Below are 72,089 nucleotides of genomic sequence, written 5' to 3' on the forward strand. Positions count from 1 at the left end.
TTTTGGTGAATGGGTATGGGTACGATGTGCCTGATACCCATTCACATAGGAGGGGCTTCCAGATTCTGATAAGCCCCCCACCCACAGACCTCCACAACCACAGCCAAGGGTTGTCAGGAAGAGGCCCTTGTACCCATCAACATGGGGACAAGGTGCTTTGGGGGGCACCCCAAAGCACCCTCCCCATGTTGGGGGCAAGTGGCTTGGTATGATTCAGGAGGGGGGGGCGCTTGCTCGTCTCCCTCCACCCCCTTTCCTGGTCTGCCAGGCTGCATGAAGGTCTGATATGGATTTGGGAGAGGGGCAACGCTGTTTTTTGTTTTTTTTTACATTTTGGCGTGGAGTTCCCCTTAAAATCTATTTCAGACCCAAAGGGCCTGGTATGGGTTTTTTTTTTTTTTTAGGGGGGGAGGGGGGCCCACGCCGTTTTATTTTTTAAATTCTGTCATAGGGTTCCCCTTAACTACTTAAATACAGGGCACTTTCACCCCCTTCCTACCCAGACCAATTTCAATGCTTTCAATGCTCATTGGCATCTATGGGAAATTTAGGTCAGCTTGACATGGCACTGCTCCCTGTCTAACATGGTTGTCAAAGGGAAATATTGGTCAGCCTGACATGGCACTGCTCACAAACCATAAGTGACAGGGACACAAAACTTGGGGAGCACTGGGAGGGGCCCAGGATTACAACATAGCTATACATTTTAAAATTGGGGTATTCCTGTACACTACACTGACTGCACTAACCTGACTGAACACACTATCCACTAACTACCTGCCTAATCTGTATTGTCACACACTATACACAGTTGCCGTGTAAGCAGCAGCCTTATAGAGTGTGGGGCGTGTGTTTAGCCCCTGAGCCATGATTGGCCAAAGGCACTCTGGCTTTGGCCAATCATGGATCTCACAGTACATTGTGCTGTGATTGGTCAAAGCATACAGGTCAGGTGCATGCTTTTGGCAATCATCAGCAATCAATGCACTGCAAGAACGCAGTCCATTATGGGGTGCTCATCAACAGGTTAACTGCGTTTGTTCATTTGTTCAGCTTACCTTCAACTCGAAAACAGAGCCCATCCCTAATAGTGCCCAATTATCCCTGATTTCAGGAATTCAAAAATGGTCAATTAACCACTTCAATACCACGCCATAGCTGAAAGACAGTTACTGTATAGCACTTCTGTCTTGTTCTGGAAGGGAATCAAATTATGTCCTCCCAGAACATGCCTCTCACACTCCCCCTGGGGGGCCCTGTGTCCCACATGATCACAGATCGTGGTAAAGGGCCTGTGTGCAATCACAGCTGATCACATGTAAACAAACCTGCCGGTTATCAGCATTCCTTTCCTCATGTGCTGTCACAGCATCTGTCAGAAGTCTGACAGGGCACTTGTACACTGATAATCAGGGCACTAATCATCAGTGCCCTGATGATTAGTGCAGCCCCATCAGTTCCAATCAGTGCCCATCAGTGCAGCTTATCAGTGCCCATCAGGGCCACCTATCAGTGCCGCCTATCAGTGCCCAAAAGTGCTACATCATCAGTGCAGCTTATCAGTGCCCGTCAGTGTCGCCTCATCAATGCCTATCAGTGCCGCCTCATCAGTGCAGCCTAATCAGTGTCAATCAGTGCACATCAGTGCAGCCTTGCCAGTGCCCATCCGAGCAGCCTCCCCAGTGCCCATCAGTGCAGCCTCATCAGTGCCCATTAATTCAGCCTCATCAGTGCCTATCAGTGCAGTCTCATCAGCGCACATCAGTGAAAAACAATTGCTTATTTGCAAAATTTTATAACAGAAAATAGAAAAAAAGTTTTTTTGTTTTTTTTTTCAAAATTGTAGGTCTTTTTTGATTTGTTTAGAAAAAAAAACATAAAACCCAGTGGTAATTAAATACCACCAGAAAAAAAAGCTCTATTTGTCAATCATACAGTTGTCTTTAAAGTGTAACAGCAATGAAAAGCTGAAAATTGGCCTGGGCAGGTAAGGGGATAAAAAGTGCCCAGCCAGTAATGAAGTGGTTAAACCCACTGGTTTATTTTTGTACTGCTACTTTTCTTTTATATTTGCCTTTAATACGAACAAATACAATAATCTAAAGGATGGCTGAAAATTCGAGTGCAACTGAAACAGCTTTGAAAATGAACTAGTGCATTTACGCCCAACCATACAGAACTACTGGACAATGGTTACTTGTTTCCTCAAATCGATCATCCCCATCTCTGCACCACTATTATCACTGGATTTATTACTCGGACTGGCATTACCATCCTGGCCCAAGCCGTTTTACACCGTACCCACACACATTCTCATTGCTGCACGATTTGGCAATAGCTAGAAAATGGAAATCTGTGCAACCCCCGACTCTCCAAGAACTGATTACAATTTTAGACGGTCACTTTGCAATGGAATGTCTCTTCTCCAAAGCCAAATTAACCACAGAAAAATTCTTGACAAATTGGAATCCCTGGATAAAGGATCCACAGAGCAAGAAGCTGAACTGATTTCATCTCAATTTGCCAGGATCACAGTTTGATCGAGTTTACAAGTTTCTAGAGCTGATAGTTTCTAGATATTTCCTCACGGAGCGGGGGGCCGTGGTCGGTGGTGGAAATGCACCGTGTTATCCTCCGGACACAGTTTGTACCCAGTGGGGTGTCCGGGTCATGGGTGGCACGCTCAGATTCACCGCGGGGCTATGGATCCCTCTGCACATTATGAAAACTTGGTCTAATATTGCAATGTTTTTCAATATACTGCACCCAATTTTCTTCTTTCTGTACTGTTTAATTTTATGAAAATTTTCAATAAAACATGTTCGTTAAAAAAAAAAAAAAAGAAATAATGCATTTATTTATACAGATCTCTACACTAAAGCTAAAAAAAGGGCATTTTAGGAGTAAGGATAGACAGAGAGTTTGTTTTAACCACTTGCCGACCGCCACAAGTACATATACTGCGACGGTCAGCCCCTGCAGGCAAAGTGACGTATGGGTACCTCACTCGCCGGCGAGCCAATTAGGGGCGAGAGCGCGCGCCGCGGGAAGCGCGCTCCCGCTCGTTCACTGTGATCCCTGACTGGCAGACTCGATGTCCGCCGTCCACTCGCGATCATCCGGTACAGAGGGAGAAAGGCAGGCGGCTAATGTAAACAAAGCCGCCTGTCATTCTCCCTGGTGTAAGTGCAGAGATCATATGGTCCTGCTATGTAGGATTGTATATCTCTGTAGTTACACAAACAGCCACATCCCATAACAGTTAGAAGCACGCCCCTAGGTACACATTTAACCCCTCCTTCTCCAATAAAGTTAACCCCCTTCCCTGCCAGTGTCATTTTTACAGTAACAGTGCATATGTATAGCACTGATTACAGTAGTAATGTCACTGGTACCCCCAAAAGTGTCAAAAATGTCAGTCAAGGGTCCGATCTGTCCGCCACAATGTCGCAGTCTCGCAAAAAAAAAATCGTAGATCGCCGCCATTACTTGTTTAAAAAAAAAACAATAAAAATAACTAAAATCTTTTCCTTAGTTAGTAATAACTTTTGCGCAAACCAATCAAAATACGTTTACTGCGATTTTTTTTTAACAAACATATGTAGCAGAAAACAAATTGGCCTAAAATGTTAAAAATTTTTGATTTTTACATTTTTTGGGGGGGGGGGAATTTCATATAAAAAATTTGAAAAATATTGTTATTTTTGCAAAATTGTCGCTCTTTTTTTGTTTATATCGCATGATCAAAAAATCGCACAGGTGATCAAATACCACCAAAAGAAAGCTCTGTTTTTGGGAAAAAAGGATGTCAAATTAGTTTAGGTACAGCGTAGCACGACCGCGCAATTGTCCGTTAAAGTCACGCAGTGCCGAATCGCAAAATAGGGCCTGGTCAGGAAGGGGGTAAAATCTTCCGGGGCTTAAGTGGTTAAAAGAGGGACATTTGGGTCTTGGCTATCCCTGGGTGCTCGGGTAATAACTAAAGGAGGTTTCAGGCATCTCTAGAGATGGTAGCTATTGACATAACAAATAACTACTTAATTACATAACAAAGACCAGATCTTCTTATCTACTGTAGACATGCGCCCTATCACCCGGTAGTCCGCCCTTGTTCCCTGCCACAGATCATCTTCTTCTGTTTCATTTTTAGCTTGCTGAGCATGTTACTGTGCACTGCAGCCTGGCACTGCTTACCTCTTATGGGAAAATATTGGTATACATTATTTTTTATAGACCCATAAAATGGCCATGAATATTAATTTCTTAAGAACGACTTCACACCATTGCTTTAATCATGGCTGTGGTGGCAATGTAACAGTATTTATTTTGCAGTTTGCTGAGGGGGATTCACACGCGGCGCTGGAGTAACGCAGAGCGTGAAAGCTCCATTAACCTCTTCACCACTAGCACAGGGTGAAATATAACTCTTTTTTTTTATAACTTTTGTTTTTAATCAGCTTTTATTTAAAAAAGGATTTTTTTTTCTCTTTCCAAATGTGGGAAAACAACACTTAAGAGAAGTATGTTACAGGGCACAGCACTGTATAACAATTACTATTTTACATGGTGACTTGAATATGCAATGACAAGATCTTTTGTACAAAAGAGGGCTCTTCTGTGGGAACAACAATAGCCAGCGTTTTTTACCTGTATTTCCCATCTCCCTGACCATAATTCAGAACTGGTTCATTGACAACAGAGATGTATAGTAACTAAGTAGAACTACTTCACTACTGTACTTAAGTACGGAAATGCGGTATCTGTACTTTCCTGGAGTAGAATTTTTTTCTCCTACTTCCACTTTTACTTCACTACATTTTTTCGATGATTTCAATACTTCTACTCCGATATTTTTTTTTTTGTGCTGCATAGTTACTCGTTACAATTATAAAAATTACCACTGCCAGAACAGTAAATGGCAGGTTTTATGAAGCTCAAAACATGTGTATTATCAGCGCATACGAAAATAAATGCTACTGTATGTATAAATAAAAGCTGCATTTGAAATAATAAAAAACAATATGATGTTCAAACTTTTGACTTCTTTCTTTAATAACTACATAACCCAGTACTTGTACTTTTACTTTCAGTACTTGAGTAGCAAAATTTTTAAAAAAACTACTTGCAATACTTAAGTACAAAAAATGTTGAATACTTTAGTACTTTTTGAACGAGCACTTCCACTTCTACTCAAGTCACTTTTTGATCAAGCACTTGTACTTTTAAACTCAAGTATGGGTTTCGAGTACTTTATAAAACTCTGTTGACAAGTCATTTCATATACTACGGGCTATTGTTATGTCTGGCATTGCCAGCTGCTGTGTCTAGCAATCTTGCCCCTATATATCAAACACAAGGCCCACAGGCCGAATCCAGCCCACCAGGCCATTTCATGTGGTCCTTGCACCCAGTGCTGCTGATAGAAATCACGGGGCCCCTTACAGCCCACCTAGCAGCGCCCCCCCATATATATCAAAACAAAATTTTCACAAAAAATATACTAAAATCATTTTTAGAGGACACAAAGATAAGAAAGAAGCTGTGTGAATTAGCCATTTTTTCAAATAGTTTTTTTTACATTTTTGAAAAAATATTTTATAATTAAAACAAATGTTTAAATGTTTTAAAATTATTTTATTTTATATTTTTTTATTATTTTTTTACAATTTGTTATTTTTTTACGGGACATGGAAGCCAGCAGCTTCCGCGGGGGGCCCTGTGTATGTGTCTCTCCCTGCAGCAGTGGAAAGTCGGTGGGAGAGAAATAGTTTTTCAGCTTCTGCAGAAAGCCACACAGGGCATTCTGTAATTGCCCCTCTTTCCAACCGCACTGATTCCCTCTGCTGTTCGGGCCCCCCTGAGTGCCCGGGCCCCCTACAGGGGGACTGGTGGTCCCCCCATATCAGTGGCACTGCTTGCACCTCTCCAGCAGCTGTGTCACCCCCCTAGTCTCTGCCCGCACCTCATCTCAGCAGTCAGCAGCAGGGAAGAGGACAGAACTCCTCCACCAGAACCTGTACTTGGAAAAGATATTTGCATAGAGCAACAAAACTATCAAGTCAAATCCCATTTAAAATGACTCGCGGTTTCAATTTCCAGCACCAAGCTATTGAAAAAAATAAATGAAAAAAAGGGCATTCGGTCCCCTGCAGTCCATACCAGGCCTTTCGGGCTGGTATGGATTTTAAGGGGAACCCCACGGCAATTTTTGAAAAAAAAATGGCATGCCCCCCCTCCCCAAATATATACCAAAACCTTATCTGAGCATGCAGCCCGGCAGGTCAGGAAAGGGGGGGCGAGCAAGTGGCCCTCCTCCTAAACCATACCAGACCAAATGCCCTCAACCTGTGGGGGTGGGTGCTTTGGGGCAGGAGGGCTCTGCCCCCCACCCCAAAGCACCTTGTCCCCATGTTGATGGGGACAAGGGTCTCATTCCCACAATCCTTGCCGGTGGTTGTGGGGGTATGCGGGCAGGGGGCTTTTTGGAATCTGGAAGCCCCCTTGTTAAAGAGTTGTTGTTGTTGTTAGATCCATTGATAATCACGACGTCGGCCACAACGCCGACCTGAAAAAAAAAAAAAAGTCTGCTCTGACGAATGCTTCCCATGGTCCGCCTGCTCCACCCGGTGACAGTGTGAGAGTTCTTATATAGGGAAGGGGCTGGGCCACCTGGTGACGTCACCTGGTGCATGCTGGGTCTGTGACGTCCCTGTATAAGAACTGTCACACGGTGGAGCAGGCGACCGCAGGAAGCAGGCCCGGACTGGGACAAAAAATAGGCCCGGGCATTTTGGACTGAGCAGCCCGCGAGGGGGGCGTGACGGGGCGTGGCGTTCGTCGGGGTGGTTGATGACAGGATTTAATGTTCCAGGATGTGTGGATTGGATTACGGGACCTTTTTTAGTTAAATCTGACAGACTGGGTCCAATTTAGATCAGAGCTGCCATATGATGCTGTTTTTTTTTTGTCTTACTTTAAATCCTGTTTTAATGGTTGAGTCCTAAAAATAGTATGAAGCAGCACAAGATGAGGGTTACTCTAATCAAGGGGTAGACAACCTTTTTGGGCACAGTGTGCCGAAAAATGTTTTCAAAGAAATTGGGAGTGCCAGATACATAAAAAACAACTGTCAGCTTCATATAAAGTAACTGCTGTAAGCCGCTTGAATAATAGTAAGAAATCAAGTGAGCTTTGCACCTTCACACATCAGATCACCCCAATTCCTGCACCTTCACACCTCAGATCACCCCAATTCCTGCACCTTCCCACCTCAGATCACCCCAATTCCTGCACTATCACACCTCAGATCACCCCAATTCCTGCACTTTCACACCTCAGATCACCTGGCAGGCTGGCACTGGCAGCAAATATTTTATTCAAATCAGGATTTCTTCTGCAAACAGGCTGGCATCAGAGTCAGACAATTACCAAAACCAATGTCATCAGACACATGATCAAAAAATTAGGAAAAATAAGGTTTTCTTCTGCAAATAGGCTGGCAGTGGCATCAGATCAGAAAATTAACAAAAACCAATCTCAGACACATGACATGACCAATTCAAATCAGGATTTATTCTGCAAATAGGCTGACCTGGCACTGGCAGGCATAGTACTATGCCTGGCTGCCAGTGCCAGGCCAGCCTATTTGCTAAAGAAATCCTGATTTTAATTAAATTGTTGCTGCCAGTGCCAGCCTATTTGCAGAAGAAATCCTGATTTCTTTGAATAAAATTGTTGCTGCCAGTGCCAGCCCAGTCTATCTGCAAAAGAAATCCCTAAGTAGAAGTCACTCCTCTCTCCAGTCCTCCACTTACCTTGGGTGTGCTGTGCTGTGAGGTTTGGCTGCAGAGTGTTCCCGCTGGACATAGTACAGGAGATGGTCAGAGACTGCAAACATGATACACGAGATGGTCAGAGACTATGGACCTGATACAAGAGATGGTCAGAGACTGAGGACATGATACAGAAGATAGTCAGAGACTGAGGACATGATACAGAAGATAGTCAGAGACTGAGGACATGATACAGCAGATGGTCAGAGACTGAGGACATGATACAGCAGATGGTCAGAGACTGATGACATGATACAGCAGATGGTCAGAGACTGATGACATGATGCAGGAGATGGTCAGAGACTGAGGACATGATACAGAAGATGGTCAGAGACTGAGGACATGATACAGGAGATGGTCAGAGACTGCAGACATGATACAGGAGAAGGTCAGAGACTGAGGACATGATACAGGAGATGGTCAGAGACTGAGGACATGATACAGGAGATGGTCAGAGACTGAGGACATGATGCAGCAGATGGTCAGAGACTGAGGACATGATGCAGCAGATGGTCAGAGACTGAGGACATGATGCAGCAGATGGTCAGAGACTGCAGACATGATGCAGCAGATGGTCAGAGACTGCAGACATTATACGGCAGATGGTCAGAGACTGCGGACATGATACAGGAGATGGTCAGAGACTGCGGACATGATACAGGAGATGGTCAGAGACTGCGGACATGATACAGGAGATGGTCAGAGACTGCGGACATGATACAGGAGATGGTCAGAGACTGCGGACATGATACAGGAGGTGGTCATAGTCTGCGGACATGATACAGGAGATGGTCAGAGTCTGCGGACATGATACAGGAGATGGTCAGAGACTGAGGACATGATACAGGAGATGGTCAGAGGCTGAGGACATGATACAGGAGATGGTCAGTCTGCGGACATGATACAGGAGATGGTCAGAGACTGAGGACATGATACAGGAGATGGTCAGAGTCTGCGGACATGATACAGGAGATGGTCAGAGACTGAGGACATGATACAGGAGATGGTCAGAGACTGAAGACATGATACAGGAGATGGTCAGAGACTGCAGACATGATACAGGAGATGGTCAGAGACTGAGGACATGATACAGGAGATGGTCAGAGTCTGCGGACATGATACAGGAGATGGTCAGAGACTGAGGACATGATACAGGAGATGGTCAGAGTCTGCGGACATGATACAGGAGATGGTCAGAGACTGAGGACATGATACAGGAGATGGTCAGAGTCTGCGGACATGATACAGGAGATGGTCAGAGTCTGCGGACATGATACAGGAGATGGTCAGAGACTGAGGACATGATACAGGAGATGGTCAGAGACTGAAGACATGATACAGGAGATGGTCAGAGACTGCAGACATGATACAGGAGATGGTCAGAGACTGAGGACATGATACAGGAGATGGTCAGAGTCTGCGGACATGATACAGGAGATGGTCAGAGTCTGCGGACATGATACAGGAGATGGTCAGAGACTGAGGACATGATACAGGAGATGGTCAGAGACTGAGGACATGATACAGGAGATGGTCAGAGTCTGCGGACATGATACAGGAGATGGTCAGAGACTGAGGACATGATACAGGAGATGGTCAGAGACTGAAGACATGATACAGGAGATGGTCAGAGACTGCAGACATGATACAGGAGATAGTCAGAGACTGAGGACATGATACAGGAGATGGTCAGAGACTGAGGACATGATACAGGAGATGGTCAGAGTCTGCGGACATGATACAGGAGATGGTCAGAGACTGAGGACATGATACAGGAGATGGTCAGAGACTGAGGACATGATACAGGAGATGGTCAGAGACTGAGGACATGATAGAAGGACACTAGGGGGGCCGGAGAGCACAGGGAAAGCAGATAGCACTGGAGGAGCTGAAGGGCAGGGGGGGGGACTGGGGAGAATTAAGGGGGGGGGGACTGGAGAGCATTGCAGGGGGGTTGGAGGGTGCAGGGTGTGGATAGCACGGGGGGGGGGGCGGGCAGGGAAAACCAGGGGGATGGAGAGCATGGGGGGGGACTGGAAATCACTTAGGGGGAAGCCATGGAGCACAGGGGGGTGGAGAGAACTGAGGGAGCCAGAGAGCATAGGGGGAGATGAAAAGCAATGTGGGCTGGGGACTTGAAGAGCACGGGGGGCTAAGGAGCACAGGGGGGAGGCCAAAGAGCACTGGGGGAGGCGGGGGTCAAGAGCACTGGGGGGTAAGATCACTGGGGGGGGTAAGATCACTGGGGGGAGGGTAAGATCACTGGGGGGAGGGTGGCCAAGATCACTGGGGGAGGGTGGCCAAGATCACTGGGGGGGGGGGGGAGTAAAAGAAGTTGTATAGGAGGGGGATGGGACAGTCACAGCTGCATATAGAGAAATTGATATTTCCATATTTCTCCTGCAGCTGCAGAATGCCTGCAGAGAGGAGAATCAGGCATCCATCCAGCAGCAGGAGGAATAGGTAAACATCAAAAATCCTCTATATGCAGGCTGCAGCCGTCCCATCCATCCCCCTCCTATTGAGCAGTCATACACACACGGCCGGTGTAATCTCAGTACACAGTGCACAGCAGCACTGTCTGCAGACAGGCATCTACCTTCTCTTCTCTCCCCGAGTCACCGCGGCGGCCCCCCCCCGAGCAGCCCGGAGTCGGACTTCACTGAAGGAGCTGCAGCTGCTTGAAAGCGATGCCGTGACCGTCCGATACTGGCCGCGCCGGGCAGGACACCGGTGGCCGGCGGGAACTACACTGTTGACTTTTAGACTACTTGACTTCCGTCTCCGCGGCCAATCAGCTTTCTGCTCAGGGGGGTGACTGTCACACCTCTCCTGAGCAGAAGGCTGATTGGCCGCGGAGCCGGTGTAGCTGGCAACGGCCGGCGGCTGCAGTGAGGGAGCTTACTTCTACCGTGATCGTGATGATTCGCGGGGCCGCGGCCCACCGGGAAAGTGCCCGGTCTGCCCTATGGTCAGTCCGGCCCTGGCAGGAAGCATTCCTTAGGAACAGACTTTTTTTTCATGTTCTATGCATGCTACAGATGCACCACTTTACAGGCAGACTAAGGGGACCCCCCAGGCACTATATTTAAAGGAATTTTTCTTTAAGCATCATTAAAATCCCTGCTTTTGAAAAAAATGGTCTTTTTTAAACAATTTTTTGCATTGATATATGTTCCCAGGGCAGAACCCGTACCCCCATTCCTTATTATGGCAATAACTTGCATATAAGACTTTTTGTAACCATTGCCATAGCTATCACATAGTTGTCGGAAACTTGGAATAGTACTTAATTACTGCATGAATTTATTTATTTATTTCATTTTGTGAATTCATTTTAATGCCTTTTTCTGCAGTATTTAACAAACGTTTTTGGTGTTTGCGTTAGGGGCAGGGCCACCTGGTGAGCAGAATTAGAGTCGAAAATACTTCAGCTACAAGGGCCCACTATACTGTATATACAGACACATATAAATTTACCTTAAGAACCCCTTCAACAAGCCCTACCTACCCTCGGGACTCTGCTAATCACAGCCTGGTATTTTTTAGGTTCAGGTATTCCTGAGGTTTGCTCTTATGTTACATTAAACCAGCTCAGCTGTCTTTATTCATTGTAAAACATTTTATTCCAAACTAAATATAGATGAAAAAGATCTTGTTCATTTTATCAGACTATTTCCCAGTGGTGTTGTAACCTTCTGCAACATATCACAAAAGTTCATGAGAATATTAACCTATCAATAAAAGAGAAGGCCAGCAAGTTGCATTTTCCTATCACTGTACTGATATTTTGTGATAGTTATTACTAGAGATAAGAATGATGTTTTAAAGAATTACATTTATCAACACATTTATTAAATAAATTGTGGTAAATGGATGAATCTAGTTATGCTAGGTTCCCACTACTGCAGCTGCAATTTGATACGATTCTTAGTGCGATTATGTAGTGTAACTTGGTTGCGTTTTAATGACATTTTCGTGCCTCTTTGTTTTTGGTTTTTGCCAATGATAATTATATCTGCTGTGACAAGGGGAGAAAAAGTACTAAATGTGCATTAAAAATGCATCGAAAATGTGCAAAATTGCATGTAGATGCTTTTTTGGTGTGCTTCCATTGAAGTCCATGGGGCCAAAATCACAATGGAATTACAAAGTGGTATAGGACCATTTTCCAAAATTGGGCTATGCTGTAGTGAACTGGCACCATTGAAAACAATGGGGTTGATTTACTAAAACTGGAGAGTGCAAAGTCTGATGCAACTCTGCATAGAAACCAATCAGCTTCCAGTTTTTATATCAAAGCTTAATTGAAAAGCTCAAGTTAGAAGCTGATTGGCTACAATGCAAAGCTGCACCAGATTCTGCACTCTCCAGTTTTAGTAATCAACCCCAGTGTGATTTCTATTATCAGGCAATTATGTGCGACTCAAATCGCATCTGAAATCGTACTAGTGTGAATCTGGGCTTACAGATGTATCATAAAGAGGCATCTACGAACGAGCCTTCGGAAAAGTCTGCATTAATAAGAACAATGCACAAGCAATAATACAACCCAAATTGCAGAGAAATATAAAAGACACACATGAATACAGCTCTGTATTGAGCAATACAACATTAAACTTTTTTTTAAGTAAAAGCAGCGTACCTAAATTTACCATGGTGTCAATCTCTTGCAATCTATGTACAGCAGAGCTCAGACTAGTGTAGCACCCTCCTAGATAGGTGCTCGGTAGGTAAAGCCTAGTTGCTCCTTCTACTTATCAGGGAAGCCTGATCATTAGGCCTGCTTATGTGTTCCATGTGTGATTTATGTGGGCTGAGGGAGTGTCCCCACTGTATGCAATGGAGAGGTATGTTGGACAGAGAAGGAAATCCAGCCAATGACACACAGGCTTAGATACTGTCCCATGGGTTTGGCACAGGAAGTGGTGCATCGTGGGACAGGGTATAAAAGCCAGGAGCACTTGAGGCAAGAGGTCTTTGGGCGGGAAGCCAGGTCCCGGAAGGAAGGTGATGGCTGTCTCTTCTTCTGTTGCTGTGGATGGTGGTCACACATGGTCAGCCTTGTGAGCAAGAAATGTGTGGGGCTGAATCCAAAGGTCCAGGAAAGCTGACTAGTGGAGTTGAAGGCAGAGTGACTCTGGAAAAACAGTGTCCGTGAGTACAGGGAAGCTTGCCGGGGGTCTGCCCAGGAAGTGGACCACTCCAGTGGATAGAGTCTCCTCCTTTCTTTTATGTTTTTAGTCTTTGGAGTTTCCCCATCTGAGGAGAGCGTCACCCCAACCTTTCCCGACGGAGTGAGCGCTTGGGTCATTTAACTGTTTTTTTTTTTTTTTGCTTTATTGCTGTCCGTGTCCCCATGAGGGAGATTCACCCTCTCTATTGGTAATGTTTTCCATCACAAGTGAAAGAAAATCTGAAATTTTCGGTTGTCACCAGAACATAAATAGGGAAAGTTTTCCATTGGGGACATTAGTTCTGGTGACAACCAGGGATTATCCTGACTTTAGACGTATTTCCTATCACTTCCTGTTTTGGCTATGGTACAGGAAATGAAGGGAAATCTCTCAAATGGGACACAGATTGCAGATGTAGCACCCTCCTAGGTAGGTGCTAAGTAAAAGCATCTTATGCTCCTTCTGCTTATCAGGGGAGCATGATCTATTAGGTTGCCTGTTGCATGTTCCACTGGGTCTGAGGGAGTGTCCCCACTGTATCCAATAAGGAAGCCTGTTGGACAGTGGAGGAAACCCAGCCAGTGACACATAGGCTTTTGTGAGAGTCCCTGTGGGAGGGCACTCCTGCAGTGCATCCTGGGATTGCTCATATAAGCCAAGGGGACATGTGACAGGGCGTCTTTGGCGGGAAGCAGAGTCCCAGGAGGAAGCTGACATTGTCTCTCCTCCTGCTGTATGAGGAAGGTGGTCATAGGCAGTCAGCCTAGTGAACCAGGTGTGGAGCTGAGCTGCAGAGGATCCAGAAGAGCTGACAGTGGAGCTGCTGGCAGAGTCTTCTGGGAAAAACAGTGTCCGTGAGTACCAGGGGACTTGCCAAAGGGTCTGCCCAGGAAGAGGGACCACTCCAATCAGAGGATCAAGGGGTCAGTTCACACAGAGTGTCAGAGTAAAGAGGGTGCCGTGTAAAACCCTGAAGAGTAGGGACAAAGGGGGTGCCAAATAGGACCCTGAAGAGCGATTCACAGTGCAGTACAGTTCATTTAATTCTTCTTCACTATAGTGGCAAGCAGGGCTGTTGTTAGAAATCGCGGGGCCCCGTACAGACTACCTGGCAGGGCCCCCCCAAGAACATTTTAAAGATATATTTAGCTAAAATTACAACAAAATCACTATTATCAGACACAAATATAACATAACTCGCATAATTCCTGCTAAATCTAAAAAAAAAAAACTATGTTAAATAAAAAAGAAGATGAGATGAGAAAAATATACAGGCTGGGCAGTTGGAGCTCAGTGATCAGAGAGACAGAGAGAGAGAAACAAAGTTACAATTTACAAATAAACTCCTAAACAGAGATAAGTGCTGGGAGGGGGGCCCACACAAGGGAGGGGGATTAGTGAGGGAAAACCGTCTCTTTCTCAACAGATAAAAGCTGATAGCAGGGAGAGGGACAGATCAGATTCAGGTGCTGGAGGAAGATTTCTGTATTTGTTGTCCATCACTAATCCCCCTCTCTGTGTGGGCCCCCCTGTGTGCTTGGGCCCCCTACAAGAGGGCTGGTGGTCCCCCCCTATCAGCGGCCCTGGTGGCAAGGTGAAGCAGCAGCCTTGCCGCATCCATTGTTAACCAGAAGTCCCAGCAATTGTACATAGTTTATTCAGTTGGAGAATCCCACTCACCCCTTCTCCCATCCCAGTTCTTAAATAAAACAAAAAAAAACAAAACCCCTGGACTGTTTTCTGACTGAGCCGAGCACTTAGAATATGATATATTGTCAAGTTGTTGCTATGGGTAACCCAAGGGAATCCGCTACCAGCAGCTCTCACTGGAGTAGTGCTACACAAAAATAAAGCTTACAGGGGTCATAACCCTCCCTTACCCTATCCAAAATGAAAAAAAAAAGGCCTTTAGTTCTACTTTCTTACAGGGTAGTGAGGAAATCTATCAGAGAGAAAACAGGACACAGTAACATATTGCAATAAACTATAAAATAATTGTCCTGCATTTACTGGGAACTTACTGAAGGGTAGAATTCTACAATAATATATTTGACAAAGGAACCCTGATCTCCATCCTTTTCCAACTGTTCCGTAACTGTCTCTAACTTCTTCCCCAGCACTCGTTTAAATGACTGAACTGGAATGATTATAAATGCGTAGCACACTACAACAATTGCATATTAACAAAGCCTAGGCCCCAATTAATCATTACACCATCAATATCTCATTTACATAAAACTATTCTCTTTAAAGACTCTATGTATAAGGTGACAGGGTTACCTCATCGATTATGGAAATTCCACATCAAGCTTTACAGAAGCTGTCTCAAGAAATAAAAGGGGCTGTCTGTCGCAGGCAACTCAATATCAGACGCTCTTGGCAAATCCGACTGCAAAACAAAGCGGGAGAAATGATACACATGATTTACATTTTAAAATAAAGTTCCGAGTCAATGGCTAACAGACAGCTTTATCATACTAGATGTCTGTGTTCAGCAAGAAGGGACTCGCCTCTGTCTGCGCTCACGGTTAAGAGTTAATCGAAGGCTTGGCATTTGATTGACAAATAAAGCTGGACAGGGATCTTTAATGGATGGGCAAAAAAAAGGCCTTTGCCCCAGGTCTAGAAGTACAAGGGCCAACCAAAGGCTGCAAGTAATTGAAACTTAAAGGCCCGTACACACGAGTGGAAATTCGGCCGGGAATTTTCGTCTGACGACCGATCTGCCGATTTTCGGTTTGTTAGTATGATGCTTTCGACAACCGACTCCGACTTTTCGGCCGAAAAAATCCTGGTGTGCAGGCTATATAATTTTTGTCGACCGTCAAAACACATCCGATTTTCATCTCATTAGTACAGATTTCGATGGGGAAAAATCTTATGAGCAAGACTAGGCATGCTCAGAGATGAAAGAACACAAAGTAAGCAATCCAACACATGACATCACTTCTGAAGTAGAATTCTGTCGTGCGGGAAAATTCGTGTGCAGTCTAGAGCACATTCCAACCAACAGACACCACTCTGGACAAAAGACGGACGACCGGTCGGCAGAAATTCGTTGCGTGTGTACGAGGCTTTAGTGGTTCGTGGTGTAGATGTCAATTGTCCAAAAGTCATACACCAGTTGATCTTCAACATACACTATATTACCAAAAGTATTGGGACGCCTGCCTTTATATGCACATGAACTTTAATGGCATCCCAGTCTTAAGGCCCGTACACACGATAAGAAAATCTGTAGGGAAAATTAGTCCGACGACCGGTCTGGATTGTTAGTATGGTGCTTTCAACAGCCGAATCCGACTTTTCGGCTGACAAAATCCTGATGTGCAGGCTATATAATTTTTGTCGTCCGTAATACAACGTCCGATTTTCATCTCATTAATACAGATTTAGACGGAAAAAAATCTTAAGAGCAAGACTAGGCATGCTCAGAGACGAGGGAACACATACAAAACAATCCAACACACGGCATCACTTCTGAAGTAGAATTCTGTCATACGAGAAAATTTGTACGAAAATAACCTCTTCACTTTCCAAATCAGACTAGCATGCCACAAAAAAGGGACGACAGATCGTTCAATAATCTGATCATGTGTACGGGGCTTTAGTCTGTAGGGTTCAATATTGAGGTGGCCCACCTTTTGCAGCTTCAACTCTTCTGGGAAGCCTGTCCACAAGGTTTAGGATTGTGTCAATGGGAATCTTTGACCATTCTTCCAGTGCATTTGTGAGGTCAGGCACTGATGTGGACAAGAAGGTCTGGCTCACAGTCTCCGCTCTAAATCATCCCAAAGGTGTTCTATCGGGTTAAGGTGCAAGCCAGTCCCTCCATGTCTTTATGGAGTTTGCTTTGTGCACTGGTCCAGATCATTTGGTGGAGGGGTGATCAGGGGAGGATTGGGAAGGGGGGCAGGGTGATTGTATAGGAAATGGTTTGACAGCACTCCAGTGTCAGTGGATAAAAAGTTTTATTTCTCCAAAAACATGACAGCACAATGAACAGATGCCTCAAACAGCAGATGCCTTTCACGAATCAGGTTCGCTTATTCATTTCTGGGGGGGCAGGGTGGTAATCTCCCCCCCGGGCAGCTCTGATGCCGCACTCAGGGCTGGATTAATGTGGGGGCCAGACACTGTATACAGCTGCGGGTTGCCACTACACAATGTTATATTTGCAGAGCTGCAGCGGAGTGGTATGAGTGTGTAGAGTACGCTCCTGCACCCGGCCTGAACCCGACAGGAGCTTCCTAGGCCCTGCCTGGCGTGGTGTCATGTATTTTTGTTAAACCTCCTTTGTTGCTATGAACATTAAATGATGTTACCACATTGCATCATATTTGTCTTGCTTCATAACATCAATATCCATTATAAAACCAGGTGGGCACGGATGGTAAACTGATTTAATGGTTCAATGGGCCACTTGATTGAACTTGCCCCCCCCCCCCAGGCCTAAGGCCGCCAGCCCTCCTCTGGGGGGGGGGTATTATGGTGTGGGGACTACTACCAGTCTCCAGAACCATTCATAGGACCTGTTTAGCTTTTTCAAGTGCCGTCCTGCTACCCTGTCAGTCAGCCACACTTCCTGCAGATGCTTCCCCGATAATATAGGACATACCCGTTATTCTTTATACCTGCAACTTATAAATACAGTACATAAATAGTTAACATTAGCTGGACTCTGTGTGCTGTTTTCCTAACTTGGGTACTAACTTCTTGGCTCTGCCCAACCGGTGACCACATAGAGTATATAAGCATATGGCACAAGCTGCCGCACATGCAAACCTTATTTAGTGGCCTAAAGAGAATCTGCCACTTAACTACTTGCCGACCAGCCGCCATAGGTATACTACGGCAGGTCGGCTGTTGGGATTCAAACCTGTGACCAGCCACATCCCAGGCGGTAGCCCTGCTTACTAGGCTACCGTCCGCTCTGAACATTCCTCCCTGAACATTCTTCCCTGAAGCCTATTATTTCAACCTTAGTCTTGCCAAGCCTTGCTCATCACCCTTGATTCCCCACACCTGGTACTTCCCTATATAAGTCCAGCCCCTTGCACTCCAGTTTGCTGATTATTGAGCTCCTGAGCCTTGATCAAGCTACTCCTCACCTGCTGCTCTTATCTACTACCACAGATCCAACGCTGACCAGGAATTGACTACCGACTACTCTTCTGCTTTGTCCCTACCTACTGAACTGTTACCTCTGTTGCCGATCCGGATTGTCTGACCACGCTTACTGCTGCCCGCCCCGACCTTTGGCTCGTCTGACTTCTCTCTGGTTATCCCTTGTCTGCTCCTCTGCCTTCGGACCGAACCTACACTCTGCCTGGCTGGGTGATCCTGAGGACCGCGTCCTGGTGTTAGCTTGCAGCGCAGTCTATCCCCACCATCTGGGGCTCTAGTGAAAACCAGCTAGCACTTAGTTTCCGCACCTCAGGTGAACCCGTGTCCTCATCAGAGTATTACGCAGTGTCCATCCGGTATCCAGCACCTACTAACTGCCTGCGGTCTTTGCCACTGGGCTCCACTCCTACCTCCGGCCAGCAGTCCTCTGACTCAGGTGAGCCTGTAGGATTGTTACAGAATAATCAGCCCAACTATGGAGTCCGCAATGACCACTCTGTGTAGACAGGTCACTGAACTTCAAGAATTTGGTACTACGTATCAGGAGAAATTTGCCCAGCTCCAAGAAGTAGTCAAAAGCCAACAGAAGGAGATTATTGAACTACAGAGGCAACTCCTAGACGTCCGCGGCGCGGCCGCAGACACCCGCATGCCACTCCCATCAAAATTCGGCGGTGACAGACGCCAGTATCGGGGATTTCTGAACCAATGCCGCATCTATTTTCAGATGAACCCGGCCCCGTTCACCACCGATAAAAAGAAGGTGCTATTCATGATCAATCTCTTGACGGATGAAGCATTAGCATGGGCATCGCCATACGTGGAGTCTAGCAATCTGCTCCTGGACAACCTAACCAACTTCATCACTGCCATGAGCCTAGTCTTCGATGACCCCAACCGCTGTGCGACGGCCGAGGCGCGACTACATAGTCTGCGACAAGGGAGACGCTCCGTCGCCGAATATACCGCCGAATTTCGCCGTTGGGTCACGGACACCACCTGGAACCCAGCAGCACAGAGGAGCCAATTCCGGCGAGGCCTGTCCGAAGCAATAAAAGACGAACTCGCCAGAGTTGAAGCCCCGGACGATCTGGATGACTTTATTCAAGTATGCATCCGGATAGATCAAAGACTCTCCGAGAGGAAGAGGGAAAGATTCTGGTCCTTGGACCACAGACCCACTTACTCCTTCTCCTCTACCACCCAGCACGACCCACAGTCAGCACCTGGACCTATGCAGGTCGACGCACTACGGAGGTCTCTATCCACAGCTGAGAAGGAGAGACGGCTGGCCGAAAACCTTTGCCTCTACTGTGGAGAGCCGGGTCATTTTGCCATCAAATGTCCCAATAAGATTCGAAGAACTATTGCCGTCACGGAGCTAAAGGAGCAATCACAGACTCCAACCCCGCCAGCAGCCCCTGAAAATAACAACACGACGGCTCATGGATCCCACTTCATCATCCCCATCCTCATCGACATCGAGGGGCGACAACTCCCCTGTTCTGCGATGTTAGACTCCGGGGCGGGAGGCAACTTTATGGACCTAACCTTCGCCCGCGAAAAGAACATTCCACTGACAATCAAGGCAGCCCCTGTTGACCTGGAAACCGTCGACGGATCCCCACTCTCCTCGGGGCCGGCGACTCACGAGACCATCGAACTACAACTCCTTATAGAACCCGATCACCACGAGAAGATCCACTTCTCGCTGATCGCCTCTCCGAAGTTCCCGGTGATCTTGGGCATCCCATGGTTGGCCACCCACAACCCCTCGGTGGACTGGGAAACCCACTGCATACGGTTCCCGTCCGAGTTCTGCTCGCTAAATTGCTCCCACAAACCCGTCCTTCCACCCGAAGACACCACCATCTCTGAACTTTCCGTCAAGGATCTGCTACCCCCTCAATACCGCGAGTTCCAGGATGTCTGCGACAAGAAAAACGCAGACAAGCTGCCACCACACAGACCCTACGACTGCCCTATAGAACTGTTGCCCGGGGCTGAAATACCCTTTGGCAGTATCTACCCCCTCTCGGAGCCTGAACTCAAGGCCTTGAAAGAGTACCTGGACGAGGACCAAAGGAAGGGGTTCATCCGGCCCTCTACCTCCCCTGCAGGAGCCCCCTTTTTCTTTGTAGAGAAAAAAGACTCCTCCCTGCGTCCCTGCATTGACTACAGGAAGCTTAACGACATTACCGTAAAGAACCGGTATCCACTTCCACTGATTTCAGAACTCCTCGAGAGACTCCGGGCAGCAAAGATTTTCACCAAACTTGACCTTCGAGGGGCCTACAACCTCATCCGAATCCGCCCTGGGGATGAATGGAAGACCGCCTTTCGGACACGTTATGGTCACTTCGAGTACCTAGTCATGCCTTTCGGACTCTGCAATGCTCCTGCCACCTTCCAGCACTTCATTAATGACGTCCTCAGGGACATGCTCGATCTGTTTGTAGTCGTTTACCTGGACGACATCTTGATCTTCTCCGAAGACCTCGAGCAGCACCGCGAACACGTCCGCAGGGTACTGCAGAGACTCCGACAGAACTCTCTCTATATCAAGCTAGAGAAATGTGAGTTTGAGCGAACCACCACTCAGTTCCTCGGATACATCATCTCCCCAGAGGGCCTAAGTATGGACCCGGGGAAGGTCCAAGCCGTGATGAACTGGCCCATTCCGAGAAACGAGAAGGAGATACAAAGATTCATTGGCTTTGCCAACTTCTATCGGAAGTTTATCCGGAACTTCTCCAAGATCATAGCACCAATTACCCAACTCACCAAGAAATCAGTCCCCTTCTCCTGGACACCAGAGGCACAGGAGGCCTTCACCAAGTTGAAACTCCTCTTCACTTCTGCTCCAATCCTAATCCACCCAAACCCCGAGCTGCCATTTACAGTCGAAGTGGATGCATCTGACTCTGCGGTGGGGGCTGTTCTGTCACAACGGACAGGGGAGAAGATGCTACTACACCCGTGCGCATATTTCTCCCGCCAGATGTCCCCCTCCGAGAAGAATTATGACATCGGGAACAAGGAACTACTGGCGATCAAGGATGCCTTCTCTGAGTGGAGACACCTGCTGGAGGGAGCCACCAACCCCATAATCGTACTAACTGACCACAAGAACCTCGAGTTCATCCGCAGTGCTAAGAGACTCTCAGCCAGACAGGCCAGATGGAGCCTATTCTTTTCCCGCTTTAACTTTCTCATCACCTATCGCCCCGGATCAAAGAATGGTAAGGCTGACGCCCTCTCCAGAATGTTTTCCGAGCCCTCGCAGAGTAACAAGGGCCAAAACAACATCCTACCCGAGAGAAGGGTCGTAGGGGTCACCTACTCTAAAGAACTCCTGGGCACAATCAAAGAAGGATACGAAAATGACCCCTTCCTTGCCCATCCCACAAGGAATGTCAGCCTTACGTTTAAGAACGGTCATTGGTTTCATCAGGACCTACAGTTATATGTACCAGAAATCGCACGGCTTGAAGTACTCAGACTCAACCATGACTCCAAGCTGGCCGGCCATCTAGGCACAAGAAAGACCCAGGAGCTTCTCTCCCGCTCCTTCTGGTGGCCAACATACAAGGAGGACATCAAGAGGTACATCTCCTCGTGCACGGTCTGTGCCCGCAATAAGACTCCTCGTTCCTCTCCCGTGGGTTTGTTACAACCTCTCCCAATTCCCTCCCGCCCCTGGGGCTCGATCTCCATGGACTTTGTGGTAGACCTTCCTCCTTCAAAAGGGATGAACACCATCCTGGTCGTAGTCGACCGCCTCACCAAGATGGCCCATTTCATCCCCTACAAAGGCCTACCCACCGCCAAACAGACGGCCGATCTTATTCTCAGAGAGGTCTTCAGGCTGCATGGGATCCCGGACGACGTGGTCTCCGACCGAGGCGTACAATTTGCCTCTAAGTTCTGGAAGAACTTTTGCCTGGCACTCGGGGTTAAAGTGAACCTGTCCTCCGCCTTCCACCCTCAGTCAAACGGGCAGACGGAGAGAACTAATCAGACCCTAGAACAGTACCTACGCTGTTTTAGCTCCCACCTGCAGGATGACTGGCTTGACCATCTCTCCACGGCCGAGTTCGCTTACAACAATGCGGAGCACAGCTCAACCAAGCACAGCCCCTTCTTTGCTAACACAGGCTCGCACCCGGTATTCATTCCCCACCTACCCATTGCCTCCACCCTCCCAGCAGTGGCCGAACGCCTAACAACCCTACAGGAGGCACAAAAGAACATTATAAACAACCTCCAGCTCGCCCAGAGCCGCTTTAAACAGGGAGCAGACAGACGCCGCAGACCCACCCCGGGCTTCCATGTGGGAGACAAGGTGTGGCTGTCCACCAGGAACCTCAGATTGAAGGTCCCCTCCAAAAAGTTGGCCCAAAAATACATGGGTCCATTCCGGATCTCTGCGCAAATTAACGAGGTCACGTTCCGGCTCGATCTTCCGGACTCCATTAGGTTGCACCCTGTTTTCCATTGCTCCCTCCTCAAGCCATACGTGGAGAACACCTTCACAGGCCGCCACTCGCCCCCTCCACCACCCGTGAGGGTACAGGGTGAAGAAGAATACGCTGTCGCAAAGATCCTCGACTCCAGGATCCACCGGGGAAGACTACAATACCTAATTGGGTGGGAGGGCTACCCTCCCGAGGAAAACTCGTGGGAACCAGAAGAAAATGTCCACGCCCCCAGACTGGTAAAAGAGTTCCACCAACAGCACCCCGATAAGCCTGCCCCTGCGGTGCCCGGAGGTCACCTTGGAAGGGGGGGAGTACTGTTGGGATTCAAACCTGTGACCAGCCACATCCCAGGCGGTAGCCCTGCTTACTAGGCTACCGTCCGCTCTGAACATTCCTCCCTGAACATTCTTCCCTGAAGCCTATTATTTCAACCTTAGTCTTGCCAAGCCTTGCTCATCACCCTTGATTCCCCACACCTGGTACTTCCCTATATAAGTCCAGCCCCTTGCACTCCAGTTTGCTGATTATTGAGCTCCTGAGCCTTGATCAAGCTACTCCTCACCTGCTGCTCTTATCTACTACCACAGATCCAACGCTGACCAGGAATTGACTACCGACTACTCTTCTGCTTTGTCCCTACCTACTGAACTGTTACCTCTGTTGCCGATCCGGATTGTCTGACCACGCTTACTGCTGCCCGCCCCGACCTTTGGCTCGTCTGACTTCTCTCTGGTTATCCCTTGTCTGCTCCTCTGCCTTCGGACCGAACCTACACTCTGCCTGGCTGGGTGATCCTGAGGACCGCGTCCTGGTGTTAGCTTGCAGCGCAGTCTATCCCCACCATCTGGGGCTCTAGTGAAAACCAGCTAGCACTTAGTTTCCGCACCTCAGGTGAACCCGTGTCCTCATCAGAGTATTACGCAGTGTCCATCCGGTATCCAGCACCTACTAACTGCCTGCGGTCTTTGCCACTGGGCTCCACTCCTACCTCCGGCCAGCAGTCCTCTGACTCAGGTGAGCCTGTAGGATTGTTACATCGGCTCTGTCCCACAAAACAAACAACCTACCTGTACATAACTTAGTGAGACAGCTAGTAGGGGCACACCCCCGTTTGCCACAGGTAGAGCCAATCAGAGGGTCCAGCAGATGTAATGTCCGCTGGGCAGCCGCGATCACTCCCCATAGAGACAGAACGGCGGTCTGCTGATGTTAACACGGCAGACCGCTGTTCTGTCAGTGATGAACACAGGGATCCTGTGTTCCTCCAATTAAGGAACACAGGTCTCTGTGTTCACCCAGCAAGTCCATCCCCCACACAGTTAGAAAGCACCCCCTAGGGACACATTTAACCCTTTAATCGACCCTGGTGTTAACCCCTTCCCTGCCATTAGTGTCATTAGTACAGTAACAGTGCATATTTTTAGCACTGATTATTGTAGTAATGTCACTGGTCCCCCCAAAAGGGTCGAAAATGTCAGATAGGTGTCCGATCTGTCCACCGCAAAGTCACAGTCCTTCTAAAAATCACAGCTTGCCGCCATTATTAGTAAAAAATAAAAATAAAAAATATAAATGACATAAAACTTTCCCCTAGTTTGTAGACGTGATAGCTTTTGTGCAAACCAATCAATATACACTTCTTTTTTTTATCAAAAATATGTAGCGGAATACATATTGGCCTAAAATGATGAAAAAAATGTATTTTTAATTTTATTTTATTAGGAATGTTATATAGCAGAAAGTAAAAATTAAAGTAAAAAATATCAGAAATATTGTTGTATAGCAGAAAGTGACGCTTTTTTTTTGTTTATAGCGCAAAAAACAAAAATTACACAGGTGATCAAATGCCACCAAAAGAAAGCTCTATTTGTGGGAAAAAAAGGACATCAATTTTATTTAGGTACAGCGTCGCATGACCGTGCAATTGTCAGTTAAAGTAAAGGCCCGTACACACTTGACGAAAATCGGACGAAATATCCTCCGATTTTTCTTTCTCTTGCTCAGCGTTCATTACTGTTTTTAGTTGACAGCGTATAAATGTTCACGAAATTTCTCGTCCGATTTTTCTTTTTTTGACACATTTGTTCCTAGACTTCCGGGTTGTCAGCAACTTCAGATCATGCGTGGTCTTTCGTATCCGATTTTTCACAGACGTACTGCATACACATTAAACGAAAATTGGTCGTCTGGGGACGGACGATAAAAATTTTGGTGTTTGTCCCTCCGTTTTTTTTAGTTGAAAATGTCGGCATTGGCTGCTGAAAGTTGTGTACACACTAGGCGAAAATCGGACGATTTTACCTCGGACGGAAATTTTCGGCAGATTTTCTACTAGTGTGTACCCCACTTAACACAGTGGTGTATTGCAAAAAATGGCCTGGTCATTAAGGGGGTAAAGCCTTCCGGTCCTGAAGTGGTTAAAGCCCTAATGAACCCCTGCTATGTAGTAACCATTTGACGACCGCAATACATATATATATATACGTTGCGGTTTGCAAGTGGTTTACCGGTATTATGATTGAAGATGTCAGCGATAACCCTGGTACTGTGTTTTGCAGCTGGCTGCTGGCTTTCTCATGAAAATGGTCTGAATGGCTCATTGGAACAGTTTCAGAAGCCCCATGCCAGTGTTTCCCGGTCTTACCATTTCCGCAGGTTCACCCGAGAAACAATCCGACGGTGCAGCCGGCTGCTCCCATAGGCGATCAAAGAGTTAATACTCTTCAATCGACTCTGCGGTCTTGGAGGACTGGAGCAACGTCATGATGTCACTTCCGGTCCAAGCTGGAAGTACATCTTTTTTTTTAAGCAAAAGATCACTTTTTTTTTCTTTTGCTTTTAAAGGTAAAGAAGAGATTTGAGGTCTTCTTGACCCCAGATCTCTCCGTAAAGAGGACCTGTCATCCTTATTTCTATTACGAGGGATGTTTACATTACTTGTAACAGGAATACAAGTGAAAAAAATAAAGACTATCTGAGTAATTGTCATTCAAAGTAAGACAGCAATGAGAGCTGAAGATTGGCTGGGGCAGGAAGGGGGTGAAGGTGTCCAGTATTGAAGTGGCTAAAGCCAAACTCCTAGAATTAGAAAAAAATGCTTGTTTAGTCTAGAGGTAAATTCCTGTTTTGAACTTCATAAAATTATTTGTGGTATAAACAGAATCATTTTGGATTGTTGAATAACTGGACTTCTTTAGATCAGCACAGAAGACCTCAATCTGATAGTAACATACATTCAATTCAACCTAATACCATAAGAAAATACTGGACAGCGTGTTGCATGTTTTTGTATTCTTGTTGGTCTCTGCTTGCAGTTGCTTATTACAGATATATGCTAATTGTATGCAAATGTTCTATTATGCAGATGTGTGAAACCTCACCCCATGCACCAATTAACGTAAAGGCTCTGTAAATAAAGAGCAGCTCATTAAGCTTGTTAGGATACTCATTTTGCTTTGGTTTTTATCAAAAGGTGCTGAAAAGCTACCATTGTCCTTGATTCACACAAAAATGGGTGAGAACAGTAAAATAAAGCCATGAAATAAGTGCGGACGTTTATGTTTTTGGTACATGTAATGAGGACAGTGACTGCACACTTTTATGAGATTAAATGGCAGTTGGACGACAACCCTTGGAATCAACACTACTACAAGGGCATATGAAGATGAAGCACAAGTGGCCAGCCTGAAAAAAAAAAGGTAAAGTAAATGCCACTTTTCCTGATTAAAAAAATCCTCCCATGACCAGTAATAAACTACTAAAAGACCGCAATACATAGATACACATTGTGGCTTTGACGTGGTATTGATGTTATGGCTATAGCTATCAGCCATAACCCCTGTCTTTTTTTTTTTTTGCACCCGGAGATTCTCTTTCTCATAAAAGCGATCCAAGCGGCTGATTAGCCTCTGGATCACTTTTAGAAGCAGCATGAGGGGTCATGCTTTCACATAACTGCTTGAAGAACAAAGTGACAAGGAGGGTCCAAGCACCCCTGGAGGTGATGACAGAAAGAGCGGGGCTTGAAGAAGCATGGATGCTGATTGCCAAGTTCTCTGGTGGCTACTCCGGGAGGTATCTGGCTGGGCAGTTCTCAGGCAGGTGGTTGAGGCCATCAGCAGGTACGCAGGGCGTACTGTTGTAGAGCAGGTCAGGTCCAGCAGTTGTCAGAGTGCTGATACCCATAGTAGATGAAGATGGTGCAGGATCAGACCAGCAGGATGAAACTGGAGTGGTCTTGTTGAGCTCAGGATCCAGGCCTGGTGAGGAATCAGAGCCAGGGTAATACACAGTGATAGAAGAATGAAAAGTCAGGAGCGCAGTTGGGGCCATAAATTGTTGATCAGGGGAAGCAGAGTCCTAAAGCGAGCTCAGGTCATAACTGGGGCTGCCAGTAAGGGGGTAACAGTGGTCCTCCGGTACTGGGCCAACAAGGAGCCCAGCCAGCATAGGGAATCCCAAGTGGGCAGAAGAGGGGTGACCAGTGCAGCAGGGGGGAATTACAGGACCGATCCCCTGTGTGTCTCTCCCTGCAGTAGCTGAACGCTGGCTTCTTCTCCTCTCACTCCTGCTGGCTTTCAGCTGCTGCAGAGAGAGCCACAAAGGGGATCAATTCCTGTAAATGCAGTCAGCATAAACACAGGATGCATTAAACCAAGGATTGTGGACAAGCTGAAGAAGATCCAACAATCTTTCACTGCTCCTTCCTTTAAATAGGGCATTTAGCACCAATCCCATAATTAGAATGTGCACCAACGTGTGTGTAACTTGCCTGTGCGTGTATGCAAATGAGCTTGCCGACACAGTATACTGGTGGAAGTGCCTGGCCTACATATTGGCGCATGCATGCCTCTATCCTGGGTAGAGTCCTGACACAAGCTCTATGCAGACAATGGAGAAAGACATGCCCGGCGACAGGAGAGAAAGGACTAGGCATAGGGCATACATGAATGGGTGAGAAAGGGAAGCGTGCAGTAAAGGTCAAGTGGGGGACAAAAGTAGGTGGGCTAACAGGGGGGCACTTACCTTATTGGTCAGTGGTACAGGCAGGGGGTGGAGAGGTTGAAATATAGGTCCAGGGTAGGTGGGGTCAGGTCAATCCTGAAGGAGAAAGCGTGGAAGAAAAGTCTGTGTGTCCAGCTGCTGCGTCTCTTCTTGGATCTGCAATAGAGGGGAGATGAGTGAATTGGATGGCCTGCTGTCCCGTCTCCGGGAGTTGGCTGAGGTGCATGGCTCAGACTGGGTGCAGGGACAGGTGGCCAGCACCTTGCAGGGGGCCGGGGAAGGCCCCTCGCAATTGAGGCCTTCCTCCACACGTGCTAGGAGGTCTAGGCCTCCGGAGCGCTTCAGCCCGGATCGGGCCCCCAGGGCTCAGCGTCGCCATGGGAGCCCCAATAGGGACCCTTCAGCCCCCCCTGCTAAGCGTGTGCCTGCTTCGGCGGGTGGGGAAGCTGGGAGGAATCCCCTTCATGGACGGAGCCCACGGGGGAGGGACACTCACCTTGCTGCGGCCCGGGTCCCTTCCTCCATCATCGTGCGGCCGGATGGATCGGCGGGTGTCCCTGGCGAGGTTCCGGTCGGGGCATCCGCTCGGCGGGGGAGAGCCAGTGCTGCGGGTGCCGGCCTGCTGCCTGGGGCGGCCGGGGGCCCCATCCCGGATCGTGATGGTCGCCGAGTGAGCGGGGGGAGCCGATCGGGTGCCCTGCAGCCGTCTGTGAGGACCTCCAGGCCTGCTCCTAGGCCTGGGAGAGCGGAGGATGTGGAGGAGAGCGGGGCGCGCGCTGATGACGTCATCGGGAGGCGCGGCTTCGGCTTAAAGGGACCACGTCTGCAGCAGCCTGCTTCTACAGGATCGAGCTCCAGGCTGTCTGTGAAGAGGAGATCCGTCCAGAGGAGGGGGAAGACGGCGGCGGCGGAGGTTCCGGTCCACAGTCCAGAGGTCGTCCGATCGGAAGGGGAGGTCAGCAGCTCGGAGGACGGTGAAGTCGCAGATGCTGTTCCTGTCGCAGCGGGGGATGCCGGAGTGGCGGCTGGGGGGGCGTCCAGCCCTGGGCAGCCTGGTGAGTGCTCTATGTCTGTACTGTCTTCTGCTGTGGCGTCTGATGTGTTGTCTGGCCCGGGGGGTGGGGGTTCGGTCCGGGGTGTTGGGGGGGATGTGTCCGCCCGGGTGGGTCTGGAAGTGTTGGGCAGCCTGCGGGACTTGGTGAGGCGGCTGGAGGCCAGTGCTTTGGCGGCCCCTCCCTCGGTGGCGGCTTGGGCCCCGCCGGGACTCGGGGCAGTGGTGGGGGGCTCCCGCCCGGTTCAGGGGTCGGCGGTGGCGGGAGCCCAGGCAGGGGTGACGGTGGCGGGCACGCAGACGGAGGAGGCGTCGCGGGCTCCGGTTGCGGCTGCGGTGGACAAGTCCGGGGACGGGAACAAGGACTGTGACAAGGTAAGGTTGGCGGACGCGGCGAAGTGCGAGGTGTACGTCTGCTTCGAGGGACCGTTGGGGGCTCACCTTAAGCCCGAAGTTCGCGACAAGATATGGAAAGGTGACTATGTAGAAATTTTTTCCCTGCTCCCGTTGGAGAAGTTTAACCTGGATAGGGTTAAGCCGGACGAGAGCAAGAAGGAGGAGGAAGAGAAGCGGCGGTATCGGCTGATCCCCCGTACGTTTGCCAATTGGTTGCAGGCTTTTGCGATTTTGGCGAGCGTTATAGGGGAGAAAGCGCCCGAAAATTGCTCGGCGTTGTTCTGTTACCTGGATGCGATTGGGGAAGCCCACCGTGTGTACGGGGGGGTGGCCTGGTTGCGTTATGATGAACAGTTTCGGCAGCGCAAGGCGGTCCGGCCCTCCATCCGGTGGGATCATAAGGATATCAGCCTGTGGATGAAGTTGATGACGTCTGCCCGGGCGGGGGGTCAGTTTTTTCCAGGGGGGGCCGGCGGCACCTCGACCTCGGGTTCATCGGCCGATAAGAAGAAAGGGGTGTGTTGGCAGTTCAACGAGGGCACGTGCAAGTTTGGGAGCTCCTGTCGTTTTAAGCACGAGTGTTCAGGATGTGGCGGCAGTCACCCCCTGTCCCGTTGCTTTAAACGGGGAAAGGGGCGTGGTGGGGAGGTCCCTGGCAAGAGGGATGACTCCGGTGAGGGTGGCAAGGATGGTACCGTTCTTAACTAGGTACCCTGATCGGGAGGCGGCTGGCCGTCTTGAAGTGGGTTTTCGGGAGGGTTTTCGCATTCCGTGTTCTTTGGAGGGGATTCCGCCCTTGGCGGGCAACTTGCGTTCTACCCGGCTTTACCCGGAGGTGGTGGCGGAGAAGCTGGCTAAGGAAGTGGCATTGGGCAGGATGGGTGGGCCTTTTGCTTCGCCCCCGTTGCCGGGGCTGGTGGTTTCGCCGTTGGGGGTGGTCCCCAAGAAGGAACCGGGCAAGTTTCGCCTGATTCACCATCTGTCCTATCCGCGGGGTGGCTCTGTCAACGATGGTATTGACCCGCGGGCGTGTGCGGTTACCTATACGTCGTTTGATGCGGCCATTTCTTGGGTTCGAAAATATGGTAGGGGGGCCCTGTTGGCCAAGGCCGACGTGGAAGCGGCCTTTCGCTTACTGCCAGTTCACCCCGATAGTATGCACTTGTTGGGGTGCCGTTGGCAAGGATCTTATTTTGTGGATCGCTGCTTGCCGATGGGCTGTTCCATTTCGTGTGCCTTCTTTGAAACCTTTTCTTCCTTTCTGGAGTGGGTGGTTCGGGATGTGTCAGGGGTTAGCTCCATCATCCATTATTTGGATGACTTTTTGTGCATAGGGCCCTCGGACTCGAGGACCTGTGCGGTCCTCTTGGGGACGCTACAACACATCGCCGCCCGTTTTGGGGTTCCTTTGGCTTCGGACAAGACGGAGGGCCCTGTGACGGAATTGGTTTTCTTGGGCATCACGATTGACTCTCTGGCCATGGAATGCAGGTTGCCGTTGGACAAGTTGGTGCGTTTGAGGGAGGAGGTTAGACAGGCGAGCGGTCGTCGCAGGATCACGCTGCGGGAGTTACAGTCCTTACTCGGTAAGTTGAACTTCGCGTGCCGGATAATTCCCATGGGGCGAATTTTTTGTCGCCGTTTGGCTGCGGCCACGTCAGGGGTCCGGGCCCCTGGGCATTCGGTGAGGCTTACCAGGGGGCTTCGGGCGGACCTGAGGATTTGGGATATGTTTCTGGAGTCTTACAATGGCTGCTCGCTGTGGATGGACGGTCCGTTTAGCAACGGGGACTTAGCTCTATTTACGGACGCAGCTGGTTCTGCGGGGTATGGGGCATTCTTTCAAGGACGGTGGAGCGCGGAACCTTGGCCGGAATCCTGGAGGTCGGCGGGTTTCCTGCGTAACTTGGTGTTGTTGGAGTTGTTTCCGATTGTGGTTTCGGTGGCTCTATGGGGGGCGGGCTTTGGCAACAAGAAGGTGCGTTTTCATTGCGACAACATGGGGGTGGTGGAGGCGATCAATAACATCTCGGCGTCTTCCCCCCCGGTAGTTAGCCTGTTGCGCCATCTGGTCCTGTTGTGTCTGCGTTTCAATGTTTTTATTTATGCTGTGCATATTCCGGGGGTTTCTAACCAGGTGGCCGATGCTTTGTCTCGTTTCCAGTGGACCGAGTTTCGCGTGTTGGCGCCGGCAGCGGAGCAGCATGGGATTCCCTGTCCGCGGGATTTGTGGACGGTCCCCTTGGAGGAGCAGCGATTTTGATTCGGCGGTCACTGTCCCCTGCGACTTGGGAGGCGTATGTCAGGGCGTGGGCGGAATGGCGTTCCTTTTTGGAGGAGGTAGGGGGGACAGATTTGGGGGTGGATGTGTCCGCTCTGGTGCTTTACTTTGTGTGTATGAATTTTGGGCGGGGAGTTTCGGCGGCGGCCATGGATAGGAAACTGGCTGGCATGGCCTTTTGGTTCAAGTTGTCAGGGGGGGTGGATTTCACCAAGGCTTTTCACGTGCGGCAGGCGTTGAAGGGGTACCGGAGGTGTAACCGGGGCCGCGATTCCCGGCGTCCGGTGTCCTTTTCAGTGTTGGGTGTCGTTCTGGAAAAACTGGGCTCTATCTGTTCGTCATCTTATGAGGGCCTGCTGTTCAGGGCAGCCTTCCTGTTGGCTTTCTTTGGGGCCTTCCGGATTGGGGAACTGGTTAGTCCATCGACGAGGGTGGCTGGGGGGCTGCAGCTGGAGGACATAGTGCGCACTGCCTCCTCGGTTCGGATTCGTATCCGGAGGTCCAAAACGGACCAGGTGGGCAGAGGTAAGTGGGTGGAGCTGTTTCGGGGCAACGGAGCTGATGTTTGCCCGGTGGGGGCTCTGGAGAGTTATCTTCAGGTTCGGCCTGAGGTTGGGGGTGCCTTATTGGTTCATTTGGACGGTTCTTGCCTGTCCAGGTTTCAATTTGTGGCGGTGTTTAGGAAATGTTTGCTGGCCGGGGGCTTCGACCCGGCGGCTTATGCGTCCCATTCCTTTCGCATCGGGGCGGCCACAGAGGCGGCCCGTTGGGGTTTGGGAGAGGACGTGGTCCGGCGCATTGGGCGGTGGGAGTCGCACAGGTTCCGGTCCTACGTCAGGCCCCACCTGGTGCAGTAGCCCCTACGGAGGGGTTATAGGGGCCTGTTTGTGTGTGTTTTCTGCGTAATTTTCGTGTCTGTTTGGTTGTGTTGTATGTGTGCGTTGGGTGTAGGGTGCACTGTCTTTGTTTCTTTTGCAGGTGTCCGGCAGTGTCTGATTTGGATCCTCGGCCATTCGTATGTCTTCTGGGGGGCCAGGCGGGCGGAGGTCAGGCCTAATGGTAGACAGTTGGGAGTTCCCCGGGAGGAGGGCAGGGTCAGGTGGATAGGTGTGCCTGGCATGCTGTGGAGCAGGGTCGTGCCGGAAGTCTCCCGCTTTGCCAGGTTGGACAGGGCCCCGGATATCCTTGTTTTGCATGTGGGCGGGAATGATTTGGGTCTCCGCTCTATGCGTGAGCTCATTCGGGATGTGAAGTTCGACTTTTTGAGGCTTCGCACTTCCTTCCCTGATATGCTGGTGGTGTGGTCCGACATTGTGGCCCGCACTTCGTGGCGGTCGGCTCGTTCAGTCGACAAACTTAATAAGGCCCGTATTAAAGTGAACAAGGAGGTGGGGAGATTCGTCAGCAGGAATGGTGGCCTGGTGGTGCGGCATCTGGAGCTGGAGAGCGATACGTGGCAGTTCCTTCGTGGGGATGGGGTCCATCTCAATGCTATTGGCACTGACCTGTGGTTCTTGGGTTTGGAGGACGGGATCCACCGGGCCTTGAGGGTGTGGAGGGGCGCACAAGTGTAAGGGGTCACACTTGTGGCGCTGTGGCGGTTTGGGGTCCTTGACAGGGGTTCAGCAAACTGGTTTTTGGGAAAAATGGTGGGGACCCATCCGAGGTATGGCGTCCTCTAAATTGTACAGGTGGGGTGTCTGGGTCGGCTGTGTTAGTCCCCGAGGCGGTGCTTAGCGGCTGGGGAAGTGACCAAGCCAAATGGTGACCCAGACACAGAAGTTGGTTTTTACATGGTACTGTCAAGGACCACAAACATAGATCTGGGTTATTGTTATTATTATTATTGTTATATTGTTATTTCATAATTTTATATTTGTTATTTAATAAAAGGCCATGTCGGCCATTTTTACTCCAAGACGAGCAGTGTGTTTTGTATATAGTTTAAGTGGGTGTGGGTATTGGGCAGTTAGCGGGTGTTTTTTCGTAGTCCAGCACGGGAGCTCTGATCTACCCAGATCAAGACATGCCCGGCGACAGGAGAGAAAGGACTAGGCATAGGGCATACATGAATGGGTGAGAAAGGGAAGCGTGCAGTAAAGGTCAAGTGGGGGACAAAAGTAGGTGGGCTAACAGGGGGGCACTTACCTTATTGGTCAGTGGTACAGGCAGGGGGTGGAGAGGTTGAAATATAGGTCCAGGGTAGGTGGGGTCAGGTCAATCCTGAAGGAGAAAGCGTGGAAGAAAAGTCCCTCCCTCCCGCCCCTTTTTTGGTTTGTCAGTTGGATTGTGGTTTTTGGGGTGTGTTATATTTTGCTGCTGAAGTTGGCGGTTTGGGGTCCTTGACAGGGGTTCAGCAAACTGGTTTTTGGGAAAAATGGTGGGGACCCATCCGAGGTATGGCGTCCTCTAAATTGTACAGGTGGGGTGTCTGGGTCGGCTGTGTTAGTCCCCGAGGCGGTGCTTAGCGGCTGGGGAAGTGACCAAGCCAAATGGTGACCCAGACACAGAAGTTGGTTTTTACATGGTACTGTCAAGGACCACAAACATAGATCTGGGTTATTGTTATTATTATTATTGTTATATTGTTATTTCATAATTTTATATTTGTTATTTAATAAAAGGCCATGTCGGCCATTTTTACTCCAAGACGAGTAGTGTGTTTTGTATATAGTTTAAGTGGGTGTGGGTATTGGGCAGTTAGCGGGTGTTTTTTCGTAGTCCAGCACGGGAGCTCTGATCTACCCAGATCAAGCAATAAGTTGATCACATGGGAATTCATCACAGTATGCAGAGCACCCGTGGTGCATTTAGATTTTTCCATTGTTATTAAACTGGTTGGCAGGTGAATCTCCCAGTCTCATTGGTTTGTAACTGGTATGTCACATACCCTGGAAGAACACTGGAGAGACCCAGTATAGTATAGAGGAGCACTGGAGGGGGAACAGAGGGGCACTACATGGAGTATGCTGGAGACAGATAAGATGAGTAGTACTGGTGGGTGCTGGAGGTGGAGTAAAGGAACAATCCAAGGGGGACACAGGAGATAAACAGTGGATGCAGCACAGTGGGGTACTAAACGAGGATGAGGAGAGCAGTACAGTGAGGATGATGGAGGCAGAGGGGTGGCAATCTACCTTCTGGGGTGCAATAGAGGCAAAATAGATGCAATTCCTGGGAGAACAGTGTTAAGAAAGGACAGGTGTATAGTGCATGTTATGCAGGAGAAGAACCACACAAACCAAGTCTTGCCCTACCAGCAATGTGTGTGTATATATAGAGCTGTGTGCTGGAAATGCCAAAGTTGTATTTATTTACATTGGTGGTTCTGAGCTTTTTCACATTGTCTGCTCACCAGACTTTCCAATTTTAGTGCCCCAGCTCTGCCCTACTCTTTCAGTGCCAGTGATTTTCATGACAGTGAGGAAATTACAGCACTTTTTCACTCTGAATGGAGCAGCTAGAGGAATTGCATGTTGTTAGGGTACACACATTTTCTCTAAGGCCTGGTGTATGTTGGATCTTACTGCATGACTGCTCTCCAGGCCCCCATCCAAATCCAGCAGCCTTGACTTTGCAGCACCTGTGGCTGTTTGCCAACATGTTCAGCTATAAACAGCCCTGGTTCCTTACACCTCTTGAGGCTTTCATCAGTAAAGTCTCACTGCCTTAGTATCTCGGTCTGCCTGCCATGCAATCTCTTTATTGTGAAAAACCCATCGAGGAAAATAAGAGGCTTTTATGATAGACACAGTAGGTAGCCAAAGCACGAAATACTTTGCGCAAATGTCAACACTTTTGTTTATTTTGCTTGGTGGCATCTTTGCAAAGGTAAAATACCCGTTTTGGATAACATGGCCCTTTGACATATTTCTGTATGGCTTTTAATGAAATTCAGGACAGTAAAGTTGTTGGGAAATGTAACTTATATAAGGACACATAATTACGACAGTGAGTCTTGGCTTGAAGCACTGTTCCAATGTACTGGTTTCTGGTTGATTCGCACATTTCAATGCCCTATGATTATAATGTCACAATGGCGTCAGCCGTGACTTTTCTACACTGTAATTAGCTTGAAGTTTCAAGGCTGGACTAACATGGGAGATGTCTGAACTATCCCCGAGATTCCTTCTCAATCCCTGTCTCTTCCATCTTAACACATTCTGTTTTCTGTTCCCAGGGACAGTGGAAAATTTAACCCATGATCACCAATGTTTATAATCCCTGAGAATCAGTAGATGCAGTAGGACAGAGGCCATCTCACTTCTAGGATTAAAATCAAACTCATCTTTGCACACTAATGCTTATCTTATCTTTTATTTGTCTCTGTAAATACTCCAGACTATGTTCTCCACACCAGTGTTAATTTTGGCAGCAAATTTCAATTTAGTTTTAGTCTTAGTCTTAGGACTAAAATGGCATTTTAGTTTTACTCCCATTTTAGTCTTCTGCAAGTGTTTTAGTTTTAGTCGAATTTAGTCGACTAAAACTCCAATACTTTTTAGTCGACTAAAACTCCAGTACATTTTAGTCTACTAAATCGTCCTACATTTTAGTCGACTATAACTAATTTTAGTCATCTATAATTGAATGGGTGTAGTTCAATTGTAATTTGTAATGCATTATTTAAGCATTTCTCTACAATTTCCAAACTCATTATATACTACCGCTGGTCCTGGAGTGAAAAATCGAATATGTTATTATTTATGCTATTAAGCTTTGAGCATGCACCAGTGTTAATTTTGGCAGCAAATTTCTATTTAGTTTTAGTCGTATTTTCCATTTTATTTAGTCGTATTTCCATTTTAGTTTTAGTCGTATTTTAGTCTGAAGACTAAAATGCCATTTTAGTTTTAGTCGTATTTTAGTCATCTGAATTGTTTTAGTTTTAGTCGTATTTTAGTAGACTAAAATTGTGTTAATTTAGTCGACAAAAACGTTTTAGTTGGTTTTAGTTGACGAAAATTAACACTGCTCCACACGTTGTATGTCTTTTCCTCCTCTCTTATTGCAAGCTTGCATTTTCCAGTCTAGGACTTCTCTCTACTGCTGCACCCTTTTGCTGGAACGCTCACCACTTCTCAGTCTGTTCTCCAAACACATCTTTTGGAGATTTTCTTATCATTTATGTCTGGTTGATGACACCACAACAGGAAGTAATGGAAAATCTACCCAATGAGGCCTCAGGCCACCAATAAAAACCTGTCCTGCTATATCTAAACTGTTGGAAGGCAACATGTTTTTTTATATTAAATATTTCTGGACTGTGGAAATCTGGTCACACCTTAAACCTGGATATGGGTGGGGGTAGCTTGGAATGCCATAAGAGCAAGATTACCCAGCAGGGAGTGCGTAAATTAAGAATGCATATCAAAACCTTTATCTGGAAAAAAGATTTGCGCATACACCCTGATGGTGGGGTATGGGAACATATGGGCTTTGCTTCTGATCACCTGTTGATGGGAAGATTAAAGTGCCTAATTGGAAGATTAAAGTGCCAACTGTTACTAGAATGCTGACCTGGGCCAAGAAGTTTGATGGTGAAATAGCAGTGCCACCTAGTTGAGACCACAGCATGCTTCCTGTAAGATGATCAGGGGAGTAACATACTTCCTGGTGATTAGAAAAAATGCCTATTATGGCCTTTCATTGGACAGAGGACTACACGTGAGAGCAGAGGGTATTTGTGTGGATTATTTTTTAAAATGCTTTAAGAGGTGGTGGCCAGGTAGGGTTCTTGTATTACCCCTGCTCTTTTGTTTTATATGCTCTATAGTATTCTTTTAGTGTTTTATGTTAGCATTTCTATTTTCTTTGTAAATAAATGAGATCTTTGCCTTTTTAAGCTATGTGTTTATTTATATAGCTAACATTGTTATATCACCACCATTAACCTTATCAGAGCTTTGATAGACTAGTGAACTATAGGGATAGACAAGATAATACATATCTATAATAAATAGGGGAGATCCAAAACCACCCCATATTTATGGCACAACCCCCCAAAAAAAAAGGTTGCAGCTGAAGCTATACTTTATTCTCAAATTATTGCATTACTAAAGCACCTAAAGAGGTTGTAAAGGTTGAAGGTTTTTCACCATCATGCATTCTATTCAAGAAGGTAAAAAACCTTCTGTGTGCTGCTCCCCCCACAGTCCCCCCTAATACTCACCCGAGCCCCCTCTTGATCAAGCAATGTGCACGAGAGCCTCGTCTGTTCCGGGACTCCCTTTCCTCTTTTGGCGGAGACAGCAACAGGAGCCCTTGGCTCCCACTGCTGTCAATCACAGCCAGTGAGCCATTGAGGAGAGAGTGGTAGGGCAGGACTGAGCCACGGCTCTATGTGTCTTATGGATGCACAGAACAGGGCTTGGGAGCAAGCACGCACCAGTGCCCCCATGGCAAGCAGCTTACTATTGAGGGCACTGGTCAAGGGGGAGGAGCCAGGAGCTCCGGCAGGGGACCCAAATAGAGGAGAGGAGGGACTGCTCTGTGCAAAACCACTGCACAGAGCAAATAAGTATAACATGTTTGTTTGTTTTTTTGTTTTTTTTAGAAGCCGAACCTTTAATACCACATTAAATACAGTACTTAAAGTGGAGTTCCACCCATTTTTGGAACTTTAGATCTATGTAATCCCCTTTAAAATGGCTTTTACCAATGGAAACTTTTTTTTTTTTTTTTTTTTGCTAGTAAATACCTTAATTTCGGCATTATTGCTCCTCTCCTCACTTCCTGGTCCGATCGGCGATGACGTCATTCGGCGATCCGCAGTGTCTGCTGGGATGTATTCTATTCCAGAAATCTCGCAGTAGCTGTATCTGTACTGAGCCGTGCCTGCCCCGCCTCCGCCCCGCCTCCGCCTCGCCTCCTCTAATTGAGTTGCATTGTATGAATGTATTAAGGCTGTTCTCTGCCCCGCCTCCGCCCCGCCTCCTCTCATTGAGTTGCATTGTATGAATGTATTAAGGCTGTTCTCTGCCCCGCCTCTGCCCCGCCTCCTCTCATTGATTTGTAAGAGGAGGCGGGGCGGAGGCGGGGCAGAGAACGGCCTTAATACATTCATACAATGCAACTCAATGAGAGGAGGCGGGGCGGAGGCGGGGCGGAGGCGGGGCAGGCACGGCTCAGTACAGATACAGCTACTCCGAGATTTCTGGAATTGAAAACATCCCAGCAGACACTGCGGATCGCCGAATGACGTCATCGCCGATCGGACCAGGAAGTGAGGAGAGGAGCAATAATGCCGAAATTAAGGTACTTACTAGCAAAAAAAAAAAAGTTTCCATTGGTAAAAGCCGTTTTAAAGGGGATTACATACAGCTATGTATTCCAACCTATTAAAAATGGGTGGAACTCCGCTTTAACTAAACAGTTATTACCTGCTCAGTCTATTACACTCAGCAAGAGACTTGCTTCGGTCTCTATTCATGGTTAAGTGTTAATCGAAGGCTTGGAATTCAGTTGATATATAAAGCTGGACAATGATATTTAACCACTTTACCACTAGAGCATTTTGCTGTCTTACGTCTGGGCCACTTTTTGCGATTCGGCGCTGTGCGAATTTAACTGACAATTGCACGGTCGTGCGACGCCATACCCAAACAAAATTTACGTCCTTTTTTTCCCATATACAGAGCTTTCTTTTGGTGGTATTTGATCACCTGTGCGATTTTTACTTTTTGCGCTATAAACAAAAAAAGAGCGTACATTTTGAAAAAACAACAATATTTTTCACATTTTTTTATATGAAATTCCCCCCAAAAAAATGTAAAAATCTACATTTTTTTAAATTTTTGGCCAATTTGTTTTCTGCTACCTATGTTTGGTAAAAAAAATTCACAATAAGTGTATTTTGATTGATTTGCGCAAAAGTTATTGCGTTTACTAACAAAGGGAAAGATTTCTGTCATTTTTGGTGTTTTTTTTTAACGCATAATGGCGGCGATCTGCGATTTTTTTTGCGGGACTGCGACATTGCGGCGGACAGATCGGACCCTTGACTGACATTTTTGACACTTTTGGGGGTACCAGTGACATTACTGCAGTAATCAGTGCTATATATATATGCACTGTTGCTGTAAAAATGACACTGGCAGGGAAGGGGTTAATTTTATTGGAGAGGGAGGGGTTAATGCATGCCTGGTGCTTACTGACGTGTGTGGGGGGGGGGAGGTGACTGTGTGAGCCAGGGACAGATCGGAGTGTTCAGCTATGCTGAACACTCCGATCTGTCACTCCCTGTCACTTGGGAGATCCGCCTGCTTGTGTTTACACAGGCGGGCGGATCTCCACACTAGATCCCCGACGATCGGGGCAGAGCAGCGGCGATCGCCGCTGCTCCTCCCCTGGCCCGACTCCCGCTGTGACTGAATACAGCGGGAGCGAGCCTCCGGCGGTGCGCAGCCCCGCCCACAAGGGGGAGTGCCTGACGACGTAGGTCTACGTCGTCAGACGATAACGAGCCACTTTGCCGCAGTAGTGCTACGGTACTCAGTGGCAAAGTGGTTAATGAATGGGCATTTGCCCCAGGTCTATCAGTACAGAGGGGCCACCAAAGACTGTAAGTTTTTGAAGCTTAGTGGCTAGTAGTGTAGATGTCAACTGAACAGAAGACATAGACAAGTAGATATGCAACATTTCCTTTACTTTATGTCTGGTCAATAATGTAACACCAGGTGACAGAAAACCTACACAATGAGGTCTCAGACCACAATAAAAACCCATCCTTAGTATATCCAAACCAAAAAAGGTCTTATCATTCATTATCACCTGGTTACATTACCAATAACACTACAGTTCTTAGCTGCTCAGTCTTTAACACTATATGATAAACAGAGAGAGAGAGAGTTTTAATATGTTATCCAATATTATTGTACAGGTATTCCCATCTTCCAAGTCAGCCCTAACTTCTGCCCCCTTCCCACCTTCAAGTGCCATCCCTTGGTTCCACCGCCTACCCACAGTACTGTCCCTTTCAGAGAATATAGAACCAAGTATCATTTTGTGGTGCTCAGTGATTTGTAGGGGATTTAGTAATGATAACAAGAAAAACAGTAAAATAGATCCCCGCAGCCAGCAACAGTAGATTCCCTCAAGCAACAATAGATCCCCCCAGCAGCATTAGTTCCCCCCAACAACAAGAGATCCTCCCCAGCAACAATGGACAGTACAGGGAACAATAAGTCTCCCAGCAGCTAGCATCAATAGACCCTCCAGCAGCCAGCGACACTAGACTCCTCCCTACAAGAATAGATCCCTCTCAGCAAGAATTGACCCCCCCCAGCAATAATAGATCCCTCACTAGCAACATTGGACCCCCCACAACAATAGATTCCCCCAGTGAAAAAAGATTCCCCAGCACCCCAGCAGCCAGTGACAACAGACCTGCCTTGGCAGACTATTGTATTCCCACGGACAAGTTGTTTTAGATAGATGTGAGTGCAATCTTAGCAGGTTTTATTAAATAAACACACAGTAAGCACTATGAAGTTTCTCTATATGTTGTCCTTATGAGCATGTTAATTCCTGAAGCATTGTGAAGTGGAACCTGGCTGTGAAGGAGGTTTTTAGAGAAAAGGAGACTTATGGAAGCTTTGATATAATGCTGACTATGACCTCTAGCTAGCACTGAGGTCCACCACAATAGGTGAGGGCACAAATGGGAAAGCGTTTTTTTTCCAACACTTGAAGACTTTTATGTTGTATAACATTGGTTTTGTGATTCACAACTAATACACTGGGACTTTTTCTTTTTTACTTTTGTATTTGGAGCACCAAAGTGTATGTGGATATAACAAATAAGGAACATTGACGATTATTTGTTTAATTTACTTGTTTTCCTATATGGATTTAATCTTGTGTGTGTGTATATATATGTATATATATATATATATATATATATATATATAGTAATAATTGATTATAATTTGTTTTGCACATATTTGTTGGGAGAAGCTCTGCACATATATACCCAAAGGTGTTAGCTGCTCTGCAGGAATATAAAATAAAGGGATCATACATTGGAGCAGCACAGGGATTTATCCTTGTTTAATTAGATAGATAGATAGATAGATAGATAGATAGATAGATAGATAGATAGATAGATAGATAGATAGATAGATAGATAGATAGATAGATAGATAGATAGATAGATAGATAGATAGATAGATAGATAGATAGATAGATAGATAGATAGATAGATAGATAGATAGATAGATAGATAGATGTGGACCGCAAATCCTGCTCCAGTGACGTAATCGAATTGCGGCGCATTTCGGAGCATGCGCCGTGAAGGCAATGACCCTACAGTGCTCTCCTTTTTCAAGCTGGATGGGGGCAAGGAACTGGATACTATATATATATATATATATATATATATATATATATATATATATATATATATATATATATATATATATATAACTAAACGCCACCTGAACATGTGGCTGAACATGATACATACATTACATGATTCATCTAATACATTACTCTTATAAGAATTAATATTTAACAAATTTAAAAATTAAAATAAGGAAATGACAATTAAGATCCTTATTAGGAGTTTATATATAGGTGTAAACATGAAACTATACTCAAGAATTTCAGAGATTCATAAGTCTGTGGACATATACCGAAATTATATTAGTTATTCTGATGAAAATAATAATAAAGGTAAAAAAGAAAAATAAGAAATAAAAATACATATAAAAAAAAAGAAAAAATAAGAATTCTGTAAAATAAAAATAATAATAATGGAAATAAAAATAAATATAAAGAAAGAAAGAAATATATAAAAATAAATATAATGATAGAAATAAATATACAATTAGGGTTAGGGTTAGAAGCAGCATAGGGGTTTATTTAATTGTTTAATTATATATATATTTGGCAATAATTGATTATAATTTTTTTTGCACATATTTGTTGGGAGAAGCTCTGCACCTATATACCCATAGGTGTTAGCTGCTCTGCAGGAATATAAAATTAAGGGATCATACATTGGAGCAGCACAGGGATTTATTCCTGTCTAAATAGATAGATAGATAGATAGATAGATAGATAGATAGATAGATAGATAGATAGATAGATAGATAGATAGATAGATAGATAGATAGATAGATAGATAGATAGATAGATAGATAGATAGATAGATAGATAGATAGATAGATAGATAGATAGATAGATAGATAGATACAGTCAAGTGTGTATTCTATATATCAATATATAACAGACAGATTTAATATAACTGCTTGTTTATCCTGGGATGGGTCTTTGCATTTGTCACACAGATCCCAAGGACATCATCTTGTTTTCTACTTACAGTCAACAGCAATGTACAAACTGGAATCATTTTGCCCTGGAGCCAATCTAAGGAAACGCCATAAATCATTTCTGTAGTAAAGCCTTTCTTTGTTTGTAAATACACTGTAATTTACTCATACCATCAGGAGGAGACGAGACAGAGATGGTTTTGGGCACTAATGATTCCCAGGGATCGCCGCCACTAAGCACGCAGCACTGCTGACTCCGAGTCACCCAACCCATCCTCCAGAGTCCTACAACATGGCAGAAAGTTTACTAAAGGAATGTTGGGATATTAACATTTCTGTATTTTTATTGTATTATTGAGGTCAACTCAATATTTCTGAGTCGGAAATTAAAATTACTGAATAGTATGCAGACTCCAAAATGAAGAAAAAAAAAATACTGAAGTGCCTGAGGGTAAATTTGAGTTGCCCATAGCTCCCCAGGGGCAGGTCTAAACTGTGTGCAGAGCTATTTGTGTGTAATTCAGTCAAATTCTAATTGTAGCATTCATTAAACCGGGGCTATTCCCATGCCATAGCTCCAATCCCAAACCTCGCATAATGGACCGAGAATTTAGGTCATGGATGTTTAACCCCTAGGCTGCCAGGTGGAAGGGTGTCAGGAGGCCAATTTGTAATTTTTCTTTTCTGTAATGTCAGGGTCATGTGATGAGATCGTTTTGTTTGGAAGATTAACTCTTCCAGTAATGCAATATGACCAATATAATATGATTTGATCTATCCCCCCAAGAGTTTAGCACTAGTAGTTTTCAGAGCAAGACTCCTGTTTCTAAATATCATAGCTGCCCAGTGTTTTCCTTTAAAAATATGCTTTATATTAAAACTTACCCCAAAAACTTAACCCTCTTTTATCCTTCACCTAACCTAAAAGAAACCCTTATAACAACTCTAGATCAAAAAATGTTTAAAGGTTGCCTGTAAAGAAAAGCATTCATAATATATGTCTCACCGTCCACACTGCTTATCTTGAGGACCTAAGCCAGTTGAAGAATCTTCTTTATCAGATGTCTATTCCCTTACACCATGTCCTGGTTCCATCGGCTAGCTCCTATGTTCTAACCATGTCCTGTAGTGACGTAGAGGCCAACGGAAGGAAGCACAACTCACAGAGGGGGACCAAGTATCCAACACTTCTTGGAGGGTCAAATGTAGAAGGTTCCTCAGCCATCATTGTTCTGCAACAGGGTGAAGATCGGGGGAGCTGGGACTGGTAACTATTAACCCTTTTCTTTACAGGTTGCCCTTATGTAAAATAGAAAAAGAAAAAATATGCGCGCTAAAGGTGAATAGTAATAATAATAGTCAAGCAGCAACTTCAAATGTGACCACACCCTTAAACGAATGCATTTAAAAAGTCGCGCTTAGTGACAGTAGAACAAATCAATGTCCAAAAAATAAATATATCAGATGCCTGTGTGTGATATATGTGTATATATACCCCTATACAGAAGTTCAGATGTTTTGCCTGCCTCCAAAGACCCCAAAAAATGCCCAAAAAAACGCCTGCGCCAAAAAAAAACGCCCAGGTGTGTTATTGCAGGCGTTTTTTTTTGGGCATTTTTTTGGGGTCTCGAGGCAGGCAAAACATCTGAACTTCTGTATAGGGGTATATATACACACACACTTATATGTATTTATACACATACACACATATAGGTGTGAAAATAGCAGAACCCTATGCTTGCGCTAATGAAATAATTAACAGGCATATGGGTCCGCTCCTATCACACCTATATATGTGTATGTGTATAAATACATATAAGTGTGTGTGTATATATACCCCTATAAAGAAGTTCAGATGTTTTGCCTGCCTCCAAAGACCCCCAAAAAATGCCCAAAAAAACGCCTGCAATAACACACCTGGGCGGTTTTTTTGGCGCAGGCGTTTTTTTGGGGCATTTTTTTGGGGTCTTTGGAGTCAGGCAAAACATCTGAACTTCTGTATAGGGGTATATATACACACACACTTATATGTATTTATACACATACACATATATAGGTGTGATAGGAGCGGAGCCATATGCCTGTTAATTATTTAATTAGTACAAGCATAGTGTTCTGCTACTTTCACACCTATATATGTGTATGTGTATATATACATACATGTGTGTGTGTATATATACCCCTATACACAAGTCCAGATGTCATGCCTGACTCCAAACATGTCCTCAAAAAAGCCCTCTAAACGCCTGCAGCAAAAAGCAGGCTGACAGGCGAGAAGCCATATCGCTGTTCTATAAGTCACCTAAGAGAAACAATCTTTTCTCTATAGCGGTCACCCTGAAATGGAAGGGTTTGGTTACCCTGCCATAGCAGTCAGAGTCAGTTCACCCTACACTACACTACGGTCACCCTGGCACTTAACACTTTCCCTACAGAAACTAGATTTTTGAATCTAACTAAAGTGGAAAATAGCACCCTAACTACACTAGATATCCCTTTCCTCACACTAATAATTGCTAAATGACACTTTTGAAGCAGAAGTAACAGAACTGCTTACATTCTCTTCCACATCCCTGTATTACAATGCTAGGAATTTGGCGGGGCTATCTTATATACTGGGGGGCGTATTCACTAATGATTGGCCTCTGGACCCCCTAGTCACTCCAATCACATTCCTAGCATTCTCCTGCCCCCTCAATTGGCTTTTACTGATGGTTCTGGTCCAATCATGGGCTTTTAAAGCCCATTTCCTGTCCCATTGCATTTTGGTCGGTTCTGGTTGCCGAATTCCGAACTTTTTCAGCAAAAAGTTCGGAATTCAGACGAATTTCGAACACCCAATGTTCGGGTCGAACCGATGGTCGACCCGAACCGTTCGATCATCCCTACTCAGCAGTGATCTGCTTGTCAAAATGCCTTGTTTTAGAATGAGCTCACTGGCGCCCCCATCCATACAGTAAACCGCTGCGGCCCTGACTGTATTTCCTGCCTCATTGTGGTGTCAGCCACCTGGCTGTGCCGCATAATTATAGTATTTTTGCATCATTACAGAGTGGAACTGTGGATGTGTGTGGTTAAAACAGTGCTACATCTCAAAATTTATATTCACGCTGCTTTGGATACTCTCGGGACGACGCGATAGGATCCACAATCGGTCTATTTTTGCCTGTCTATGTCTCCATATTGTGAGTAGTTTTTTTAAATAAACATGACATTTATGTTTTACGGGATTACGCTATGGGCTTTTATTTTTTCCTACATATATATTCATCCATGACGGAGTAACCAAGGAGTGCCTTTGTCTGACATCTTGCTGATTATATTGGTATATAACATCTTGCTGGGAGAGGCTGTCTCATTCAATTGAGTAGCCACTGAGTTCTGGTAAGCTGCTTTCTGTACTTGTGCACGGAGGTGTCCCCATCTTGCACTTTTCCCTGGTGTCACTGGAAGGAGTGTTCTTCATAGCATCCTGCATATTTCCACTTACACTATTTTTGGGACTTTATCCATTACTTTTGGACAATACCCCCCCCCACTTTTTTTCTTTTTGTGGATCATTCATTTGGTTTTTCACAAATCTTTTAGAGTTGTATTATATAATAATAATTACTTTTAGCGCTGCACTGTTTGGAAGTAGTCAAAATTTATATTGCATTATTGTTGGTAAACACGTATGGACTTGCACCAAAGTATACAAATATTTTTTTAAAAAATATACATTATAATATACATTACAATTTTGTTAAAAGCATAATAGCATAATAAATTAAAATTCACACAATAGAATAGCATACTACCCCAAAACAGGCATAACCATCAACAGAACCACCAATAAGGCCCCATCATAACCATAATCAATGCACCACGGATTTGCTTTCGATATCTGGGTGGGCTTGGTGTGTGTTGATGTAGAAAATTGAAGCTCTACATGTTTCGCGCCTAAGTGCTTCTTAAGGAGCTAGAGTAGGTATTCTAAAAAAATCAAAACGTGCAGTAAGTATAAAGTTATTGAACACATATACACACACAGCAGTATTATATGTACACCAGGTCAATGTTGCCCCAGCTGGCTTGGAAGGGTCAGGACCACCAGTGGGAGGGAGCATAGTATGGATATGGAGACATGTGTAGACACAGCAAACCGTCACCAGAGCAAAAGGAGGCCTACCTTAAAAGAGTATAGGAAATTTAAATAATATGTATTGTGTAATTGGTCTGTGTAATCTGATGACTTGATGGACAGATATACAAATCATTTGGCAGGTAAACCAGTTCCCGTGTATGTATGTCATATATGTATTCAGCTGTGTGACCAGAGTATAGCTTTTATTCTTTGATATATGTGTATATATATATATATATATATATATATATATATATATATATATAGAGAGAGAGAGAGAGAGAGTATATATATATTTTTACTGATTTTGACTTTGAAGTTTGTGGTGTGACCTTGGCTGGTTGTACAGACCTCGGAGGGTGTGATAGACACTGACATAAATATAATATAGTAAGCATGCCTGCCCTGTGCACCTTGATTCACTACCACCTAGAGTACATTAATGACATCATAGGAGGACAATTAAAGTTTAATAAGGGAGACATATGATACAGAAGGAGGATACGTGTGAGAGATTAACTTAGACGGCATAGGTCATAGATTTATTCTTAGAGAAAGGATATTATTGATGGATGAAAATCTCAGTTTAAATGGCTATTACTTCATACCCTGATACTGGATATACACTATATATTTATAGTAAAAACAATTAGACAGATGGGGCCGTCACTGAGCTACATTTTTCGTAGTTATAAGAATGAATGAGTTCATATGAATGAGATAAAAATACTCTGTATGCAGATGTAGATACCACTGCCGCTGAATTTAAATGCATTTATAGTGCAACTCAACTTTTCTTTATTAAAACAAAAAACCATACAGATCATCCAGGTGGCAAACAAAAAAGAAACATATATAAAGCATGAATGGCAGTCATATAACGACACCACTAAAGCAAATTTGTTTTTGTTTTTTTATTTTTTAATTAAAAACTGTTGTAGATTTCAAAAATTAATAAGAAGCATGCATCTGGAATGCAGTAGAACCTCCAGCACTGAATATATGTAAAAGCAAGGTGTGTGGAGGGTCTATTGGCTGCTGGGGCATCTATTGTCGCTGGTGGTGATCTGATTGTGTGAGGGTCTTCTGTTCCTGGTGGGGGATCTAGTGTTGGTGGGGGGTCTTATATTGCTGATATGGATCTACTGTTGATGGTTGCTGGAGAGTCTGTTGCTGCTGGCTGCTGGGAGTTATGTTGTTGCTGCTGGTGGTGGTGGTGGGGAAGGGGGGGGGTCTAATGTTGCTGGGGTGGATCTTTTGTTGCTGGGTGTGGTACTTTGTTGGGAGGGGTCCATTGCTACTGTGTGGGATCTGTTGTTGCTGGGGTGGGGGGTCTATTGTTGATCCTATGTTGCTGACCTTTGCTGAACCTGACGCTGCCTGAATGCTGCCCGTACCAACCCCTGGCTTGCCTCTGAACAATTCTTCTGCATGATCCACTGGATTTTCTGCCTTGTTGTTACTGACCCTGGCCTTGTTCCTGACTATCCCGCTGCCTGCTGCCTGAGTCTAAATCTGCTCAAATGTTGCCAACCTGGACTGCCTGACCTTGTCTTGGCCTGCATACCTGCTTCTGCCCCTGCTGACCTGTGGCTGTCTTCAGCCTGGTCCTTCCACCTGTGTGCTTCACACCAGCCTCCTCTGCACGTCACAATGCACATCTGCATCTGCTCGCAGAAGAGTTTACAGGCACTCCTGACACTCTTTGCTCCTTACCAGGGCTCCTGAGCCAGAGCTGTAAGAGGCCTACCTCTGCACTTCAGACTCCATCTCCAGGTACGTTACTCCAGTGTTCAGGTCTTGCTGAAGACCAGCAGGGTATGTGTCCAGGTGCGCACAGCCCTTATAAGGTTAGGCATGGGCATAGCTCAGGCTCCCATCAGGAAACAGGTTTGGACTCCAGACAGGGTACAGGAGGTCTTAGCACAGGAGTCAGGAGGGCTTCTCCCAGGAGACAAAAGGTCTGTAGGGGCAGCATGTGTGCGTGTCCAGGTCTGTCCAGTGTGACAGACAAATACCTTGTCCAGCCAGACTTCTGAAAAAGATAGTGTGTGTCACTGTTGGGTGCTGTGGAACAGTACTGCTGCAAGTGAGCAGTGTGCATGACCAAGATACTAGCCAAATGCTTGTTCTAGCCTGAAGAAGAGGCATTCTGACAAAGCTGGGGGAATGCCAGAAACTGATAGCAAGGTGGCTAAACAATTTGTGATATGTTGATGCTGTGTGAAGCTGAAACCCCTGCATGGGAAGCCTGATTTAAGGACTTTTACTTTTCCTGCTAAAAAAAAAACTGCTAAAAAAAAAAGGGGGGGGGGGTGGGGGTGGCAAGCCTTAAAACCACAGTTGCATGTATCACTGAAATTGCTACTACCACTGAGCTGAATTCAGTTTAAAAGCCAAATTCAGTTCAAAATGATTTTTTCTATTTTTTTATTTGTAGTTTCTCCTGCTGTTCGGGGAACATGTTGGGTAGCTCTCTCCCTGCCCTGTGACAGCACAACAAAAAAAAGATAGTGTCTGTCACTGGAACAGTAAGTTATAATGATCTGACCGTGGTTCGATCCCTTTGCTACTCTGTACAAAAATAAATTTGGCTGGAATTTGGCTGGGTTCCTAGGCTTGACGCTCCACTGTACACTCAAATCTAGTGCCCAGCCAGTACAGGTTTTGCTTCCTGCTAGACCATGCAAACTGCTTGTATAGTCAGTCACTAAGAATGAATCTATACTAAGTCACTGCTAGTGTAAAGACATTGGAAAATCAATATACCCCACAACACATTCACCAATAACAAATTATACTTCCATACCGCTTCCATATTTCCCAACTTGCTAATAAAAGAGAAAGAGAAAGAGAGACACCTTTTAGTACAAAGTATGTAGGCAGAGGACACATCCCTGCCACCATACTAGTTAGTGCAGCACAAAGAATTAATATGTACAATAGACGTCAGTGGCAGTAGTAAATGCCTTAGTGTCAGTGGGAGCAACAATGCCTCCAGCTTGGTGGTTAGTGGGAGTAGAAAATGACATAGCACCTGTGGTCAGTAGGAGGAAGAATAGTGCCCCATCACTGGTATTAGTCGGAGGAATAGTGCCCTATTGTTGGTGTCAGTGGGAGGAAAAGTGGCACATTGTTGGTGAAAATTGAAGGAATGGTGTCCCATCATTGATGTCAATGGTCGAAATTATGCCCCATTGTTAGTGTTAGTGGAAGTGAGAGGACTTGTGTGCAACTGTTGGTGTCAGTGGAAGGGAAGGTGCCTCATAATTGGTGTCAGTAGGAGGAATAGTGCCTCGTATCAGTGGGAGGAATAGTGCCCAAAGGGCTGGAAAAAGGCAAGTTAAGGGCCATTTGGAAACTACTGATTTAGAGGTTGGGTGTAACACTTTTGATGTAAATAGTTAAATAGTGCATTTTTTTTATTGAGATCAGCCCAACAGTAGTCTTCTTTAGGCCATCATCATCAACATCAGGCCAGAAAGAAAAAGAGGAAGGAAGAATGGAGGGATTTAGCTCAAAATGAGAAAATCCTTCCAATTGAGACAGTTCCTCCAGATAAGGGACAGTTCCCCTAGATGAGGGATCTTTGGGAACTATGCACTTCCTAAGGCAGCCAACCATGCATATAAAAAATATCTATATAATAGCAATAGATGATCATTCTAGTTAATTCTTGCTATATTTACTGTATGCATTTATGATTCCTAACAGCAGCAATACTGATGCTTGCCACCAAATATTGCTCATTTTAACATCTGCAATCAATAAAGAGTATTTCTAGTAGCTGTATGATGCACTGCTTTGCGACCTTGAAAAGAACAAGTCCCTATCGACATGCCAATAGCCTTAGGCCCTGGAGTATAGGAAGAAATAGATACTATAAAGAGTGAGAGTGGTCTCTAGTCCTTCCATAGTTTTTCAATGATATGTTCAATGAATGTTAACACAATCCATCAAGTCATTGATTGCTCAGGGTCACACAGATATGTAAGGAAAGCTATCATACAAACTAGCCAAGGGACACTGAAGCAAGTGTATGCTAAGTAGAAACACAAATACCAATAAATGGGAGACCTTTCACTGATGTACAGCAACAGAATGAGCTGGGGGAAACTAAGAGGCTCACAGTGACGATGATGGAATATGACAAGACAGATCCTGGTATACATATACATTCACACACGTACACACCTATACTGTATATATGTATTGGTAATTGTGTATGGAACACATTGACAAAAAGAAAAAAAGAAAAGGGATACAAAAAAATATGAAGATAAATTCCAACATATTTATTAGGGCAGTGCATGGGGTACAGACACGAATCACATTTCAACTACAGCAGGTTTTAGAAGTGTTAGAATACTAAAAGATGTTGGAGTGTTTGCTGATTGGCTGCTATCAATAAAGCTGGCCATACACAGAGAAAATTTGAGCCATATTTGGCCCTGTCAACGCCCTCCCTCCCAACATCCTTTAATCTGGAAATCAAAGGAACTGGGTGGAAAATGCTTGACCAAACAGTGACTGCAGCTAATTAACTGCAGTCACTGTTTGGGTATTTTAATATCCTTGGTGCACTCTTGGGAACATGTTACATGTTCCACCCGATTTTAGGGTAGAACTTGATTACCACGTCAGCTCCAGGAAAGTTTACCCCCCTTCATAACCAGGCCATATTTTGCAATACGGCACTGCGTAATTTTAACTGACAATTGCGCGGTCATGTGATACTGTACCCAAATACAATTTTTTGTCCTATTTTCCCCACAAATAGAGCTTTCTTTTGGTGATATTTGATCACCTCTGCGGTTTTTATTTTTTGCGCTATAAAAAAATCGACAATTAAAAAAAAAACAATATTTTTGTCTTCATCAATTTAGGCCAATATGTATTCTGCTACATATTTTTGGTAAAAAAATCCCAATAAGTGTATATTGATTAGTTTGCCCAAAAGTTATAGTGTCTACAAATTATGGGATATTTTTATGCAATTTATATTTTTTTTACTAGTAATGTCGATGATCAGCGACTTATAGCGGGACTGTGACATGTGGCAGACAAATTGTACACTAAGTGACACTTTTGACACTTTTTGGGGAACCAGTAACACCAATACAGTGATCAGTGCTAAAAATATGCACTGTCGCTGTACTAAGGACACTGGCAGGGAAGGGGTTAACATCAGAGGTGATCAAGGGATTAAAGCGTAGTTCCACCCTAAAAATTATCTTTGCACCGTCCGCTTTCTTCAAAAAACCTGAAAAAGAATCGGATAATTAAAAAATTTTTTTTGTTTCACTTACCTTGTTTTTAATGAAAATATACTTACCTTCCTTCCTCTTCCTCCCTCTGCGGACACGGCCCATGACGTCACTTCCTCCTTGCATTGACTCCTGGGAGATTAGCGTCATCAATCCCAGGAATCAATGCGCCTGCACTGGTTTTACTTGTCACTTCCGGTGCAGGCGCGTCATTCCCTGCTGAATAGCTGACATGGATGACGCGCCTGCCCCGGAAGTGATGAGCAGGGCCTTCTGTTACTCCAACGTCACCGAAGAGGACACGAAGAGGGACGCTCCAGCTTCAGCTGCCCACACCTAAGATGGCAGCGCTGGAGAAGACATTTTCAAGGTAAGTATTTCTTCTTACAGGTAAGTGAAAAAGAGGACAGTTCAGAGGCTATCGTTGCTTAAATGCACTAGCCCTGACTGTCCTGGGGGTATTTTTAGGTAATTTTTTTTTTTTTTTTTAGGGTGGAACTCCGCTTTAAATGTGTTTCTAGGGAGTTCTTACTAACTGTGGGGGGTGCTTGTACTGTGAGAAGACAGAGATCCGTGTTCCTGCTTAGCAGAAACACGGGTTTACTACCTTCCCTTTTAACAGAACAATGATCTGCCTTGTTTACATAGGCAGACTGCGGTTTTGCTTCTCTCAGGAACGATCAGTGGGTTCTGGCAGACATTGAGTCCGCTGGACCCGCTGATTGGCTCCTGCTGTGTCCAATAACAGCAGGAGTGGGTTGCCAGCGACGCACGTGCATGCCCCAGACCTGGAAGTGCAGAATAATGTACAGGTACGTGATTCTGCAGAGAAGAGCTGCCTTGCCACTGTTTATATACAGTATAAGGTCGGCAAGTGGTTAACATGTTCCCAGTGCTGCAGCCGCTGCCCGCTGCCTGCTGATCTCTGGTGCAATGCTTTCCAGGCTTCTGCAACAAATTTTTTTTAAAAATGCACATTTTTTTCAGGGATTTAATATATTTTTTTGAAAAAGTGAACTTATCCTTTAAAGACTAACTTTTTTACCCCCACCTTCCCCGAAGTTCCACACCCCCTACAAAATATACTACTTAATTTCCAATCGTCTTCTGGCTCGCCTGTTAAAGTAATGGGTCCTTCCGCTTCTTCCTCGGCAGCAGTGGTTGGTAGTCTTTACTCCTGGACAGGAATAATGAGAGCCCATCCCTGAGTGATGGGGTGCTCCAAGGAGACTATGTGGGTCCGTGACAGTCTGGACTCACACTAAGTCTGTTGCATGACGCTGGGCATCACCAACCCAAGAAGACTGGTGGCATTTAGTGGTGGAGGAGAAGTACTGTGAGAGGCATCTCCTGATTGAAGGTGAATATTTCAGCAAGAACTGATTTTCAACATTTTTTTTATACTTACTATGGAGTAATTCACAGAGTCGTGGCAGAGAATCTATCATACAAATAGCATCCCCCCCCCCCCCCCCCCCCCCAGGGGTAAGCACTACAGACAAACAAGGAAGTGGGTGGAAGCAATTAAAACACATTTCCTAGTACCATGAGAAAGTTTAGAACTTCTGTCGGGATTGTATTGCTGTCTGTTGCCCAGGGGAATTTCACCCTCCTGACCTGGACATGGGCATTGGCCAGGTATGGTATATACATAGTTACATTGGTCCAGACTCGACCAATGTAATTATGTATACAATTTCTATACCTGGAATTCATCTTTCATTTTGCTAAGATACTCTCTAGGGTTATCCAGTACTAGGGATGCAGACACTTTAGCTTTTCTCACTACAAGAATGAGCCCTCTAAGGTGATTATAATGAAATCTGATCCACCCTAAAATCCTTGCAATGCACCTACAAAGTAATATATATAAATATATTTTTTTTATCATACATTAAAAGGTATTTTTTATATAAATAATTTAATGAGAAATTTGCCTAGGGAATCCTTTACTAATATTGTCCCAAGTGTGAATCACTGACATTTGCCTGGTGTTCCATAATCACATTTACCTTATTTACTACATAGAGCTGATTGGTTTCCATGCAGAGTTTCACCAGATTTTGCACTGGTTTACTAAATAACCCCCACAGTTTACTCCCACTAATGCTGGAGCATTTTTTACTCCCACTTGCCACAGTTTGGCCCCCATGAAGTCTAGTAAACTGGCCCTTTGTTTAGAAAGTTTGGAGACCCCTGCACTAGAGAATTAAGCATAATGGGGGCTTAATCAAGCATTTAAATACATTTAAATATTATAATAAAATTTTAATTTAAGACAACACAAAACTTGAATATAAATAGAGATTACTTGGTGTCCTAAAAGTAACGTGCATTTGATAATTTTCCAAATTCCACCCACTGTCACTATTATATTATTGTGTAGTACCAAAACCAAGCAGTCAATATCGTTATGATGAATTAAATGTCAAAGTATAGAACATTTGTAATGCTTAAAAGCATGTGGATGTTATGTGATATATCATATTAATTTTTTTTTTTTTTTTATGAATTGAGTCCTTGGCTGCATGATAAATTCTCTTTATGGAAAAAAGCAACAATGATGTTGTGCCTTCATAGCTGCCTTAGCACCTGTTATAGTGCTGTATACTGTAGCTATGTTTTGAAAATCACAGTAAAGGTACCTAAAAAAAGTGCACAATTTTTTTCCTTATACAGTAGCACTACAACCATAGGAGACAATGATTTATGGTGTTGGATGCAATAGAAACCCTGTCACTGAACATCTATTATACGCAGCAGCATATAGGATGATGAACCCGTTCTTTCCCGTTTATGTAGAGGTTTCCAGCACACACACTGTTCCAAGCACACTGACCCAATATTCAGTCTAGGGGTTGTATTTTTTTTTTTTTTTTTTAACTTTAATGCTGGAAAACTTTAACTTGGGAGTCACCTGCATCTGCAGACAGTTCTCTACTCACAAGGCCACAGAGCAGCTGCCGATCATAGCTGCCGGAAACCTTCTATTGAGATTTTTCTGAAAGGATCCTCTAGGGCAATGTCCCTGGGTAGTCAAAACAGTTGTAGATTCCTTGGCCCTGCCACAGCCAGGCCATCAGCAGAACACTAAAAATGGTGCCTTTTGGGGCAGTAGCCCTCCCCAGGCTGGTGGAACTTCCAGACCCAATTGACCCCCGCTGTCTCCCTCTCAAACTATTTATTAGCTCCTAAGCCCACCGCTGGGCACACCTCCCTAAGGATTGGCTGAGTACCAATCAATATTCCAGCTGTCCCATCTGACTCTCCCCTCCCTATGTTCCAGAAGCCTCCAGAATACAGGTGAGAGCAGTCAAACCCTGCAGACAGTGAGAGTCAGAACAGATCAAAGCAATTAAGAGATATTTCACTTAATTACAGTGATACTCAAACAAACTAGATTTACATAGCACCTGGCAACCTACATAGGATGGTGTTACAATACCATATAAGATTAGGTGGCTGTGGTTCACAGATCAAATCATTCACCATCAAACTAGAAACCTACCAGTAATGGATTCATTCGGGAGTCATCTATACAACATGTTTGTCTGTCTGGGTTATGGTTAGGTGGTAATATGGGGGTTGGTCCTCATTGGTGCATTTTCTTCCTATGCCTCCTGCTTTCCTTTTTATTTGTGGTTTTATCTGAGTCCTCCTTCTTTCCTGATAACTTCCTGCTCCTACTCAGGGTCCTCCTGCACTTAAGACTCCTTGTTATGTCCCAAGTTGCCTGGCTTTTATTCTTTTTCAATTATAGGCCTAAATAAGCATGCGGTATTTGAAGTCAGAACATCCCCTCACCCACCACCACCGCCCTCCAGCCAAGCTACCCACCAACACCTTCCAGCAAAGCTACTTCTGAGTCAGTGGCTTAGAAAGTATAAGCATCAGAATCAGCATGACAGCGAGGCAATCAATGATTTTAGGAGGTTAACAATGACCTACATATCTCTTGTATGATGGGTTTTATTTATTTCACAGAATGTACAGTTATCCCTTTGCTTATCTTTCCCTGGCCATTCATGCACCACGGGCAACCCATGGGAGTTGATTTGCCTAAAGCTGGAGAGTGCAAACCCTGTTTTAGCTCTGCATAGTGGCCAGTTAGCTTCCGTGTTGTATTGTCAAAGCTTCATTGAACAAGCTGAAGTTATAATAAACTGATTGACTACCATCTAAAACTGCACCAGATTCTGAGAGCTCCAGTTTTAGTAAATCTCCCCCATAGACTCCGCAATAGAGGAGCTGATCAGAAGACAACCCCATAAAAATCTTTGGGGTTGGAGTTGGGTTAGGGTATGGCTAGTGGAAAGGATAGTTTCATCCTTAACGGCTCGTTCCCTGGGAAGTCCGTGCGTGTGACCGGCGGACCTGATGTCCGCCGGTCACTCGCGATCGTCCACCGTGAAGGGAGAAAGGCAGGCGGCTAATGTAAACAAGCCGCCTGTCATTCTCCCCTGTGTAGGAATAGTGATCATACGGTTCTACTACGTAGGACCGTTGATCACTGTTCCTACACCAGTAGCCATGTCCAATCACAGTTAGAAGCACGCCCCTAGGGACACACTTAACCCCTCCTTCCCCAATAAAGTTAACCCCTTCCCTGCCAGTGTCATTTTGCAATAACAGTGCATATATATAGCACTGATTACTGTAGTAATGTCACTGGTAACCCCAAAAGTGTCAAAAATGTCAGTCAAGGGTCCGATCTGTCCGCCGCAATGTCGCAGTACCGCAAAAAAAAACGCAGATCGCCGCCATTACGCGTTAAAAAAAAAACACCAAAATGACAGAAATCTTTCCCTTAGTTAGTAAACGCAATAACTTTTGCGCAAACCAATTAAAATACGCTTTTTGCGATTTTTTTTACCAAACATATGTAGCATAAAACAAATTGGCCTAAAATGTTAAAAAATTTTGATTTTTACATTTTTTTTGGAGAATTTCATATAAAAAAATGTGAAAAATATTGTTATTTTTGCAAAATTGAAGCTCTTTTTTTGTTTATAGCGCAAAAAGTAAAAATCGCACAGGTGATCAAATACCACCAAAAGAAATCTCTGTTTGTGGGAAAAAAAGGACGTCAAATTCATTTAGGTACAGCGTTGCACGACCGTGCAATTGTCCGTTAAAGTCACGCAGTACCGAATCGCAAAAAACCCTGGTCGGAATGGGGGGTAAAATCTTTCGGGGCTTAAGTGGTTAATGTAAAGTAGGAGAAGTTATATATGGGAGAAGGGTCACAGCCACCCGGGCTGTCTTCAAAAAAGAACAAAGTTGTAATGGGTAAACAATTGTGTCTTGTTATGTTTGCTTAGTTTGCCTAAATGTGCTAGCCTTCATGCTGAACTGAAACTGTCATTACTAGTGCTGCTGTTTTAGTTTTAAGAAAAGGCATTCCCTTCAGCCTACTTTAATTCTTCTGCTCTTGGGCATTGGCTCTAGGAGTCACAGTAAGGTCATGGATGCCTTTCACAGTGAGTTGAAGTATTTGGAGGAAGGCTGCTGGGCTTAGAGCAAAAGAGTCAAAAGCTCCTTCATTCACTTTCTCTTCCTAAAGCACGTGTGTTCTGGAAAAACACTAGCGATTACCCTAAGCTCCTCTGTGGTCGGGGTGGAGCACAGCTGTGTACTGTAATTCTGACAGCTCCGGTGCCTGAAAATGTAAGTATGGCCCTACGTACCTCTAAAGGGGTGAAGTTGCCATCAGAGGTTAAAGCATAACTGACAATTTCTACGGCTGGATTTTCAGGGATGTGTTTTTCTCCCTGATGCAGTTTCCATTGAAATCAATAGAAAAACATTAAAACCAATGCCAATGCATGTCTAATGTGCATTGTTGTGGGTTTTGAATGCACTTTGTATTGAATGACAACACAAATCGTTATAGAAGCATGTCGATGTGCATCACAATGCATTTAAATGTGTGAAGATGCACTTGCATGTAATGGCGAGAGCCCACCCACATCCAGATGATGTACAGTTACACTTTAAGGGTCAACATTAGGGTCATGCACCTGTGGGCCCATGTTTCTTTGTAGAGTGGTTCAGGTCCAAAAAGCAGCCAATAGGTACCAAAAATATGGACAATGGGAAGGCATTGGTGGGGATGCAGAGCTCATTATGAAAGCTGTTGTCAATATTTGCATAAAGGGTCCTCTTGGTTTTGTTGATATTAGCATATTCCAAGTATGCAATGTAGCACCTGCAAATGCCGTCACTGTGCACCTGGACATCCAACATCACTCAACCTGGAAGACTGAGAGCATCCTGTGAGAGCATGAGCCCACCTCATTAGAGGACATCAACATGGCGCCTTGCATTCACTGTTTAATGGTACAGGGAGTGGGACTGATGTCATCACATCACTTTCTGCATCACTGAAGACTGCTCAGCCCAGAGAAGAGGCTAAGAATAAGTCAGCCCATGTAAAAGACCTGAGGACATTGGAAAAGGTGAGTAAAAATAAAGCATAAAACTGAATCTGTGGGCAGCATTGGGAGAGAGTACAGTCTGGAGTTAGACTGACTATATATATATATAAAGACTTTTTTGGTTCAGCCTGCAGGCCGAACAAAAAAGATCTAACAGAATTTAGGACAGTTTATCCATCAGTAACTGGACGAAATTCGTACAGTGTATGGCCAGTTTAAATAATACAGGAACTTTATCTTTAAAATTGTCATATTTTTTACATTTTTTTTTTTGGTTAAAAGGCTCTTTGCTTCTTATTTTTTTAAAATAAAAAAAAAGGCATTGAAATGATCAAAGAAGTGTAAAGGGAATTAATAATAGAGCTATATTCCAAATAATATTAGAATAGAATTAATATTGTGCCATATTTGTATCAGAGCACTGCCATTCTTTAAAGAATAATTACAGTTCAATACAAACCTGGAACAAAATAATTTTTTTTCCTTTCATATCTGTATCCAAATGACATCATGTTCATTTATTTTATTTTTTTTTCAGGAAATCTCTCTTTTTCAAAGACAATAATTAAATCCACTATATCTTTTCAAATAATATACTAAAATTTAGTAGGATCTCTCTGTAGATCCTAAATGCCACAAGTGCTGCTCAATACAGTCTTCAGCTCTGAGACCTCACAGTGATAAAGCATGCAGGTGCAGTTACACACAAGAACAGTCCAAGGCGGTTCATCCTGCACTTTTATTTGGCATGGCAGCAAAAAAAAAAAACAACGTCCTAAAATTGCCTGGCCAATCGGGTCTCAAGACTCGTTGCCTGATTGGCCGGGGGGAAAATTAGGAGGAATATTAATTGATATTGTCACACACGTGGGTGGGCTCGGGACGCAGTGCTCTGTGCCCCGAGCCTACCCTTTTTTGAAGCCAATTAGAGCATCAGGCTCTAATCATGTGCTTGAAAAAAAAAACCCATTGAAATCCATGAGTCCGGCGCCTTTTATGTAGATTAGTGGATAAGTGGGGTGGAGGGCCACCACTGACCTTCTCCCAACCCCATTCTAACACTGTTCTATCTACCTTGTGAAAGAAAAGAGGCTTATACTTATCTATTCGGAAGCCGCTCTGGTCCAGTAACATAATCTGGTGCCAATGCCAGCTTCAGTAGAGAGGATGGGCAGCCTGACCTCTGAGTCACACTGACACCAGAGGACTGGACTACAATACGGTCAAATATCAAATCTTCAACCCAAAACACTGTTTCCCTGGAGGCACACTACAAAGTTTTGACTTGATGGCATTTGATCCCTGCCGGGATATCCAAATATGTTCTTCTTACCTGTCGTCATGCTTCCACAAATGCAGGGGCTTGAGCACTCACCACCATATTTGGTAGCCATGTCCTGTTGTTTGCACATTTTGGACAGACTTTATTTTGATTCCATCAGCATTGATTTGGACACCGCTCATCCCTGACCTACTAATAGATCCATTGCATCAATGCCCAGAAACTATTTTGATAGCCCAATTTAAGCTACTACAGCAGGTAGTAACAGCAACCAAACAAACTATAATGAAAGCATGGAAATCCTCCTCTCTTAGAAGTCATGGAAATCCTCCTCTTGATAGAAACCAAAAATGAAGTGATGTAAGCCATGATCCATGCCAACATTATGGCAATATTGCATGACAGAATCACAAAATAAACTAAAGTTTGGTAGCTATGGGTGGACCACTATCTCCCCCTTCACTTTGATGCTTCACTCTTGCTCACAAATGAATGACTCTTGGCTCCTTAAAAACAACTTATTTATTCTACGTGGCTACCTGGTGAACCCTGGGGAACTCAGCCGCTGTCCCCTCCAACGCCCTATTCTTTTCTCCTATCTGTTTGTTTAAAGACATTTAGACACCTTAGCGAACTGTCCACAGGTTCGACTAACATGTGGATACTTTTATCTAATAATTGTGACGCTCTACTGGAGCCTGTACGATTATCAGCTGATCCATGACCTATTGACATTTCACCTCAACATGAGGTCAACATGGGTCAATTTGAGACAGCTACCATTGATTGGTTGTTTGGAGACTTCTGATTACCAAATATGTTTTGCATATATTCTCTGAGTATGTGTTGGCCTCTCGGCCATATGACGTATCCCCTTTGTAATCCATAAGTCTATCTCCAGTTGTACTACTTTAAAAAATCACCGGATGTCCCATGGTAAGCCTGTTGGTGACTTCACCACATAGGCATTTGCAACCATTGTCGGCGATCTCTCCAATACACCGCTGCTGGAGAGATCATGAGACCAGACTGTAGCAGCTTCAGAATAGGTAAGTATAAGCATCTTTTCTTTCAAAGGGTAGATGGATAAGTCTTAGAATGGGGGTGGAAGCAGGTTTAGCCTTAGTTAGATTTTGATTGAACTTCTACTTTAGGATTCTGAGAAAACAAAAAGTTTGTTTATCAGACACAAAAAAAACACTGGAGTCCCTCACTATATATATATATATATATATATATATATATACTCAAAAAAATTAAAACTCAATTTTATTTTCAGTTATCTTTAGTTTTTTTTTTTCCTGGGTTAGAATTATAAGAGGTACAACAACTTTCCAGCTTTGCTGAAGGTATAATTTAAGAAGAATTTGGCTGTACAAAATTTCCAGTGAGCTAATCTAGGCATTGAAAACCCGTCTAGATATACAGCAGGCACAGGATTCAGGTTCTTAATAATTCCAAACCAAAGACTCCACAAACCATAAAGACAGGGTTAGGTAGCCTGGTTCTACCAGCCCACCAACCAATTGGACGCTGGATATAAATAGTCTTTGTATTAAGACATGCAGCTAAAGGAAAATAATCAAAAGTATAAGTGGAGACATCACAAGCAACTAAGGTTTCTCTGGTGAAATAAACTGGAATAAAACCTAACCAAATGACCATCTGATAAACTGAGAACTATATTTTAAGAAACACTTAAATGTGAAATGAGGGGTTGTGCTAAGGGATGCACTTAGAATTTATTATATGTAGTCTCCTAATAATTATCTTCAGGTTCTCATTTTAATGGCTAAAAACAAACTGACTTCCTAGAAAGGAAAAAACGTGTTCCAAATTGTTGGGTAATAGCGGCTTAGGCCACATAATAACAGCTTGTAATTCTAAAATCACTTTTAAAATTCCAAAGCCATTCACAAATATACTGCATTGGCATTTGAGCTGCCATTACTATGGTGGAATATTGGCAAGGAACTTTTGGCACTTGAGAATTCCAAGATGAAAGTGTGGATTCTTTCCTTTACTTAAAAAATAAATAAATAAAAAATACTTGGGAATAGGTAAAAGAGTCAGCTTTCTGTGTATACAAAGGCAAACCTTTTGTTTTTTTTTCTTTTGATTGTGGACAAATTTGGGATGGGTTTAACCTTCAGTTAAAGCGGAGTTCCAGCCTAAAAACTATCTTTGCACCGTCCGCTAGCTTAGATGAACCTGAAAAAGAATTGGATAATTAAAAATGTTTTTTGTTTCACTTACCTTGTTTTTAATAAAAATATACTTACCTTCCTTCCTCTTCCTCCCTCTACGGCCGCGGCCCACGACGTCACTTTCTCCTTGCATTGACTCCTGGGGGCTGAGCGTCATCGATCCCAGGAGTCAATGCGCCTGCACTGGAGTCACTCGTCACTTCCGATGCAGGCGCGTCATTCCCTGCTTCCCTGCGCAGAAGCTGTTCAGGGATGATGCGCCTGCACCGGAAGTGATGAGCAAGACATTCTGGGACTCCGACGTCACCGAAGAGGACAGGAAGAGGACGCTCCGGCTTCAGCTGCCCACACCTGCCTGAGATGTCAGCGCTGGACAAGACATTTTCAAGGTAAGTTTTTTATTCTTACAGGTAAGTGAAAGAGGGGGCAGTTCAGAGGCCATCATTGCTTAAATGCACTAGCCCTGACTGCCACAGGGGTATTTTCAGCTTAAATTTTTTTTTAGCCCGGAACTCACTTTAAATTATCCCCACTTGGGGAGATTCATCCCTCTAGTTGTCCTGTTGTCACTGAAACAGAAAGTGAGGGGAAATCTAAGAACTACAGTAGAACAAGAGGGGAGGTTAAGTCTTCCAGGCTTCTGCTAAAGGGTAAATCAGCAATGTAGGTTTACTGGTTCTTTCTGTGGCAACTCAAAAATTAAGGATTAAGAATGAATGACCATAGACAACAAAAATTTAACAAATATACCCACAAAGAGCAGTGCTTCTAAAAATATATAACACAAAATAATCAGGGAAAACAAACTAAGTGCCAACTATATAGTGTCCATCCAAATATCCCTACATCAAAGTGTATTGGAAAAGGTTCCGATCTTTTTCTCAACATTTAACATGATGATCACCGCATGTACCTTTACCCATCAAAACCACACTCGCTGGCAGATGCGGTCCTTAAATTATAGGGAAGTTAGTATATGCATATATCATCTGTCCATACACTGGAAAAAAAAAAAACTACTTCTTACAAAGTAATAACATTTTATTAAAATTGAACTAAAGACCTGCTCACATATTAAGAGTGTTTGAATAGCGTTGCACTTTTACAAGCACCATAATAAAGCCAAGGGGTGGCCATCAGTGAAATATATCAAATTTGTGGAGATCAGAACAATAATCACCCTTCCAGCAAATGATAAAAACTTAACAGAGGTGCTAAACATTTTACATTCTATCCAAAACATGAAAAAATAGGTTTGGTTTAACACTGACATTAACCACTTTACCTCCGGAGGATTTTTCTGTCTTACGTCCAGGCCACTTTTTGCGATTCGGCACTGTGCAACTTTAACTGACAATTGCGAGGTCGTGAGACGTCGTACCCAAACAAAATTTATGTCCTTTTTTTCCCACAAACAGAGCTTTCTTTTGGTGGTATTTGATCACCTGTGCGATTTTTATTTTTTGCGCTATAAACAAAAAAAGAGCGTAAATTTTGAAAAAATAACAATATTTTTCACATTTTTTTATATGAAATTCCCCCCCCCCCCCAAAAAATGTAAAAATCAAAATTTTTTAAATTTTTGGCCAATTTGTTTTCTGCTACATATGTTGGGTAAAAAAAAAAATCACAATAAGCGTATTTTGATTGGTTTGCGCAAAAGTAATTGTGTTTACTAACTAAGGGAAAGATTTCTGTCATTTTTGGTGTTTTTTTTTTAACGAGTAATGGTGACGATCTGCGATTTTTTTTTTGCAGGACTGCGACATTGCGGCGGACAGATCGGACCCTTGACTGACATTTTTGACACTTTTGGGGGTACCTGTGACATTACTACAGTAATCAGTGCTATACATATGCACTGTTACTGTAAAAATGACACTGGCAGGGAAGGGGTTAATTTTATTGGAGAGGGAGGGGTTAATGCATGCCTGGTGCTTACTGACGTGTGTGGGGGGAGGTGACTGAGTGACACAGGGACAGATCGCAGGTTCAGCTATGCTGAACCCTGCAATCTGTCACTGTCTGTCACTTAGGAGATCCACCCGTTTTGTGTACACAAGCAGGCGGATCTCCACACTCGATTCCCTAACGATCGGGGAAGAGCGGCGGTGATCACTGCCACTCCTCCCCTGGCCCGACTCCCGCTGTGACTGAATACAGCGGGAGTGAGCCTCCGGAGGCGCGCATGCGCCGCCCACAAGGGGAGGAGTCCAGCGACGTAGGTCTACGTCGCTGGACGGGAACGAGCCACTTTGCCGCAGTACCAGCTCAGTGAGCAGTCGGCAAGTAGTTAATGTCTAACATTTTTCAGGTATGACTTGCTAGAATATGAAAAGCCATCATTGGAACCAGGTCTGTGTAAAGAGGCATAGCCCTTTGGCCCTACCTCATGAGAATTTCATGTCAGACAAAAGTCTAACTAAAGCCACCTGTCGGCTCTCTGTGGTCTGTACCCAAAAGAACAGGTTGCAGACTTTCCTAGTAAATGTTTGTGATTTCAGAGAGTCTTTGATATCATCATAGATCAGCTCCTAAGGAAGTAGTATAGGCCAAACAACATGTGGGGTGTTTTTTGCCCACAATCCTAGAGACATCCTGATTCCTTCTACTACATTCTGCCTCTGTCCTTTTCACCACTATGACTATTTTCTTGCTTATGGAATATTATTTATATTTCCTAAGATGTTTTGGAAGGCCTTTATGTCTTTGGTGATTTTATGAAAACCATGATCAGTTTACAGGGTAGTTAATATTTAGACAGATTTATGTGCTGGGAGATTGATTTCCTGGATTGCATAGTTACTGTGGAATAATGTTTTATGTATGCAGTTGTTATGAATATTTGGGAAAATCAAGCATTTTGCGATCATGAATCCTTCTAGGGAATAGCATATGAAATTACTGGCTGAAGTATTGATCCAGGCAGTTCTAGACAGGGGTCTGGTTCAGGGGGATACGATTACCTCTTTGGATCGCAGCTTCAACCATGGAGCTTAGTTTTGTGTAATTCTGAGCTGATTTTATATAATTTTTTACCTATGTGTGTCTTTTGTATGTAGGAATAATATTTTTTATCTAAATGCATTCATAGCATTAAGGTAAAAATTGCCCCAGTACATTTATCCTCTGTCCCCAAACACTTACCTGCAGCTCTTGTCATCGCCACCAGGTCTTCCATGATCCTCAATGTTCCCCCAAACTTCCTAGTTGCAGGGAAGAGGTGAGGGCACTTGCAGCTGTCTATCAGCAGCTGGAAGCAGGAGCATAGCTTGCGCACATGTGGGTGGTTCCTTTACAGCTGGCTAGGCAAAGGAGACATCCGCAAACAAGGAGGCAATTTGAACAGATAAAAGACTGGCCAGGCAACCTAGGAAGGTGATTTTTTGCAAGCAGGCTATACAGTACATTACATGTAAATTTGCATTTCCTGAACTACAGTATAATAAAAAACTAAATTGGGTTTAGTATGTAAAAACATATAATAGCATGCCATGAACTTAAATTGAAATTTCTTACAGGGAGCTGAAGAACTGGTAACTGGAAAAGTATACAAGGGGAAGTGTCACACCACCCAACAGTGCCATCTTAAGAGCATTAAAGGGCCTGGGCAATGCAGTGGCTCTGGCCCTGGCTACACAATGCCTACACAATCCCCCACGGTAATAAAAATGCATATTATTGATAAGGCAATATTTATTGGTACAGCAGTGCCCACTGCTGTATTTTGGCCTAGGCCGACAAGGCCTAGGCCTAGGGCGGCACTTTGCGGGGGGGGCGGCAAAAAAGCCGCCGTCCCCGCATAAAAAAAAAAAAAAACGATCCACTCTGTGAGGCTCGCCTGCTTGTCTGCAGTGCTCCTGTCACTTTGCGTGCCGAGTCCCGCCTCATTGTCTGCTCCCCTGGTCCTTGCCTGCCTGTCGCCGCCTCTTCCCACACACACAGTCTCCACTCTCCAGCTTTTAGTGAAGGGGCGTCGCCGCGTCAGGGCTCGTACAAGGGGTGGGCGGGAGGGAGGGCGCAGCGGAGGTGAAGTGCTGATAATGTGAGCACCACCTGCAAGGCTTTTGTATGCTTAGGGCTCGGGTTTAGTCTCAGCATCTTCTGTCTGCTTCTGTCCCCGACCGTCAGCCCGCCCACCACCTGCATTGCTTTAGAATTCTTAGCTCTGTGTCCAGGTTGAGTCCCGGCGTTTTCTGCATCTTCTGTCCCCGCCCACCTCCTATCAGACCTGTAGTTAATGGTCTAGGGAAGTGCTGTACGTGGTGGGCGGGCCAGTGGGCGGGGATAGAGTCTGGCAGAAGATGAAGAAAATGTCGGGACTCATGGCAGAGCTAAGGATACTAAAGCAATGCAGGTGGAGGGCAGGCTGACACTCAGATGGGGACAGAAGCAGATAGAAGATGCCCAGATTAAATCCCACAAAAAATCGCAGATCGCCGCCATTACTAATAAAAAAAAAAAACAATAAAAATGACATAAATCTTTTCCGTAGTTAGTAGACACGATAACGTTTGCGCAAACCAATCAAACTAGGCTTATTGCGATTTTTTTTGCCAAAAATATGTAGCAGAAAACAAATTGGCCTAAAATGTTAAAAAATTTTGATTTTTATTTATTTATTTTTTTTTGGGAATGTTATATAGCAGAATGTGAAAAATATTGTTTTTTTTTTTTTCTAAATTGTCAAATACCACCAAAAGAAAGCTCTATTTTTGGGGGAAAAGGGTCATCAATTTTATTTAGGTACAGCATCGCAAGACCACGCCACTGTCTGTTAAAGTAATGCAGTGCCGCAAAATAGGGCCTGGTCAGGAAGGGGGCAAATCCTTCCGGTCTTAAAGTTGTCAAGGGGGAAAATTTTCAGGTCCAGAAGTGGTTAAAGGGGCCATACTGCCAAAAACAGTCACGTCTTTACAAAATTCCCCCATCTGTGTCATCCACTAGAGCAGGGGCGCCAAACTCAATTTCATTGCGGGCCGCATCAGCATTATGATCGCCCTCAAAGGGCCGGTTATATCTCTAAGATTAGATGTCCGGAGCACCCCACGTCCCCTTACACCCTTGCATGAGATGTCAAGAGCCCCCCCACCATCATAAGTCAAGAGTCATCCGCCCTCCTCACAACACAATACACCCCCTTACCCGATGATGCTGCTGCCAGGAAGAAGATGTGGGTGGATCTGGGAAGAAGTGCAGGGTCTGGAGGAGAACCAGAGGAGGGCTGGAGTCAGCTTCCAGAGTCTGCTGAATGCTGAGACCAGGGGAGGCAAAGGCAAGGTGTTCTGCCCTCCTCCCTGCTGCAGACTGCTGAGGGGGGGTGGGCAAAGACAAGCCTTTCTGCAGCTGCACAGAGGAGTGCAGGATCTGGCAGGGAGTTCTATCCTCTCTGCTGCCGACTACTGAGACCAGGTGAGGGCAGAGACAAGGGGAGTGCGGCAGCTGCAGGAGAGGTGCGAGGGCCACATGGAATGGCCTAGGGGGCCGCATTCGGCCCGCGGGCCTTGTGTTTGACACCTGTGCACTAGGGGTTAGCGACCCTCAAAATCAATGCAAAGCCCGTTGACTACAAACTATAAGTCTACATTAAACTACATGTTTATATAGGAGGTCAACAGTATCCTGTAATTGATCATGTTTTTCTGCTCTTGAGTGAGAATGGTGCAAGGTGATTCAAGAAGCACTGCTTAGAGTTGTTGGAATATGTTAAATAAAACTCATACGTATGCATTATTTAGGTTCGATTTAGGTTCATTTTGTGCATGTAGACAAATCAAGCAAAACAGACCCACTGCTGGCTTCGAATGGTGTGTGGCAGTAAACCATAGAGAGAAAATAAAAAATTTTAATGAGCTTATGTGTTGTGACTTTCGTTTTCATGGGTGGATATGTGTCCTAATATGTAGCTACAAGCCACAACCATGAGATAACCTATGGACATTTAGTTATTTCAGATTTTCCTCTCTGTGTTTTCTCTCCCTGTTTGTTGAAGTGGGATTATAAAAGCTCCATAATTGCACCAATTCCCCAGAAATCAGTTGTTTCTAAAAATTTATGACCGATTTCACAGTGCATTAACTATCTCCGGCCACAGTTCATTAACTACTTGTAACAACCAGTCTCTAAGAAGCGTTTCTAAATTCAATGATTGCTCTGAGTACTTGTAGTTTTGAAGGGGGACGAAAAACATATGACTGAACAGCCCTGGAATTATTCTTAAAATATAATGTGTAAGATTCCTCATAAGGTAAGGCACAATGACAACCAAAATTTTGGATGGTAAGAATATATTTTGATTTGCATAAGACTACATGCATCCAGCCCGGCTGCCAGCAGCCCATCAAAATCTATGACGGGCTGAAATACACTGTACTGGCGACCCTAGCATAAGGAACAAACTATTCAGAGAAAGGGAATACAATAAGACACGTGGCCACTCACTAAAACTAGAGGAAAGGCGGTTTAACCTTAAAGTACGTAGGGGGTTCTTTACTGTCAGAGTAGTAAGGATGTGGAATTCTCTTCCGCAAACAGTCCTATCAGCAGGGAGCATCGATAGTTTCAAAAAACTATTAGATGGGCACCTTAAAGACCACAACATACAGGGGTATACAATGTACGGTTAACAGCAAACACACACACACATCATAGGCAGGGCCGGCCTTAGGTGTTCAAGCGCCCTGTGCGAGCTGATCCTGTGGCGCCCCCACCAGCGCCCTGCACATTTTTTCTTGCACTTCATTTGACTTTTCTTTTTTATGATCACTACAAACTTAGCCCCCCTTACATTAGAGACCCCCCTTACATCAGAGACCCCCCAACGGAGCCCCCTTACAACAGAAACCCCCCAACGGAGCCCTCTTACAACAGAAACCCCCCACAGAGGCCCCACTTACATCAGAGACCCCCCACACAGAGCACCCTTACAGCAGAGACCCCCCAGCCCCCACAAAGAGCCCCCTTTACATCAGAGACCCCAACACAGAGCCCCCTTACATCAGAGACCATCCCCACACAAAGCCCCCTTACTTTAGAGACCCCTCACACAAAGCCCCCCTTACATCAGAGATCCCAATACAGAGCCCCCTTACATCAGAGACCATCCCCACAGAGCCACCCTTACATCAGAGCCCCCCATAGAGCCCCCCACAGAGCTCCCCTTACATCAGAGCCCCTCCACACAGAGCTCCCCTTACATCAGAGCCCCCCACATCAGAGCCCTCCCAAACAGAGTCCCCCTTACATCAGAGACCCCCACACAGAGCCCCCTTACATCAGAGACCCCCACACATCAGGGACCCCAACACAGAGCCCCCTTACATCAGAGACCATCCCCACACAAAGCCCCCTTACTTTAGAGACCCCTTACACAAAGCCCCCCTTACATCAGAGACCCAATACAGAGCCCCCTTACATCAGAGACCATCCCCACAGAGCCACCCTTACATCAGAGCCCCCCCATAGAGCCCCCACAGAGCTCCCCTTACATCAGAGCCCCTCCACACAGAGCTCCCCTTACATCAGAGCCCCCCACATCAGAGCTCTCCCACACAGAGCCCCCTTACATCAGAGACCCCCACACATCAGAGACCCCCCACACAGAGCCCCCTTACATCAAAGACCGCCACACAAAGCCCCCTTTACATCAGAGACCCCCCACACAGAGCCCCCCTTACATCAGAGACCCCCCACACAGAGCCCTCTTACATCAGAGACCCCCAAACAGAGCCCCCTTACATCAGAGACCCCCATACCAAAGACCCCCCCACACAAAGCCCCCTTTACATCAGAGACCCCCCACACAGAGCCCCCCCCTTACATTTGATGCAGGAGAGAGTTTACTTACCTTAGTATGGAGGCTGATACACAGCTCAGCTCTGCAGCTATAGAAGACACAGGCACAGCCGCACAGTGGGAGGTAAGCGGCGGTCGTGGCCTGTGTTAACCCTCTCCATGCCGCAGTCGCCGCTTACCTCCCACTGTGCAGCCTGATCATGTACGAGCTGCGATGGCCGCACGGCGCCCCTTTTGCCCATGGCGCCCTGTGCGGCCGCACAGCTCGCACACTCCAAAGGCCGGCCCTGATCATAGGTTGAACTGGATGGACTGATGTCTTTTTTCAACCTCACAAACTATGTAACTATGTAACTATGATGGATATGGCTGGATGATTTATGAGTGGTACTTATGTTTAGGGCCACAGTGCCCATGTGCATGAGGTCATATAGAGAAGACAAATTTTTATGGCCCATGGGGCATTTTGCTTGTGTACTGGATGCAAAGGATGGGTCCTGGAAGGCAGGTATATATCACCACTGTTTGGGTTGTGGTCCCTTTTAAGGCAACTGCAAAGTATAGCTGGAGTATTCAGGGTTTCTCACCTTTGCATTGTGAGGAGTTCTGGGTGATCTGTCACAGGTAAGGAAAACTGACTTGCAGCTTTCCTAAAATTATGTAGTCCTGATATGAACCTGGATTTTGAAGTCTCTGAGAGATCTTGGGTGGAAAAGAACCTCCAACCTCCAAGAAAGGCCTAAAAAGGGCAGGAAGCAGTTAGCAGGTGTGACATGTTGCGTGCAGCAGGACACTTGTGAGATAAAGCCGTGTGCTGTTTGTTACTGAGAAGTTGCTGAGCTCTTGCAACATTTTGGACCCTTGAAGGCAGGAACTTTAAAATCCTGTTGTGGGACAGACATATGCTGGCGTTGAGTATGGACTCTTTAAGCTGAAAAAACAGTTTTAATTTTACCAACACGGCTGGCTGGTGATTTGAACCCCCCAAACATCACATTTGGCATATTCACATGCCTTTAATGGCTGCTACCGCTTATCATTTTAAAAGGTAAACACCAAGCGAATCTAAAAATTCTAATTAATTCAGCTCTTTATTCATTAAATAGATTGCAAGTTTTACTTAGTTACTTTGGTCCAGCTTGCACCAGTGTAAGTATGTATGTGCCATTACTGTGGAATCCCCTTGGAAACTGGCTCTGCTAATACAGTGATCTCCACCAGCTTGCAGGTCCACTGCTAGGCAGCTGCCCTGCCGCAATTGTGAACACAGACTGTCACTCGCTCAGTAGGGGCATATATACGTACATGTAGGTAGGTGCAGTCTATATTCTCTACTGCAGGGGGCGCTCATTTGCAGTGGCAATGCAGATGGGAGAGAAAGTTAAGGGAAACTGAGTTCCTCTATGATTTCCTTCGGGCAGTGATCAGATTGGTTTGCATGCCCCTGCTCTATTGGTTGAACTAGATGGACTTGTGTGTTTTTCAGCCAGACTAACTATCATGCCCCATGTGGCCTTGGTGGCCATCTTAGGTCAGACAGAGTCTATTAAAGACTCTTGCCCCTGGGTTTGGCATGCTTTATGCAAGTGGACAGCTAAAGGACAGGTTCACCGTCTAACAGGGACCGTATCAACGACAGGGAAAGATTCCAGTGGAGTAGGAAGAGAGCAGGGACTAAGTCTAATTTTGCAGGAAGCTTCCCAATTGGGTCAGACCAGCCAGGCCGCATTTTGCTCCTTGTGGCAGACGCTGTCAGCATCCCTGAGTCTTCTGACCTCTGTCAATTTGCTGCACAGCTGTAAGTGGCACCAGACGGATGAGTATCATATCGGGCCTGTTTGTGCTGTTGACATACTGTTTAAATCCAAGTCCTTTGCAAATTGGGACTTTAAGTGTTTACTGCCAACTGTACCACGCTGCACCTACCCACACAATACTGTACATACTTACACTGGTCAGAGCTGGACCAACGTAATTATGTAAAAACTTCAGCTTTAAGACATTCCCAAATGTATTGTTTTAAATGTGTATGTATCCAAACTGCACATGTCGGGGCTAAGGAGAAGGAACTCGCTCCTGTACTTCAAGGAGGTGCTCGTCCTAATGGCTTCTTCATCCTAGAAAGCAAACTGGATAGAGCTTGGATAAAGCTATACTAATCCTTCAGGCTAAGAAAGGGTCATTTTAACTTTGTTTCTTGACAATGGGGGATGACAGAGAGGTTAAAATTTAACTCTAGGCAAAACTTTTTCTAATTTAGAACAGGGCAGTGAAGGGTTAGAACAAGCTGGGTGCACATAGCTTGTCACAGTTTTTGTTTAATTATTTTACTTTTTTTTTATGGTTTTACCTTA

At 45.2% G+C, this 72,089-nt stretch overlaps 3 protein-coding genes across 3 annotated transcripts; all 3 read left to right on the forward strand.

Annotated features, from left to right (window-relative positions):
• Positions 1-29,756: 29,756 nt before the first annotated feature.
• Positions 29,757-31,331, forward strand: LOC309566017 (uncharacterized protein; the record flags this gene model as incomplete). The annotated part of the gene is made up of 1 exon (XM_082271036.1): positions 29,757-31,331. One exon carries the CDS (start codon positions 29,757-29,759, stop codon positions 31,329-31,331), a length of 1,575 nt encoding a protein of 524 aa, XP_082127162.1.
• A 167-nt stretch (positions 31,332-31,498) lies between these two features.
• On the forward strand, positions 31,499-32,206 carry LOC309566018 (integrase/recombinase xerD homolog; the record flags this gene model as incomplete). The annotated part of the gene is made up of 1 exon (XM_082271037.1): positions 31,499-32,206. The coding sequence occupies one exon, from the start codon at positions 31,499-31,501 to the stop codon at positions 32,204-32,206; it is 708 nt and encodes a 235-aa protein (XP_082127163.1).
• Positions 32,207-32,281: 75 nt separating this feature from the next.
• On the forward strand, positions 32,282-32,923 carry LOC309566019 (uncharacterized protein; the record flags this gene model as incomplete). The annotated part of the gene is made up of 1 exon (XM_082271038.1): positions 32,282-32,923. One exon carries the CDS (start codon positions 32,282-32,284, stop codon positions 32,921-32,923), a length of 642 nt encoding a protein of 213 aa, XP_082127164.1.
• Between the last annotated feature and the right edge of the window lie 39,166 nt (positions 32,924-72,089).

Source organism: Pelophylax lessonae (assembly GCF_965119305.1).
Source record: "Pelophylax lessonae genome assembly, chromosome: 10".
Classification (NCBI taxonomy): Eukaryota; Metazoa; Chordata; class Amphibia; order Anura; family Ranidae; genus Pelophylax; species Pelophylax lessonae.